This window comes from Coenobita brevimanus, chromosome 97, assembly GCF_032717465.1.
Source record: "Coenobita brevimanus isolate Jiangsu-jjx chromosome 97, ASM3271746v2, whole genome shotgun sequence".
NCBI classification, from domain to species: Eukaryota; Metazoa; Arthropoda; class Malacostraca; order Decapoda; family Coenobitidae; genus Coenobita; species Coenobita brevimanus.
This window is the reverse complement of record NC_137050.1, coordinates 30,368,529-30,440,617: the sequence shown is the minus strand read 5'-3', so window position 1 is coordinate 30,440,617 and position 72,089 is coordinate 30,368,529. Positions and strand designations below refer to the sequence as shown.

Genomic DNA, 72,089 nt, shown 5'->3' with positions numbered 1-72,089 from the left:
TTCAAGACCCATCTCACCCTTGTAACTTCATGTTTCATCTCACTCCCTCGACCGGGAAATATGAAACGAACAACATCTGAACACTACACAAAGTATTTCAACATCACCCCCTCCTCCGCCCAAAACTACACTTTCAAACACTTACATAAACACATAGCCACCTAACCACCACAGCCATCCAGAGCCTTCAACCAAATACCAGCCTTTATGACCCACCAGTAGACACGTACCCCTCAGAAACAACCTTACCCAGGGAGACTTGAGTACCCCAGGCCAGACAGCGATGCGGTCACCATCCTTCCCTGCTACATTACTCGTACCAGCACAAAACACAACTTACGGACAATCAACCATTACCCACACTAGATTGCAGCTCCCCACATCACAACACACTCACCTCATGCACCACATCATCACAACACAGACAATCCTTCTGCATAACCTCAACAAAAGATCTCTGGAAGTGACCTGTTGAAGTGGCCAGTTTCCTGCAGTCCATTGGATTCACGTCCAAATGAGCCTGGGGTTGCAACAACTGTCTTTATTCTTTGTATCTCCAGATGGTTTTAATTGACATACGAGAGACTTTTCAAACTCGGGAGGATAATTATAGCCTAGAGTCCAGTCAAACCTTCTGGTGGTTGTGTTATTAAAATGTAGACATCTTCATAGTGAAAGGGTTAATGTTCTACACTTTGGTATAGTCTGTCGCAAGGCACTAGCCTAGAGAACATCGCAAGCTTCTCGTTGTTGTTGATACTGTTATTATTGAAAGCTGGAATAAACCTTCACTGCATTTAAATCCTTTTATCCTACAGCAACACTCGTTTTTACAAGGTATACTCTCACGGTCCCTCAACATTCCTACCACATTTTCAGCCCGTCTCACTTTTTTTTTTTTTTTATGTCCCCTCGCCCATTTCTTTACTCCCCAATTTTCACTCTTAAAGGATATTTTAAAATAAATCTCCACTGCACTCGAACTACTTATCTTAAAACATCCTTTTTCAGTAAACCTACATTTCTCCTCCAGTTCCACCGCCAGCCAATATTCCACCCCATCTTATCCATTCTTTTGCTCACCACAAAACAAAAGTGATGATATTTTGAGTTGGTGGGGCTACTGTCAAAGCAGAGGAAGTGTGGCCACGTGCAGTTTGAGTGGTATTAGGGATAGACTGCGAGATAATGCTGATTTCGTGTGTGCGATGCTTCGGACAGAGCATGTAGACTTTGTCAGGCGTGCAAGGATTGATCTTGCTAGTGAGTCTCTTGAGTATGTGAAAGCTTTGTCATTTAGGGGACATGTTATATGTTGGAGGTGGGGCTGGAACTAGCTACCTCTGTTGTTTATTGGTTAGGAAATGGAGACTGTTAATGCATTTAAATATTTAGGTAGTGCGATAAATAAGGATGGAAACTTAGAGGAAGTGCACGAAAGGGCATAAAAGGAAAAAGAGGTTAAGGTTCACTGAAAAAAGTGGTAAAGAATAGGGAAGTGAGCATGGAAGTAAAATAGTCACTGCATGACAATATTGTGATCCACACTCCAACATACGAAACGAAGCTTGGACCTGTTGGAAGGACGTAAGTAAAGACTCATAACAGTCGAAATGAGTTCTGAGAGAGAGAGAGAGAGAGAGAGAGAGAGAGAGAGAGAGAGAGAGTCAAGTAAGGAAATGAAGGAGCTCTGTGGTGTTGATGAGGATGTGATTGAAAGTGTTAAGAGAAAATATTTTGAATTGCATGGCTAAGTGGAGATGATGGAGAATGAAGGAATAATGAGAAGAGTGTATGGGAGTCCGGCGGCGGGAGGGAAGGAGGGGAATGGGAAGACCGAGGATGAGACTGAGGGACGGAATGGAGAGACAGGATATGGGGGAGGGGTTTATGAGCTGGTGGGAGGGCAGTATAAGGTGGGAAAGAGGCGGACTGTTTGTGGCTGCCTCTTAACGGGATAGAGACCGTCTTGCAATAGACAAACTTATTTATTTCGCCCAGTTTAAAATATTAGACTTCACGTATATTAAACGTCAGAATAAATCTGACAGCTTTGCCTGCTGAGAGTTCAAAAAGCTAAAAATTGTCTTGTTAGTCGGAAGAATATACTCCACCCAACTAAACGCGAGGAAGAGATAAGAAAGGTGGCAAAATACTTTCTCTTTGGTTTCTTTTTTTCTTTTTCTTTCTTTTCTTTCTTTCTGCTTTATTATTATTATTATTATTTTTATTTTTTTTAGGTGAGGCTTGTAGCAGGATATGTCGTCAAGGAGGTCCGCGAAGGCTCTACACCTCTTAGGTTTGGGGTGGGATTTTCATATGTATTTACCATCGACTTCCTGCCGTTTTTGCAGAAAGAACGAGAAACACGAAAAAATACTGAATTCACCTGTCCTTGTTCTTCCTGCGGAAAACACATATAACCAATGGCTGTTTTCCGCTAGCAACATTTTTTTTGAGTGTGGGTAGGGGGGCAGACGACATTGGATGACTCTTCACTCTCATTTATTTTTCCTTCCTGCAAATAAAATCACAGTAACGAGTGGGAGCTGATCGTCGGCTCGTTCGTGAATCAGGGCCCTGGGTTCATGTTGCAACCTTACCTCACCCGCGCCAGTAGCACGCGCGCCTTCGGTGTGGAAGGGTGCGTGGAGTTTTCAGCCTCATCCTCTCACATACTCCCACCTCACAGCATACCAGCCCAACCCAACAAACGCCTCTCTTCTCCGGGTTTAATCGTAATTCACCTTTTATTTCTGACAGGTCTTAGAAACCGGATTAATTCGTATGTTGTTTAGTTAGGGATATTTTCCCATATCTATAAATATCATAAGACCACGTTTCGAAATTCAGTATCGGCGATTTTCTTGAACTGTACTTGATTTTGAAGTTCACTTACTTCATATTACGGTGTTCCTACGGTAATATGCAATAACAGCACCTGGTGAGTGAGTGATTCTGAAGCTGACGTAGAGCATGTGTTTTCCTGAATGGTCAGTCATCGCTGCGACATTGTGCAATAAAAACACCAAAACAAGGCCGGTACTTTCGTGGTTAAGGAGCCTCCCTTAGCACTTCTTTACCTGTTTTATTTTGTATCTGGCAAGTTACAGTAACACACCGTTAGCTGAATAAAATCGTCTGACATTAGCTGGAATAGAGTGCAACGGTTGTCCCAATCAGTGAAATGGTATCAGCATTAACACTTACCCTCTTATGACTCACTCAAGGGAATAAATTTGTATGGTATTAGCCGGAATATAGTGGTACAAGTTTTCCGACTATGAACGGGTTAATGGAATCTGCAACAACACTCAGACACCTGTGACTCAGATGATTAAATCGTTGACATTAACAGGGACAGAATGGTAATATCCCTCCAACCCCCATGCAGGGTCTTAAAACATTTGTGCAATATCTTTATGCAGTCTGTCGATACAAGTAGTAGTAGCAGTTGTAGTAGCAGTAGTAGTAGCTGTAGTCCAAGGCTCATCTGAAATGTGAACGTGATGGACTGCTGGCTGAACCTGCCCTCCTTCCACAGTCCACCATCCTCTTTTCTGCGGTAGGGAGGGAGTTGAGGGAAGTTGGTATATCCAGGCAGTGGAGCCGCTCGGTTATAACAGTGCCATCACGTGAAGGTGTCCCTCTCCAGCATATGTCAATATAAATAACATACAGGAGAACAATAAGCCGTAATCTGCAAAATGAGGTGTTAAGGATGAGGTAGTAAAAAGCCCGCGAAATCAACGAGACGACAGGTTCAGGAAAGTCCACAGCATCAAGTGTGGAACTTACCAATGTATGACTCTTTTGGCCACACCTTCAATAACACTCTTATGCCCGGAACAACTCTAGTATTCCATTTCACTTGATTCCAGACGATTTTATTCAACTGACAGCGAGGCAAAGGAGCTCCTTGGTTAATTAATCAAAAGAGCCGGAGTGTTTATACTGATACCATTAACACCTGAATGGTAAGCAAAACTACCATATAACACCAGACGATTATATTCCGCTGGTAGCAAGCCATGGGGCCTAAGTAAAATTGGGCTCCATCTCTGCCTTCTATTATGTATTTATTTTTCACTTTTCCGCGTGTTTTGCTTTTTTTTTTTTTTCACACACCATAGTAGTTTCTTACTTAACATATATCAATCAGTTCTCTACCATGAACATTTTTAAAAGTTCTTGCCACTTTCAAGCGATTTTGTCCAACTTCAGGACAACTTTAGGAACCGGAAGGGTTAGACAGCCTTCAGTAATCCTTTCAGTACGAGATCTTCCCGGAGCTAAATAAAATCGCCTGAAGGAGCCAAGAATAAACTAAAACCAGTGCGGGGAAGCACAACAGAGGCTGACATACTTTGAACTCGCCCTGTGACCTTGACATATGACTGGTTGTTTTCAGAATCTAGTCCCATCATCTTTGACTTACCCCGAATTCTAAAAAAAAAAAAAAAAAAGTCGGTCCCTTACCTGATCCTCAAGTCTTCCACAAATTTGGTCAAAGTCAGATCAAAACTGTTCTAGTTATTTTGTTCCCCCCCCCACACACACACGGGTCGAACTTTGACCCTAACCTTTGATTGACTTCTTAGAACTGATCCCTTTCTTTCTTATCTTACCTTCAGTCCTTCCACCCAGTTTGATCTAAATGAGATAAAAACTGTTCAAGCTTACCTTATCATGTGGCCTTGATCACTGACCCGTTGCTTTGAAAAATAATAAATCAACCCCTTGGCTGACCCTTTACTCTTCTCAAGTTTGGTTAACACTGGATAAAAACTTTTTGCGAAATCAGTCCCATAACAATTTGGTCTTTTAGTCACTGGCATAGTTATGTTGTTAGTGGCGGAGTAAGATGTTGAGATTTTTGCCAGTGTCTAAAAACGGCACATTAATGAAGGTAGTTTGGTCTCTCCTCAAATTTAAGTGATCCAAAAGCGATGGTTAAGTACAGATCAAACAAGAAGCCGTGCCAAGGCAAAGCAAACCCGTCCCCGGCAGTCACTTAAGTGCTGAAGTATAAACACAACAGGATATCTAGTCAACGATGCCACATATCAAATTGGAGTAAATCGGGTGAAAATTGACGATTTTATGCCCATTTAAAATTTTAGGCCCAACCCACCTGACATTGAACCCCCTACCGCTAATTGGGGGGGTGACCCCCCTGATGTAATGATGCATGTTATAGGATGCAGATTTGAAAGATCCACCTTTAGGTTTTGGTTTCATGTTGATACGACAAATCTGAAAGGAGTTATGGCGAAAAAATGATTATATATATATATATATTGGCGGGGGGGGGGGAGACCTACAGCCTGGGCCTTGGCCCAATTTGGCCCAAAATTTAATGTTAATCACGTCATAGCCCATCATCCCTCTAATTTTAGTCAAAATCGCATCGGTAGTTTTCGCGTAAAGTTATTAACAGACAGACAGGCAGACAGACACATACAAACAAACAAACAGACAAACCGAGTGAAAACAATACCCGTCCCCGAGTCCCTCCGGGGCGGGGACGGGTAAATAGGCTTCTGACTTTTTGATTCTCGATGGAAGTATGCTGTGTTACTGTATACCTCAGATATTAATGATCATGAAACGTTGAAACACAGGTAAAAATTACTTCCCATTCCAGTCTTTGTGTGTGTGTGTGTGTGTGTGTGTGTGTGTGTGTGTGTGTGTGTGTGTGTGTGTAGAAGAGAGAGAGAGAGAGAGAGAGAGAGAGAGAGAGAGAGAGAGAGAGAGAGAGAGAGAGAGAGTTGCTCAAAGAGAAAAAATGCGTAAATAAAACTTTTTACCTGTGAACGGTCAGCAAAAAAAGCAGTCATAAAAGTTTCCTTCACTCGTGGCAAAAAGTTATCAAATTTAAAATGCACACTGAAAGTTCGCTACAATGCACAAGCTGGAACTATCTCACATTTTGTACTGCTTCTGTTTCTGTTCATTTCAAGTTTGCTGGCATCGATGCTTCAATTTCCCTGTAACTGAATGACTGAAATTACTGCAAGAAGACTAATGCTACGGATTTTCTTCCTTATTTCATTATATTTGGTCGTTAATGTCCCTGCCAGCCTGATATCACCCAACCACGGTTCACCATTCAAGTTAGGGGCAGGGTTCACTTTTGCCAAGTTATGGTAATTGGAGTATGGTTCACTAAAGCATTGTTCCCGTCACGTTGCTATGTCCTGACGTGCACTGGGAGCAATACCAAGCAATGAGAATGTAAGCGTGGAAGTAAAGAAAGCAATGAACGACAGAATATAGCCTATACAGCAGTGAAGCGTGGACGATACAATAAGGGCGTAAAACAAGCGTAAGAGATGTTGAAATATAACGTCAGAAGCTACCTATTCAGTGTCTCTGGAAGAAAAATGGACAAATGAAAGAACTATAGAAAATTTTAGTTAAAGGCTTAACGCTGACACAGTGAAGAGAGAAACCTGTACTGTACCCGGGATACAGTGCATGGTGAAAGGCGGTGGTAAAGATATGTAGTGAGAATTAACAAAGTAAGAACCAGTTAATATGACATAAAGGGAACCGGTAAGGGGTGTGAGGGCTGGAGGGAAATAGATTTACATGGAGAGGTGGAGATGGTGTGGAACGAGATAATAAGAGAGCTGGGTATGCGGGAGGAGGACGAGGCAGACAGAAGACAGTGGCGATACACAAGAGCGGCCCCCCCCCCGATGGGAAATAAGATAAAGAAGAAAGCAGACAGTGGACAAATAACGATAAATACATTGAGGTAGTTCGGTCATGTGGAGCAAATAAAAAATGAGAGGCTGGCTTGGAAGAGTGTGAGAGAGTAAGACAGCAGCAAGGTGAGGAAGAACAAGGTGGATAGATTAAGTATGAGGGTATATGAAGGAGGCTGGTGTGTTGTGAGTAGAGGGGTCGTTACTAAGAAGAAACAGAAATGCTTGGGTGTCATTTTTTCTAGGCCAGCACTCACAGAATGTGGCGTCTGGGAAAAAAACAGAGATAGACAAATATACTTCTAACTCGATGCGATGATGCGTTTGAAAGTAGATGTAACGCAATCAGCAGTATAAAGCTGATCACATGTTGGGGGAGGGGGTTGAGTTGGGCTGAAGGGGAGGTAAGAAAGGAGGACTGGAGAAGCCAGGGAGGTGAGGTGCCAAGTAAGGGAAGCTGTGGAAGAAGGGACACTATGCATTAGAAGATATGGTAGCACGGACACAATATGACTGGTTAAGAAAGAGAATAGGCACGTCTGGTGAGGAAGGACTGAACGATTAAAAAAAAAAAAGTTCAAAGATGATAAGGATGCATTATGTTTTATAAGAGAACGTGGGCTTGAAGAATAATTTAGAGCACATGTACAGAATGCATGCAAAAAATATGGCTGTATACTACTACTACTACTACTACTACTACTACTACTAATAATAATAATAATAATAATAGTAATCATCATCATCATCATAATAATGATGATAATACTAATACTAATACTAATAATAATAATAATAATAATAATGATGATAATAATAATAATAATGATGGTGATGGTGGTGATGATTGTCACGAATCAATTCGCGACATTTCCTTTTTGTGAGAAGCCACGAACTATTAGTGGAAAACTCACTGTGTATCGCTCAGTTAACCGTTTCTCTCTCCATTCCGGGGTATACTTTTCAAATAATTCGTCACCGTTTTCAAAAAGTGACCGATTTAATGCACGTCACTAAGTGCGCTACTGAGCGATACAATTATTTCTTTATCGTTTGCCTCTGCTTCCCTCAACCGTTAGCCACGCCTTGCGTCCTGCCCATTCAATGTATTTGAATTCAGTCTTGTGATTGATGTGACGGAGGAAGGACCTGTGCCGCAGTGTGAGAGGTCAGCTAGTACCCAAACTCCACTTCACAGTTAGTCCAGTCTTCCCACCTTAGTGGTGATACACAGTATTCATCGACTGGTATTTCTTTTGTGTATTTCGTAGTTTTAAGAGCTTAGTTAAGGTGTTTTTCCTAGGCGTAAGTATTTAGCTTCTGTGAGTGAGCGAGTGCGTCTCATTGATTTGATTTGAAATGTAATGTTAAATTTATTTTTGTAATTAATAAATTTAACAGTTCTATTTCTTGAGCTTAATGTAGAGTAAATCTTGTTTCATTTCTCCATAATTAAGCTTATTTTCCATATAGCTCCTAGCTTGCATAAACGTTTTACTATTCATAACTGGTACTTAGACCAGTCTTGTATTAACTTAAAATCCGTTGTGCCAGGAGTTAATGCATCAGCAAGAACCTGATGTTATTATTATTAGTATTAGTTTATTGTCAGGGGTGAATTAACTTTCTCCAGAGGCTAACAGTACAGTAATTCAGCAATTGTGAGTAATTAGTCTCTGCTGTGTACTGTTGAGAAAGTTTATAAATTCTCAATCTTAGAGAATCTTAGCAAGTCAGCGTAAAGTAATCGTTGCTTGATGTAGCAAGACAATCATTGTCTCTGCTCTTCAATATTATTGAATATTATTATCAATTTAAATAATATTTAACCATTTATATTAAAATTACCGTGATATTATAAAAACCCCGTGACAATTGGCGACCTCATTCCAGGATATTAACTCCTAGCTCTAAAGCTATTCACGAGATAGTGCTCACTCATTCATATTTAGGTATTTATCATTAAAGTTTATAGGCACAAGCTTACTGGTGTTTACCCTTAATTTAGCAAGTGAATTTTGCTTTATTAATCAATAGAATACTTAACTCTAGTTTATTCTTGGTAACGCCAGACGATTTTATTCGCTCCTGGGAAGTCGCCGTACCCATTGTGTTTATTATTGAGTCTTCCCAGTCATTTACATTTTTTATTTATTCTTTGCCAGTTAACTGGATAAGACTGGTCACCACTAGCTTGTGTCTGTACTCTCTTACTTGTGTTTATTAGTATTCGTCGCTAAGCAGTCAGTACTCAATTTCGGTTTTGCTTAATAAATTAGCGCCATGGCTACTACTGTATTTTTACAGGAAGCCAAAGATATGGGTCTTTCGGACCCAACCGAAATTAAAGAGTATATACTCACGGCATAATCAGGAGCAGCAGCGCCGTGAGAATGATGCCCGTGAAGAGCGTAAGATTCAGCGCGAATACGAGCGAGAACAGCGCGAACAACGTGAAAGAGAGCGTGCATATGAACAAGAGCAGCGTGAGAAAGAGCGCGAATACGAGCAGAAACAACGCGAGCTCGAGTTAGAAAAAGAGCGACAACAGCGCGAATACGAGCGAGAACAGCGCGAACACGAGCGAAGAACAGCGCGAATACGAAAGCGTGAACAACGCGAGCGAGAACGAGAGCACGAACGTGCCGAACGTGAGGCACGTGAAAAACACGAATATGAAATGATGAAGCTCAAGCGAGATTCCTTGGCTTCAGATACATCTGGTGCAGTTGGTCCAAGCTCCACGAGCGTTCTTCCTGCACATGTCCTGGCGACCCCACGCATCAAGCTTCCTTCATATAAGGAAAGCGAGCGAATCGAGCCGCATAGCTCGTTTTGAGGACATGGCAGACATGTATCAACTGGATGAGGCAGCTAAGCGGATCCAATTTCTTAGTTTATTTGAGGGCCCTGCCCTCGATATTCTCCACAGAATTCGTGGAGACAATCTCACATATGAGATGATGAAAGCTGCACTCATTAAGGCGTATGGTCTCACAGTAGACGACGCCAAAGTTCAGTTCATGCGAGCTCGTCTCCAAGACAAGGAGACAGCTGTTCAGTTCCTTGATCGTCTCACAGCTTATTTAAATGAGTGGATGGAGAAAGATGAAACTCCTTCCACGCGTGAGGGGATAATTGACCTTATGCTGCGTACACAGCTAGAGAGGTCGTGGCCTGCTGAGCTCATAGCACAGCTTAAGATCTGCCAGGTGAAAGATGCCAGCCAAATGGCAGAGAAGGCTGACGCATTCTTTACTGCATACGGGTATCAAGCTCGTAAGCAAAACACCTGGATCAGAAAAGATACTGCCAAGTCTGGGAAGCCGTCTCAGACTGAATCCCAGCACCAAGGCCGTTCTCAGAGTAATGGCCAAGGTCCAAAACCGCAGTGGAAGGACCAGGGGGCAAAACACTCAGAAAACCTGAGTGGAAAAGATACAACAAGTACCCTAACCAGCAGCAGTATCAGCCACGCAACCAACCGTCGAGACAAACTTTTTCACCACCAGCTCAAAAGAGGCAGAAGCGAATGCAGCCTTCATTCCTCAGCAGCAGCCTGGTGGTCACGTCCCTACCAGTGTGGGTACTTCCCCACAGTTCACTAGTCCCACAGTGACAGTGAACCCCCCTCCACAGATGGCCAATGTTCCATCTTCCCTATATAACCCTCAAGGCACAATGTTTGCCACATCAATTCAGCAGCCTCATGAGTGGCTAGCTGCTTCCTCCACAGGCCCTCCCACAGGTGACAGTACCTTCCTTGTTCAGCCAGGGTTTGTGGGAGGCATTCCTGTGAAGGTCCTGAGAGACAATGGTTCCTCAGGTTGCTCTGTTAAGCAGAGTTTAGTTCGGCCTGAGCAGTATACAGGTCGACAGATCCATGCAAAGCTTATTGATGGATCAGTGAGATTGTTTCCTGAGGCACGTATCCAGGTGGCATCTCCATTTTATACTGGTATGACACTTGCAGTTGTCATGCCAGAGCCTCTATTTGACTTGATAGTAGGCAATATTCAAGGAGTCAAGGATAGTTGCTCCGATGATGACGCTACTCAGACTTCGGCTGCTGCGGTAACACGAGCCATGACTGAGGCTCCAGACTGTGTCACCCCAGTGATCATTGAATCGCCGCAAGATCTGATGTGCAGTCAACTTGTTGTACAAGAACAACATTCTGACCCGACACTTGCTGCCGTGTGGAACAAACAAAAGGGTCGAGTGATAAAGTATTCACGGGGAGGTCGAGCCAAGTTCCTTCGTAAACAAGGACGGCTCTACTGTGAGTCACGAACACCCGAGGGCGAGGTTCGACTGCAGTTTGTCGTCCCCGCCAAGTACCGCCAAGCAGTGTTAGAATGGGGTCATTGTTCAGCCTCAGGAGGTCACATGGGCAAAAGGAAGACCCAGGGCCGTATCCGAGCTGACTTTTTCTGGCCAGGGATGGGACGGGACATAGATAGTTTTGTCCGTTCTTGCAGTGTGTGCCAAAGTATCACCACTAATCAGGGACATGCCCTTCCTGTGCCATTTGTAACTACACCTGTAATCTCTGAGTCAGTTGAGAGACAGGGTAGTGGTGAAGTGGGTGCAGACCTGACGTCTCGCCCATTGGCCCCACAGGACACATTATGTCCAGGGCCTGTACATACATATTATGTACCGTAAGTTAAGGGGGAAGTTTGCATAAGGATTCTCAGCTTCCCGGTACTAATAGAAGTACTGTAGGTTAAGGGGGAAGTTCGAGAGAGAACTCCGCAGTGGCGACTTGAGGCTATGGAAGACCCAAGTTTGCATAAGGATTCTCAGCTTCCCGGTACTAATAGAAGTACTGTAGGTTAAGGGGGAAGTTCGAGAGAGAACTTCGCAGAGGCGACTTGAGGCTATGGAAGACCCAAGTTTGCACAAGGATTCTCAGCTTCCCAATACTAATATAAGTATCGTAGGTTAAGGGGGAAGTTCGAGAGAGAACTCCGCAGAGGCGACTTGAGGCTATGGAAGACCCAAGTTTGCACAAGGATTCTCAGCTTCCCAATACTAATATAAGTATTGTAGGTTAAGGGGGAAGTTCGAGAGAGAACTCCGCAGAGGCGACTTGAGGCTATGGAAGACCCAAGTTTGCACAAGGATTCTCAGCTTTCCGGTACTAATATAAGTATTGTATTGTAGGTTAAGGGGGAAGTGAGAACTCCGCAGAGGCGACTTGAGGCTATGGAAGACCCAAGTTTGCACAAGGATTCTCAGCTTCCCGATATTAATATAAGTACTGTAGGTTAAGGCACAGGTTGAGGACCCGTGTGCGGTTCGAGGCTATGGAAGACCCGAGTTTGCACAGGGATTCTCAACTGGCCGACCATAATCGTGTGCTAAAATTAATGGCGACCTCGAGTGTACTTTTCATAGCATGTACTGACTGCTAGCCAGAGAGAGTAATTGTAACATAATAAGAATTTTGTCTCATTGACACTTTTGATGCTCCACCTTAATTGGTTTTGCAGGTTCAGCAATGGGTGTAGCAGTTTTGCTGTGCGGACCAGCTGATCATCTGCCGCACGCTGCCGCCTCTTCTCCTCTGCCTTCGTCGTCGCCATATTATTTACTGTGTCATTTTACACGTAGGTACAGTTACACTACAACTGTCACACCTACACCGTGTATTACATACACCACGCTACACAACAATTAGTTGTCAGTGTAAATGTAGCGAATTTTCGCTCAGTTTAACCTGAGTACAGGATTTTCACCGTCGTCACGGAGTTTTTCCCTCAAGCTTGCTTCTATTAACGTAAATACGAGGTTTTTTCGCTCACTGACGACTGCGACTTTCCTGTAGCAGGATAGCACACACACACCACAGTGTGAATCTTGTGTGACTGAGTTAGATTTATATGTATGTATATTGAAATCTTTCTTCTGAAGGAAGAAAGATTTAATTTTCATGGGGCGTAATGTCACTAATCAATTCTGCGACATTTCCTTTTGTGAGAAGCCACGAACTATTAGTGGAAAACTCACTGTGTATCGCTCAGTTAACCGTTTCTCTCTCCATTCCGGGGTATACTTTTCAAATAATTCGTCACCGTTTTCAAAAAGTGACCGATTTAATGCACGTCACTAAGTGCGCTACTGAGCGATACAATTATTTCTTTATCGCTTTGCCTCTGCTTCCTCAACCGCGTTAGCCACGCCTTGCGTCCTGCCCATTCAATGTATTTGAATTCAGTCTTGTGATTGATGTGACGGAGGAAGGACCTGTGCCGCAGTGTGAGAGGTCAGCTAGTACCCAAACTCCACTTCACAGTTAGTCCAGTCTTCCCACCTTAGTGGTGATACACAGTATTCATCGACTGGTATTTCTTTTGTGTATTTTGTAGTTTTAAGAGCTTAGTTAAGGTGTTTTTCCTAGGCGTAAGTATTTAGCTTCTGTGTGAGTGAGCGAGTGCGTCTCATTGATTTGATTTGAAATGTAATGTTAAATTTATTTTTGTAATTAATAAATTTAACAGTTCTATTTCTTGAGCTTAATGTAGAGTAAATCTTGTTTCATTTCTCCATAATTAAGCTTATTTTCCATATAGCTCCTAGCTTGCATAAACGTTTTACTATTCATAACTGGTACTTAGACCAGTCTTGTATTAACTTAAAATCCGTTGTGCCAGGAGTTAATGCATCAGCAAGAACCTGATGTTATTATTATTAGTATTAGTTTATTGTCAGGGGTGAATTAACTTTCTCCAGAGGCTAACAGTACAGTAATTCAGCAATTGTGAGTAATTAGTCTCTGCTGTGTACTGTTGAGAAAGTTTATAAATTCTCAATCTTAGAGAATCTTAGCAAGTCAGCGTAAAGTAATCGTTGCTTGATGTAGCAAGACAATCATTGTCTCTGCTCTTCAATATTATTGAATATTATTATCAATTTAAATAATATTTAACCATTTATATTAAAATTACCGTGATATTATAAAAACCCCGTGACAATGATGATGATGATGATGATGACAATAATAATAATAATAATAATAATAATTATAACAATAATAATAACAGTAATAACAGTAATAATAATAATTGTAATCATATCTATATTTCTGAATGTGTGTGTGTGTGTGTGTGTGTGTGTGTGTGTGTGTGTGTGTGTGTGTGTGTGTGTGTGTGTGTGTGTGTTTGTGTGTGTGTGTGTGTGTGTGTGTGTTTGCATGTGTGTGTGTGTGTGTGTGTGTTTGCATGTGTGTGTGTGTGTGTGTGTGTGTGTGTGTGTTTGTCAGCTATGGAAATTGGGAGGCGGGAACTATCTAGAGCTCTCCAAAGGGGTCTGCTAAGGATAACAGTTTATTATGAATTTATTTGTGTATTTTAAATTTACTAAGGTGACGTCCCACACGACCAGAATTAGACCTAATCAAGTTACTAATTAGGTTATCATGGTGGAGCTTGGGGGTTAATTACAATGGAGTTTTTAGCTTATTCCTGCAAACTCTCATCCCTTTTCTGTCCAACTCTCTAATGCAAGAGTTAACCGTTACTCCCAGTCTTTCATTTATGCAACAGGTCAGCTCTGGAACTGTCTCCCTCTATCTGTATTTCCTGCTGCCTATGATCTCCAGTCTTTCAAGCGCAGTGTGTCCAGGCATCTCCAAATGATCGGATCTTGAATTTGGCTCTCTGTTGTGTTTTGTTTTTCTCTTGGAGGGAACTGTTACTGCGGGCTCATGGCCTTTGGTTCCTTCTTCCTCGCATAAAAAAAAAAAAAAACCGTATCAATTTTACAACGGGTCGGAAGGATGGGCGGATGAGTGGGTAGTGAAAAAATAGGTCCATGAGGAGGGTGGGTGTGTGGGTGGGTAGTGGGAAAATAGATCCATAGTGAATAGGTGTGGGGGATTGGGCCATAGGTAATAGGTCCATGGGATGAATTGGTCCATGGTAGGATTAGGTTCATGGTGGATATATCTGTGGGGAAATAGGTCTACGGAAGAACATAGATCCAGTGGATGAAATGGGACCTTATGGGTCGGCTTCCACAGGGATGTGCCCCTCCATGGTCCTCGGCAATGCTGGTATGCACAATCATATTATTTATTTGCCAGGAGAACGACAGTGGCAGGCAGTGGCGACCATCATCCACTCACTTGATGTAGTGCCACCTACTTCTTCTTTCACCTTTACCATTCTTTTTCGGTGTCTGCCCTTCTCTATTTCTATTCTCCAACATTTCCTGTCACTTTTCATTACTCTTCTTTCCTTTTCAGGTGGTTTTACATTGAGTGACAAGCCTAATGGTTTTCTTTAAGCCAGGAAACCATTTACAACGCTGGGTGGTAACCACGGAATCAGCCCATACGTGTTCCCTACGTGTCAACAAGTGGGTTGGCGGAGGGTTAGTGTCCCTCTCCATAAAGCAACTAACTCAAAGACAAACGGCCACAGTTTACGGGATTATGGCGTCTGGCTAAAGGAAGACTGATAGAACGCCAGTTACCCTGCTGATAATAATATATCACTATTGATGATGATGACATTTTGTAACATTATTTCATATAAAAGGTACAGTATTACTGATATCCAAATTCAGGACTGCGAGAGGAAGGTGAGAGGAGCGAGAAGGACGAGTACGAGGAAGGAGAGGGTGTGGAGGGGGAGGGGTCGTCCTTTGTTAGAACTTTACAGTATCTGGAATGAGATGTGACGAGGTGAATAATAAAACTGGTGATGGAGGTGGTGCCAAGGCGGTGGAGATAGTGCGTCGTGTCATCAGTGGCTTGATTAGGGTGGGTTGGCTTGGCTGGGTTAGGAACGATGATGTTAGTAATTACAAGAAAGAGCATTCAGAAAGTACAATACCCACACACCCACCAATTTGTCCAAGACCGAAAGTTTGACTTTGCTCTATGACCTTGACTTTCGACCGATTGCTCTGAAAATCGAATCCTTTCATCCTTACATTACTTTTAACCCTCCCACCAAGCTTATACTAAATCGGACCAAAGCTGTTTAGGTTGACCGTGCCATGTGACACTGACCTGCGGCCAATTATTCTAAAAAAACTGTAGGTCAACCCCTTGGATGACCCTCAAACCTCCCCCGAGTTTGGTCCAGATCATATAAAAAATGTTATGGTTATTTTGTTCACAAACTTTGCCCTGTAACCCTGACCTTTTACTGATTGTTGTTATGACTGGCTTACTTCGTTCGTGCCTTAACATCAGTCCTTCCACAAAGTTCAGTTTAAACTGGATATAAATAGCTTAAGTTGATCTCAATAGGTGAAAATTTGACCTAGCCCTGTGACTTTGACTTTTGACCTATTCTATAAAAAAAAAAAAAAAAAAATAGGTCAACTCCATGGCTGACCCTCAACATTTCAACCAAGTCCGGTTAAAAGTGAAATAAAACTTCTGAGTTATTTTGTTCGCACTCAGACAGACACATGTATTTATGTCGAGTAAAACATAATACCCGCTCTCTCTCCGCGGGCGCGAGTATACTAACGGTGATGGAAGTGAGGTGGTACTTAGGGAGGTGGGACAGTGCGTCATGCTATCACTAGCTCGGTTAGGCTGGGGTGGGCTGAGTTGGACTAGCTGGAGTTAGGATAGATGCGGTGAGGGTTATCTCCTTCACTACAATGACGTCTTTTTCGTTTCTTATACAAGTTTCTACCAAACCAATTTATTTACATTAGTAAAGATCTGTAGTTGTCGATGGTTTCGTGATGGCTATATCCAATTTCTGTTCAGATTTTTTCTTTAAGTGGCATAAAATGGTCTGGAGTCACCTAGAAGACAAAAATTAAGTCCTTCTTGTGAAAAGTTCTTTTACTGTGTTGGTGCAAATTCATTAGGTATCTAACACATAAAAACAGGATACAAGTGACTGTTAAAGGTGTGGTATGGAAAACAAATCCCTCTGGACGAGGTGTTATGAAGACTCCCATGAAATCAAGACTACAGCTTAGTGAGGAAGAGTAATGACTGTAATGATGGCTAAAATAACAACAGTGATGATGATATGATGATGATTCGCGTAGAGACGACAGTGAAAGTGATTAATCCCCTCGAATCCATTGGTCTGTTTCTTTTTTTCTTTTTTCTTTTTTTTATAACATCCAGAGGGGCGGCCAAATTCAGTGTGTGACCCAAACTGTGTCACTCACTCACTGCGTTACTTAACCTCTTTGAAGGATGAAATCTAGCAAGTTCCAAATCGCGAGTTATATGACCGTCACACGTATGGGATGTGTATTCAGTGGTGGGGGTATTGGTGGTGTGTCTGGAATCTATCTTGAGGCTCTGGAGTGTGTCTGGGGTGTGATTGAGGGATGCTTCCACTGGCAACGGACACTATTTGGGATGTGTTGGGGTGGTGGATACGGATGGGGTAGGAATGGTTATCAAAGGTGTATTTTGTCTTGGTTTTATTTATCTTTACGTTACATCCTGCCATCGCCATCACATTTTGACATTACCATCATATCCTGACATCGCTATCATATCCTGACATTACATTCTGACATCATCGTCACATCCTGACATTACATTCGGACATCACCATCACATTCTAGCATCACCATCACATCCTGATATCACCATCACATCCTGTCATCACATTCTGACATCACCATCACATCCTGTCATCACATTCTGACATCACCATCACATCCTGGCGTCATCTTCACGTCCTGACATCCCCATACCATCCTGGATTCACCACCACATCGCCACCACAGCCAAATGTAATAACCACCACAGCACACTTCCACCAGCTTGAATAAAGTCGTTTCGTTTTATCACAGCCACAAAGTTACTCAGTTATTGTGTGTGTGTGTGTGTGTGTGTGTGTGTGTGTGTGTGTGTGTGTGTGTAATTCATCGGGTCTGTCAGGATCACTTGATGGTCGTGACCGTCAGCTTTTACCCTCCCGGAAGGGAGCTGAGAGCTCATATAGTCCGATCTAAGGGCAAGGCTGTGACCTTCACACACGCACACACCCATCCTCTTGCTCAAGGAGGACAGTGACCACCCGCTTTGTCAGTGAAACTTTTTCGCATCCCGAGCAAGGCGCGAACCCCCGTCTTAGCAGATGCTAGGCGTGTGTGTGTGTGTGTGTGTGTGTGTGTGTGTGTGTGTGTGTTGGATAAGAGGTGAATATAACAGAAAGTATTTAAGTGTTGTACTGAACTCTTAATATCCTAATAACGTTATTTTGTAGATTATGATGAAAACTTAAAAAATACTCTATAGAGTGTATAGTAACTCTGCATGACATGAAAGATGAAAACTTCAGTAATATCGGAACTACAGACAGTGGCCGTGTGGTCACATTAGGAGAGGGTTCAAAAACTGCCGTTTGCTACCAATTTGACACAATTTGTTCAAATGCATAAAAAAATAGCACACTGTAAAATTATCGTTGGACAATTTTGATGAAAAACTTTCCACAGCCATTGCCTACTTGAGCGGACCTTGAGGTCAAGGTAACCGATCTTGTGCTTCTCACCATGTCTTCACAGTCTATCAGTCCACCAAGTTTGGGGCTTTAGCTTTACAGTAATCGTTCACGAAAAATTAGATGACATCCGAAATATCGTGAAAAGTCCTAATTTTGACCGCAGGAGAGGTCAAGGTCACTGATCTTGTGCATGTAACCTTAGGTCATCACAGTCTAAAATTTTGTCCACCAAGAGTGGTGGCTCTAGTTATGATCCTTCATGGAAAATTAGGTGACATCCGAAATATACAGAAAAGCCCCAGTCTTTTACCCCAGGCGATCTCAGAGTAAAATCAACTGATTGGAACCATACTCATTTCTGCATTTCGTCTGCCTTAATGTAGTAAATTTTCAGCTTTCTAGCTTAAGCACTTTTTGAAATAATGTGGCTGACTTACCGTTCTGTGTTTCGAATAACATCCGGAGATCCTGTTGTCAGATTGCCACATATTTGGCCAAAAGACGCGGATAGCTGCTGACTAAGTTGACCAAGTTTGAAGGCTGTAGGCCAAATAATCTATGAAATATCGCAACTTTAAAATAAGTAATAATAATAATAATAATAATAATAACAAGAAAACTTCCCACAGGGATGTGGGAAGTTTTGATCACTCTTCTTGAAATTTGTTATCTTTTGATCTTCCAATACACAAATGAAACACTGCATTATGAAGGAAGGGATTGAAATAACTGCTAACATGGGGAATTAACACTTTCGGGCATATACGGTGTAAGTATTCATGGTAAATACTGAATTCAATCTGGTTGTGGTGAGATCCAAGTCATAACTTTCTATGGCAGGAGGCAAAACATGGTACATATAAACTTGCATTGCATTTGCAACAATCAGTGCGAACAACAGACTTACGAGACTCCCCCATACATCCCCTTCCATGTTTCTGAAATGGCTGTATAAAGTGACCAGTATTATTATACCTCATTACACCTCTTCCTGATGCAGTAAGTCTGCTCCGGCCAGAAGCTTTGGGTTGTACTTGGTATATGAGAAGATATGACATAGCCACCTCTCGCCGTTTAATTTTGAAAAGAAAGCATTCCACAATTATGATGTGAAAAGCGACCAAAAGTGAACATGAATATCATTAGCTAACTGTGGATGAACTGCATTATCTAAAGTAATCATATGGCTACCTAAACTATATCTTTTATCAAACCGTCTTAATTTAATTATTTGAAAACTAATACTTTTTCCTTATAACACACTAATATAGACCTGCAGTGTCTTTCACGTTTATATTTCAATAATCATAGTACACTTTATAGGCTTAACCTTGCATGAGCCGTTTTCGTGTTTAGCAGATGTGGGAAGCTATGAGGGGTGGTGCTGTGGGATTAGGTTAGTGGTTTACATCTGGAAATGTGAGGAACATTCTAGAGATTTATATATGTCTGTCTGATTTTCTATTTTTTACTTTAGGATGTAGCTTTTGTCAGTATTCTTATTGCAATTGTTCATTTACGTGCAATATTGCGCGGGAAAATGTGAGTCCTCTCCTAGGCTCTACAATATTCTGTACTGTTCTAGTGGTAGAGTTGGGGGAATTTGCAAGGACTTCCCGACCTCCTGGAAGTAAGTGAAAATGTGAATGAGTGTCAGAAAATGAGTGAGTTAGGACGGAGGTAGTGTATGAGAGAGAGAAAAGCCACAGTGTTTTGCTAGTGTACCTCAGCTTTGCCTGGAAGGAATAAAACCCTGAAGTGTTAAGTGGTCTTGGATTAACATTCTTGCTTGGCAACGCGTCGTGTTCGACGTATTCACGAACACTACGGTGCAACAAAGAGAATAAAGTCTGTTCTCACCTGGTACAAATCAGTAATAGATCTCTTTTCATGGCTGAGTAGAGGGATGTCTAATAAGCATGTTCAAACCTGTTTAATCTGTTTTATACAGAACGACACTGACCAGCCCAGCCCGAATAAGCTGGTATATATTTTCGTTACCACATCCTAACCTTAGGAGATAATTGGGAACGGTCAAGAGTAAATCCCACATATCCCCCTTTGAGATAGAAAGGTCTGAGGCCAGGCTACCGTAGTCCAGTAAATCTAGGTTAATCAAGATGTAGGCTGTCACTTCAAAGGGCAGGAGTTTCTTTTACACACACACACACACACACACACACACACACACACACACACACACACACACACACACACAGGGTTGCACATTTACAGTTTGATGTCTGTCACTTCGTTGATGCTATGAACAGACTATTTTATCCAGCAGATAATGGTGGTGGATGTGGTGGTGGTGGCAGCTGTGATGATGGTGGTGGTGGCATCTGTGATGATGGTGGTGTGATGATGGTGATGGTGATGGCTGTGATGATGGTGGTGGTGGTGGCTGTGATGATGGTGGTAGTGATGGTTGTGGTGGTGATGGTAGTGCTGGTAACTGTGATGATGATGGTAGTGGTAGCTGTGATGGTGGTAGCTGTGATGATGATGGTGGTAGCTGTGGTGATGGTGGTGATGGCAGAGACTGGGAGAGGAAATAGGCGGTGGTGGTGCTAGCTGCTCAGAAACGACTCTCATCTGGCCAAGTGCAGTTCAGATGTAGTTCATATTTGGACAATAACAAAAAAAATCACTTTGTACTACCGAAATTACATGTCTACAGAGTATAAAACTGACGAAAGAATAAATGAAAAATATAATTAAGATAAATGTCAGATACACAGATCCCAACAAAAGCATCTCGCTCATCACATACTACACGACCTGCAAAACCTCCCATCTGCTACTCAAGAACTGCCCTCGCGTGAAAAATATGCTCATGCAAGAAGACCAAGTTATCTACCGATATACTTTCAGTAGTGAGGACTGTTGGCCTCATATCTACGTAGGAATGTCGTGTACTAAACTGCCAAGGCGTCTCACATGTCACCTACAGAACGGATTAAAAAAATAATCACTACAGAACCAGTCATTTCACCCAGCAGCACCTTGAAAAAGGTATTGAAATAGACGGCGAAAAAGACCCACGTAGACTCATGTTTCTGGAAGCACTTTATATTGCCAAACTGAAACCTGCATTCATCTCACAAGTAGAAGATTTACAAATCCTTCCAGCATGCAAAAGATCACAAACATCAGTGGGCTAACTCATTCCACCAGTGAGATAGCCACACACCTTACATCGCACGCTCTTGGCCGACCAGTCTGTGGTGACACGTGCCTGCATCCGCTATATAATGTCTCGTTCCACCCGCCACCAGTTTAGTCTGAAGATCTGGGAACGAAACGTTACCATGTACACTAACACTTGGACAGCTACTCGTAAGTCTAAATGAAAATCAGCGTAGCTTAGCCTGACACATCAAAAGCACTGAGCAGAAATTAAATAATGTAGAAACAGCAGTTGCATTCAACCTAGTTTGGTAACGAGAAAATATCTTACGTGGTTGTACAAATATATTTATACTGTATAGATAGATAGATAGATAGATAGATGGGCAGATAGATAGATAGATAGATAGATGGACAGATAGATAGATAGATGTATATATACACACACACATACATATATATAGATAGATAGATAGATAGATAGATAGATGAGAGAAAGAGAGAGAGAGAGAGAGAGAGAGAGAACCACCTTGGTAACACTGTCTGTCCTTAATTCCCCAGGTGTGTGTCAGCGTCCATCATTACCTGAACAAGAGTGGCCCTCATTACCACACGAAGGCACCCACCATCGCCATAGAACAACACCCACACCAAAGACGTAATAAAGGAGCAGCAAATGCTTGTGTGAAGGCTACAGGTGTAATGACCAGGTGTAACGATGGAGTACGGTGCATATGAGAGTGTAACAGACCAAAGTCAACATAACTGACGCCAAGGTGTTCTATTAATGAAGAAAGCGCATGACATTTTAACACCTTATAGGGAGACTACTTATGGTTCGTAACATGATGGATTTGAAGTTATAATATTTATAGTGACAACATATGGTACGATTGCTTCGAAACTACTCTTACTAGTGGTAATAACCTATGGTACGTAACATGATTGTCCTGTAACTATTCCATTAATCATGAAAACATAATTTACGCATCCCGGGAAATGTAACTTGAACGGTACACACTTCCCTCCAATGACTGCGAAGTGAGATAAATGTAGCCTGAGTACTACGGTACGCCCTAGCAACCCCCTAACGGTACATCAAGTTCACAAATCTTGCACAGTACACTGGACTGATACCGTACTATGAGAAGAAACATGAGCTTCAAGGACATACCCCTCGCTCAGGCCAAGTACCTACCAAGTGAGTATATCTGGATTTATCTTGTTAACATCACAGCTCAAGGCTAATGTTACCTTCCACTGTTATTCAGTTCATGGCCTTTGTTTCAACTTCCCCACTGTCATGTCTAGATGTTGATACCTTTCTTCCTTCACTCGTAGCTCTTTTACCTGTATTTCGTCATTCATAGTCTCTGTTACCTTTTCTGTAATTATCCACACCTCGTGTCACCCCACCATCGCCACTCATCCCCCTTGTACTCACCCTACTGCCACCTCTCCATCACCACCCACACCCTCTGTCGCCCCAGCATCATCACCCACATCCTCTGTCACCCCACCATCACCACCCACACCCCCCGTCACCCCACCATCACCTCCCACACCCCTGCTACCCCACCCTCACCATCCAAATCCCTTGTTACCCCACCATGTCCTTATATCTCCTAATTGGTGTCGACTCTCCCTTTGTTTTCCCTACTCTCTCCGTAACCCTCTTTACTATTTCCCCTCTCGTCTGTCTGTTTCACTTCGCGTTTAGTTTTCAGTTTTCCCTTATTTCAGTTCCTTTTTTATTTATTTCTGTTTCCTTCTTCCTCATTCCGTTTCCCTTCTCTTTCCACACATCCTCACACTCCATATCTTCCTATTTACCAGACTCCTTCTGTTTCTCCTTCCTCCTGTCTGTCTTCTCCCCGTCTCCATCTCTCTCCTGCTGTCTCTTGCCTTTCCCTCTCGCCCCCATTTTGCCTTTCTCCTCTCCCTGTCTCTTCTCTGCCTCCCTCCCCTTCTCCCCTTCTTCAAACACCTCCCGCCGTCCCCCCTTCCCCTTCCCCTTCCCTCAGCCCCCTAAGTCGGGATGATATTTGCCACATTAAAAGACTTCAGATTTTTCAGGGGGACTTACACGCTGGAGGAGAGGCAGAGACAAAGGAAGGGAGAGGAAATAGGCAGATGCAGGGAGAGGAATGAAGCCGAAGGAGGGAGAGGAAAGAGGCAGAGGGAGGGAGAGAAAGGAGGCAGAGCCAGGGAGAGGAAAATGGGATAGTGTGGATAGAGTCAGAAGAGAGGGGGGGAGGAAAGAGGGGGAGAAACGAACATGGAGTGAGGGTGAAATGAGAGTGAGAAGGGGGAGGCAGAGGGAAAGGCAGAGGAGGCAGTCAGAGGATAAGGGTAAAAGGCGGAAAGAGAGGGAGAGGAGTGAATCAGAAGGGAGAAGGAGAGGCAAAAGGGGTGAGTCACAGGGAGAGGAAGCGACATCAAGGGTCGTGTTACATCACTGACAACAACCAAGGGACGACACATACCACGCCACAGAGAGGGACTGGATGGCAGGCCAGAGGTACGGCAACACACACACACACACACACACACACACACACACACACACACACAGTACGAGCAAAGGCTTGATGAAGGAAGGAGGAAATAGATCATAACGAGCAGAGGGATACTGGTGCGTAGTGAGGAAAAAGATAACGAGAATGGAGAATGATAAAGAGATAGGAGTGGGAGAGAGGAGAGAGATAAAGATGGCGTCACACTGGGCATAAAACGATTAACATGTTTGCCGTTTTTGCTAGCCGTAAGCTAAAATAACCAGGAGTCAGCGGGATTTCGTCTGCTACGAGAAATAGATTTCAGTTTTGGGCCGAGGTTTGATGCTGCGATGACGATTCGAATGATCTTAATTTTGTAACTGCTAATGAAATAATCCGTTAGAATATGAACTAAATTTAAAATACTGCATATAATATAGTGAAAACCTTGTGCAAACTTATTAACAAATATTTGCTTGTGTTACAAAATACTGGTCTGGTTTTTTACACTTGCGCCCAGTAATTCCACTATTTACTGCCCTTCTCTCAGCTTGTGCGTGTGCCTCACATTGTTCATTTAGTCCAGAACCACAAGACAATCAATCAGAGGTTCTTTCATGAACGTCGTTTGCATTTTCTTTGTTACGAGTGAGCGAGCACAGCGAGCAAAGCAAGCAAGCGTAGCGAAGTGATGTTTACCTTCAGCCAAGAAATGTGCTGCCCGACACGACCCGGCCCGCCCCGACATGACGTGGCCCGATCGCGATGCTTTTCAGAGGCTAATAACTTTTTCTACTATGTGAGATAGAGAAGTGATTCTTTCAGCAGGTAGTAGATACATTCAATAAGTTTTGTTTTAGCTATAATTTATATATACTCATGAGACCAAAGAAACCCCTTGGAATCCTAGCTTTCCAAGGAAATGTACCGAGGGTTTCAACTGACATGCATCACTATGAAATCGAATTTTAAAAGATTTCCTGTTGTAATACTATGTTTTCTTGCATGAATTTTACAATTAAATGTCGGCTATTATGCTCATAATTTTACATGAACTTTTTTTTTTTTTTAATAAGGGGATGAACATAAGCAAGAGTAAGCACCCCATTTCTGGGTTTTATCATTCGATCAATAGCCAAGCGCTTACCGACGCAGTTCGTTGACACGGCAGGTCGGGAGCAGAGAACTGAACATAGCATTTGTGATAAATGCTGCGACACCTCTCAAATATGCACGTCCAGAGAGAAAACATGAGAAAAAAACGTGAGAAAGTAAATATTTAGGCTCAGTTATTCTTCTGTTATCGTACAACTACCTCACCAGAAAGGCTGAGAGTTTACACCAAGATGAAATTATTGTGACGGGCGATTGTACAAAAGCTGGCTAGCCCGTCACGCGCTCACAAAGCGCATTTTACTGGTTATTATCGCCCGCCTTTAGCAAGGCGGGGCAATATATTGTGTGTGTGTGTGTGTGTGTGTGTGTGTGTGTGTGTGTGTGTGTGTGTGTGTGTGTGTGTTCCCAATATATATATATTTCGAAAATTTGTGAACAAATTTTCACCATACCTTGAGGAAGTATCATCTATATGGATAGAAGCCTATTACTTTTGGTGAGGATCTGATCAAAAACAACCGAATGCCAGCCGCCACATATTTTTTAATATGGATTGGCTTTTTGCGGAACACGGTAACAAAATTTAAATTCCGTAGAGTTTTGTGAATTTTGTTCAGATTTGGTTTGTAAGTAATCTACACCTTAGCCAACAAATATTTTTTAGGGCGATTGGCATTCGGCCCCTTAATACTTTGGTTTCATTTTTTATAATGGTTTGGCCTCTTGCGAAACGCGGCGACTAAGTTCCGTAGAGTTTTGCCAATTTTCTTCAAATTTGGTTTTTAGGCAACTTTGACCTTAGCCAGCAGTATATTTTGGAGGGCGATTAGCATTCAGCCCTTGAATGCCTCTTTAATATTATTATTATTGTTCTAGCAGTGCACCAGCAAAACACATCATTGTGATCATCGCTCGACTTTGCTAGCCATTTCGGCTAACCAAAAATGGCTAACATGTTAACCAAAAATGTCCAGTGTGACGCCACCTCTAGTTGTGAGGAGATGACTAATTAGAGAGGAAAAAATAGCACAGAAGTGGTTCAAGCTACATACTGTCACAAGAAAACTGTGCTCATGAAAAATTATTTACGGGAACAGCGAAACATCAGACTTCATACACGGGTGAGGAGGTGGTTGGTGGTAGTGGTAATGGTGTCAGGGAGATAGACTGATAGTAATCCTGGTGGTGTGTTGTGGCGTCGTGTGGTGGTGGTATGGCAGTAATATGCAGGAGTGAATGAGGGAGAGGTTTTGGTGGTGGCAGTAGTGGTGGTGGCAGTGATAGCGGTGGGAGTGGCAGTGATGGAGGTTTTGGTAGCTGTGGTGGTGGCAGTTTCGATAGCTGTGGTACAAAGCAGTACACAGGAAGCAAACAGTAGCAGGTAAGGTTTTTGAGGCCGTTTGTTTTCTGTATACGCGGTAGTGCCTACTGTGTTGGGATGGCCCTGGTTACAGTGACGTCACGTACGTAAGTCATAGGGTCTAGCTCTAAAATGCTTGTGATGCCCAGTTTTATGTATACGGACTAAAAGCCTTTTGATACTTAACTGAAAAGTTGCTTGCAAAGGCCAGTTAATTTTCATATTACTCGAGAAACTTGATCGCAAAAATATCGATTTTGTTCTTTTTATTTTCTTTCTTTCGTTATTTCTTCACAAGTCTTAATTATAAAAAGAAAAGTCGCACACGACCGTGTTAAGCACCAAAACGCTTTGTAACAACCGAGAATGTTTCTTACATATTTAGAGCAGCATTCAGGCTACAATATGCAAGTTACAACCTAAAAACATCTGCAGCGCTCGGTTATGTAAAACTCTGCGTATCTGTGTTGCCCCATTCCACTTAAGGCCAATGGAGGGATAATAGTTCCGTGGAAGAAACATTGGTCCAGCGTGGAAGCAACGTCCATAGGGAAAATAGGTCCAACGAAAAAATACGTGTTGGAAAGTATTAACCCCGTGGGGATAAATAGATCCATGATGAAAATTAGGCCCATGAGGAAAAATAGGTCCATGTGAGATACAGATTCAAGGGAGAGGATACATCTACGAGGGATATGTCAATGGGGAAAACTGGTTCACGGGAAAAGTGTATGTGATAAAGTAAACCCAAGGGGGAAAATGGGTTCACGGGGAAAAAAGTCCATGGCGGAAATTGATCCATGGGGGAAAATAGGTCTATGGGGGGAAATTAGTCCAAACTGAGATAGTATGTCTAAGGGGAAAATGGGTTGATGAGGAAAAATAGGGTCATGATGAAAGCAGGTCCACAGACGAAAGAGTATCAAAGAGGAAAATTTATCAAGGCAGGAACAGATCCCAAGGGGGGGGGAAAGGTAGGTGGGGGCTGGGCCCTAGGGGATTAGCCGGAGACGCTTTTTTTTTTTTTTTTTTTTTAATGCAAGGAAGAAGAAACCAAAGGCAAGATGCCGGCAAGAAAGATTGTCTCCGCCAGGAAAAAAATAAATATCCGAGACAAATTCAATAGCCGTTCATTTCGAGCTGCCTGGACACATTGCGTTTAAAAGACTGGAGGCCATAGGCAGAAGGAAATACAGAAGAGGAATACGGTCCCAGAATTGATCTTTTGCCAACATAAAGGGCTGGGAGTATCGGTTAACTCTTGGACTAGAGAGTTGGACAGAAAAGGGGTGAGTTTGTTGGCAAACGGATGCTACCTGCCAGTCGCAACGTTTATGTGCTGGTAGAAAATATATGTATTTGATTGCTACCTTCCATAAAAAGATCAACAACTAGAAAATAAAAAAATTTATTCTAAAATGATTAACACGTGGGAATGAAACAAAAAAATTTACAGAAACAAGATATGTAAAAAGTTCAGACACAAAACAGCATTTGGCATGGAAGGAGATTCAGAATCCTATACACACTGCTGCATTTCACAAGGTACAAACTTTTTTATCGGTACAATGTGGAATGTAGTAACGGGTACAGAATTCTGAATTTCCTTCCATCCCAAATGCTCTCTTTTTTCTGTGCTTTTCACATCTCTTGTTTCTGTTCTTTTTTCTTCCCAACATGTAATAATATTTTACATTTAAATTGTTGCTTTTTAGTAGGATAGGTTACAACTAACATAATCGAAGACAAGGATAGCATTGCAGGTAGGCTTCCCCGACCCATCCAACAATCATCCAGTGGAAGCTGGCAGGAAATAGTGAGAAGGACTATTATGCAGCACAGAATAGCAGTTATGGTCATTTTATGGGAAAAGAGGAAAGAAAATAATATTCTGCACTCCCGTCACCAGAAAGGGTAAATGAGATCAAGTCAACGTTATGAACCAGTATAAACGATGTGGCTCTGCACTTGTGTCCGCCATGATTTGTGCTGAAAAGACTTAAAACTTCTGAAATGTATTATTCAGGAGTGGGTATGTTTAGCTGGTGATTAAAAGGCAAATATTTAGCCAGGTGATTATAAATGTTAGCACTGTATCACGGTTTCGCACACGAGAAGGCAATTTGTTCCATATTATATATATATATATATATATATATATATATATATATATATATATATATATATATATATATATATATACATATATATATATATATATATATATATATATATATATATATATATATATATATATATATATATATATATATATATGTACCATATCCCCAGGCTTAGCTATCACAGTGCACGTAATCTAAATTATAAGAGATCAACTGTGACGGAGAAATCCTCTGTCACCTCTGGGATTGGAAATGCTGCGGAAAATACATGGCCGGATCCAACCACTCAACCACTAGCCCACCAAGTCAATACCGTACAAGTAGGTAGGGATAGGGAAAGGTTGGCATGGATAAGGGACGGGTAGGCATGAGTAGGGGAACAGGTAGGTATGGGTAGGGGAACAGGTAGGTATGGGTAGGGGAACAGGTAGGTATGGGTAGGCGAACAGGTAGGTATGGGTAGGGGACGGGTAGGCATGAGTAGGGGAACAGGTAGGTATGGGTAGGGGAACAGGTAGGTATGGGTAGGCGAACAGGTAGGTATGGGTAGGGGAACAGGTAGGCAGGAGTAGGGGAACAGGTAGGTAGTAGCAGGGGAGAAGTAGGCAGGGGTAGGGGAAGAAACAAGTAGAAGAGATGAGGTAACAAGGAGGCAGGAAGAGGAAAGTAGATGAGATGAGCAGGAAGAGACGGAGACAGGTAGGTAGGTGGGCAGGGACAAAAAAAAAAAAAAAAAAAAGATAAAGGAAATAAAAGGAAAGCAGGGGTAGGGGAACAGATAGGCAGGGTTAGGGGAAGAAGTAGACAGACATGAATGGGTAGGAAAAGGTAGAGAGGTAGGGGTTAGAAAGGGTAGAAAGGCAGGGATAGAGAGAAAGCAGGGAAAAGTACTGAGAAAGAGAAATACCCGTAGATGCAAGTTAAAAAAAAAAAAAATCGGCGACAGAGACAAATTAAGTGGTGGTAATAAAAGGCTGGTGAAGGTAAGAAAATAAAACAGGAAATAGAGAGGGAAGGAGGAGAGAAGTAAGTTAAACAGAGCAGAGGGAGAGAAAATAAATGAAAAGGGAGGATACACAAAATAATTAGAATGAGTGAGAAAGGGGAGAAAAGCGACGTATGAGGAGAGAATTGAGACAGACAGACAGACAGACAGACAGAGACAGAGAGGATATGGATATGAAATGAGAACGTGTAAAAGAAAAATAACTGTGTGTGTGTGTGTGTGTGTGTGTGTGTGTGTGTGTGTGTGTGTGTGTGTGCGTGCGTCCGTGTGTGTGTGTGCGCGCGCGACAGTCACACTCTAATTGCTGAGCTGATTGTCATCCAATTAACACACTTACTAAGCTGAACACGGAAGTAAACACCGGTTGCTTTGTGTTCCGCACTGAGCAAGCACAGATCTATTTCCTAAAGCGGTGAACCATCACCACCACTGGCTACACAGCGAAAGCAGATCGTCCGGTGCCGTAACCCTGGGATTCAAGCTTACGGACTTTTGCCACAACATTCGGGTCGAGATTCATTACCAAACGTACCATCAATTCTGTCGATAAGCTGGATTTGATTTTGTATTAAAGACATGGACAATGAGGAGTTTTTCAATCTCAGTTAGAGAAGGAAGCTGATTAGAAGCTTTATTTATTTATTTATTTATTTTTATGAACAAGAGAGGGAGTCTTTCTGGAATGATGTTGATGAGTGTCTGCAGAGTTTTGAAGCGAATGTGAATGTGGTAATGATGGGAGATCTGAATGCTAGAGTGGGAAATGTAGCAGTTGAAGGTGTAGTTGGTATGCATGGTGTGCCTGGAAGAAATGAAAATGGGGAACGAATGATAGCGATGTGTGTTGAGCGAGAGATGGTGATTGGGAATACGCTGTTTGAGAAGAAAGATATTTATAAGTATACATGGGTGAGACAGGAGGGTGGAAGGGTTGTTGATAGAGCCTTGATGGACTATGTGGTTGTGTCTAGGAATGTAATAGGAAGATTGTTGGATGTGAGGAGTTCTGAGAGGGAGGGTGGAGGTATGTCTGACCACTACCTGGTGGAGGGAAAGTTAAGAGTAGGAAAGAGATGGATGAGAGCTAGGAGGGTTAGGTGTGGCAGGGAGGTTTTGAAAGTGAGTGAGTTGGATAAAAGAGAGAAAAAGATAGAGTATCAGGAGAAATTGAAAGATGAGTGGAACGCAGTGAAAGATCGGGAAAATGGCAGCGTGGAGGAGGAATGGCAGTTGTTTAAGAGTGCTGTGGTGGGGCATGCAGAAGAGGTGTGTGGTGTGAGACGTGTGGGTGGTGGTGTAAGAAAAGGAAGTGAATGGTGGTGCGAGGAAGTAAGTATGGCTGTGGCAGAGAAGAGACGTGCATATGAAGTGTGGCTGCAGAGGAAGGATGAGATGTCATATGAAAGGTATAAGGAGAAGAGGAATAGAGCGAGAAGGGCTGTGCGTGATGCTAAAGTGGCAGCAGATGAGAGGTGGGGTAGGCGGCTGACAGAGAATTTTCAGCAGAATAAGAAAATGTTTTGGAAGGAGGTGAAAAGGGTGCGAAAGGGAGAGTCTGGGAAGGAAGAACGAGTAAAAGCAGAGGATGGAAGGATGTTAATTGAGATGGATGCAGTAAGGAAGAGATGGGCAGAGTATTTTGAAAGATTGTTAAATGTAGAGGAGGAAAGGGTGGCTGAGATTGTGGCGGATGGAAGGGTGCAAGGAATAAATGTGTTGGGAGAGTTGAATGATTCTTTGATCACGAAGGAAGAAGTGGAGAAGGCAGTAAAGGAGATGAAAACAGGGAAAGCTGCAGGTATGGATGGGTGTGCTGTGGAATGCCTGAAGGGTGGTGGAGTGACTATTGTTGACTGGTTAGTAAGATTGTTGAATGTGTGCTTTGAGAAAGGTATGGTGCCAATTGACTGGGCAAGTGCTTGTGTGGTCCCGTTGTATAAAGGCAAGGGTGATAAGTATGAATGTACTAGCTTTAGGGGTATAAGTCTGTTGAGTGTTGTAGGTAAGGTGTATGGTAGAGTGTTAATTATGAGAGTTAGAGAGGGTACAGAGGGAGTGATTAGTGATGAGCAGTGTGGCTTTAGGAGAGGGAGGGGATGCGTTGATCAGGTGTTTGCTGTGAGACAAGTGTGTGAAAAGTATTTAGCGAAAGGCAAGGATGTGTTTTGGGCATTTATGGATTTAGAGAAAGCGTATGATAGAATTGATAGGGAGGCTTTGTGGACTGTTTTAAGATTGTATGGACTTGATGGTAGGTTACTAAAAGGGGTGAAAAGTTTTTATGTAAATAGTAGAGCGTGTGTAAGAGTGGGAAATGCTGTGAGTGATTGGTTTCCCGTGAGAGTGGGGCTGCGACAGGGATGTGTGATGTCGCCTTGGTTGTTTAATATTTACATGGATGGTGTTGTAAGGGAGGTGAATGCAAGAGTTTTAGGTGGTCTGAGTCTGGTAAATGTTGATGGAGGAGAGTGGAATCTGAAGCAGCTGCTGTTTGCAGATGATACTGCACTGGTGACTGATTCAGAGGAGAGATTGAGACAGTTGGTAGAGGAGTTTGGAAGGGTGTGTGAAAGGAGGAAATTGAAAGTAAATGAGAATAAGAGTAAAGTGATGAAGTGTACGAGGTTGATAGATGGTAGGGGGGATAAATATAGTTTTGAATGGTGAGTTGCTTGAGGTAGATTGTTTTAAATTACTAGGGTCACATGTTGCTGTGGATGGAAGAATAGATGCAGAAGTGAAGTTTAGAATAAATGAAGTAGGAAAGGTGCTGGGAGGAATGAAAAAAAGTGTTTAAATGTCGTTCGCTTAGAATGGATGTAAAAGAGAAGGCTGTATGAGGGTGTTGTGGTGCCGACTGCATTATATGGGGCTGAAACATGGAATATGGGTGTAGCAGAGAGGAAAAGTTTGAATGTAATGGAGATGAGATGTCTGAGGAGTATGTGTGGAGTGACGCGTATGGATCGGGTGCGAAATGATGAAGTGCGAAGGAGAACTGGAGTTGTTCGGGAGATGGCTGGTAGAGTTGAGCAGAGGGTGTTGCAATGGTTTGGACATATGGAGAGAATGGATAATGAGCGATTGGTGAAAAAGATAACTAGATCTGATGTGAGAGGTGTAAGGCTGAGAGGAAGACCACGAATAGGATGGATGGACAGTGTGAAGAGAGCGCTGGATGCGAGAGGGATGTCTGTTGAGCAAGGAAGAGTGGCTGTGCGTGACAGAAATAAATGGAGAGAAATTGTGAATAAATAAGTGATGACGCAGCCCTGAGGGGATATTCTCCCGCATTTGGTCTGATCAGCTAGTCAGGTTAGGTGCGGGTAAGGGGATGGGTCTGTTATGATGTGGCAGGGGTAAACCAGTTCTGCTGTCGGGCCCTGCTGCGGATGTCACTGATTGCATTGCCCAGTTGACCCTTGTGCGGTGTGGTGCGGTGAGGATCTGTCCGTTCTCCCCTTTGGGGCTAAGATGCAAATGAATATGTTTGAATGGATGAGTAAATGGAGAGTGAGTCGTCCTGTCTCGGCTACCTCCCTTTCCTTGGGGGAAGCAGCCTAGGTATATAGATAGATAGATAGATTATTTATTTTTTGGAAGGTCAAGGATAAGGGAATGCAAAAACTTTCCTTCTCTTATTTTACGTGCAATTAAAATATCTCGTTTCCTTCACTGTGGTTTGCGTCAGACGGTTTTGTTCGCCAAAGAAAACATTCCGGTGTTGAAGTTTAATACTTTGAATGAAAACACTTAATAACTGTAATAACTACTGATGATAGTGGTGATAAGGGTAGTGAAGGTGATGACTGTCGTGGATATAATAACTGTATTGATGACAGTGAAAGTGATGTTAATGAAGGCTGTGATAGTGAAGTCAAGGGCTGTGATAACATTCGTTAGTAGGTGTAATCGTACGATACGTTCTCACCATGCTAATCCTATTTGCCACTAAAACGACTTGGTAAATATAAACTTCTGTTAACATTATCTCTCTCTCCCTTTCCCCCCCCCTCTCTCTCTCTCTCTCTCACACATACACACACACACGCACATGCACGTTCACACTGCATATATATATATATATATATATATATATATATATATATATATATATATATATATATATATATATATATATATATATATATATATGTATATGCAGAAACGTCACAGTGAAGAAATGTATGCAAAATAACCACTGTTCTATATAGATAGATTGATAAATATGCTTGGAGAGAACATTAGAACCGCTTGCCGAACTAGGAGTTTGAATCGAGGAGGGAAAGTTTGGAGACGGCAGATCCAGTGTTTGGCCCTTAGCCATTGCTTGAGTTTGGTATCGCTGGCAAAACAATCGACAGGATGCAGTTGGGGAAGGCGGCGAGGGTGTCTGGCTTGACTCCTGAGATGTGTTCGGCCTCAGGAGATACTGAAGTGGGTTTAGTTACTGATATACTAAATTCTATTATTAATAAGTGTGTTGTACCAGATGACTGGTTGAAGAGCGTGATTGTAAATATGTATAAGAAGAAGGGTGATATCCTGGCGAGGGGAAATTACTGAGGCATAAAGTTTTTTTTTTTTTTTTTTTTTTTTTTTTACAAGGTAATGACAGTACAGGAGAGTCCCGGAAGGTATGATAAGGGACAGTGAATATTGATGAGATGGAGTTTGGGTTTACGCCAGACAAAGCAAACACTGATTGTCCGACAGCTTCAGTTTAAAAATATATATAAATAAGAGAGTTGTACTTTGATCTGTGGTGGCATACTCATGTCAGGACACTCATATGCTTTATAACAACGTATGAGCCTCTGACAAGAAGCACTATGAATTTTGGTGGAAAGTTGTGAAACATTTTCCACCTACTGAGTTCACTAGACTTTGTGCGAATGTGTCAGAGAGAGAGAGAGAGAGAGAGAGAGAGAGAGAGAGAGAGAATGGTGAAAGATGGAAGGCAAAAATTAAATATAATGATTATGATATCAAATGAATAAATGAATAAAAAGGACGAGAGGAGAGGAAGACTGGGAGGGACTGTGGTAGTGGGGGGGGGAGGGGGCGGACACAGACTCACTGGACAAAAAATATAAATAAATATATAAATAAATAAAGGACAGTACTCACCGACTGAATGGTAACGAAGATAAAAATTTACCAAACAAATGTTAGTCGAATTTCTCAAAACCATGAAACAAAATGCTCGCGACAATCGAAGCATGATTTGAACTAACATGATCCGAGACATGGAACGCTAGTGAAGAAACAAGCTGTAAGAGGTCATCTTGCAAAGGAAAGAGTAATATATATATATATATATATATATATATATATATATATATATATACATATATATATATATATATATATATATATATAGATAGATAGATAGATAGATATATATATAGATATATATATATATATATATATATATATATATATATATATATATATATATATATATATAGGACCTGCAACGATTACAGATTCTGTGCGAAGCTCTGGCCTTTGGCAGAAAGTCGATATATTGAACACAGAGTCAGTTTCTAAACACATCTTTTGTAACTGAAGAGCTTTGACTATTTTTCATTTAATATTAGTTTTATATTGCACTTTAGCCGATATTTTACGAATAACATTAACCAGTGTTACGATGTTACGTGTTACGTATAAAGCATACCCCTGCTATCATTACAGATACTTTACGTATGAATTGGTTAGGCCTATACTGATAATACTACATAATGGTTTTATTGACACTGTACATGAAATGATACTGGCTGACTATCTCCGTGTCCAATCGTTAAGTTTATATCTAGTGAGTTTTTGTCGAGTTGTTGTGGTAGGTGGTGGCGACCATCATCCACTCACTTGATGTAGTGGTGTTTACTTCTCCCTTCACCTTTATCATTCTTTTACTGTGTCTTCTCTCCTCTCTTCCTATGTCTCCCATCTCACCTGTCACTTTTCATTACTCTTCTTTTCTTTTCAGGTGACTTTACAATAAGCGACAAGCTTTTTGGTTCCTGTAAGCAGGGAAACCAGTTACATCTCTGGATGGCAGCCATATAATCAACCCATACGTGTTCCCTACGTGTCGACGAGTGGCTTTGCTGGTGATTAATGCTCCTCCTCGTAAAACAACTAACTGAAAGACAAACGGCCACCCCTTAGGGATTATGGCGTCTGACTATAGATAGATAGATAGATAGATAGATAGATAGATGGATAGATAGAGTTTTTGTTTGGCGAATTTTTGTCTGGAGAATTTTTCTTCCAGTGAGTTTTTTCCTGGTAGGCTTTTGTGTGGTGAGTTTTAGTCCTACAACCCGGGGTGGGGAAGGCAGCTTCATTTATCACGGTCTAGTGTCAATATCAGTCCTGGGGGTGGAACCTGATCCACCCTTACCTCACTCCTGTTCTACTCTCTCTCTCTCTCTCTCTCTCTTCATATATATATATATATATATATATATATATATATATATATATATATATATATATATATATATATATATATATATACACGAGCTCTTGGGAGTGCAGATAACGATCCCAGCGCTTCTCCTACGATCGGAACGCGTTCTGGAGGTTTTTGAGCACCAGCTTCTTCAGAATCTTCTACGATTCCTCCTGGATCTCAGTGGTGTCAGATCTTAGTCCAGGGGAGTCCGCAGGACTTTCTGTATGGGGGTGGGGGCAAAATAAAAGAAATTATACATATATGTGCGGTTATATCAAAATACACACACTCCAAATAGGCACAGGCATATACTTACATGAGTTACATGATATACACAAATGCATAGTGACAGAATGCATGAATCGACTCACATCAATCTTCCTTGAACAAGAACTGATGCCGTCAAATTCCAAAGGGGGGCAACTGCCCCCCCCCTTGCCCCCCCCCTCCGGACGCCCATGTCTTAGTCCTTTGAGCTGGATTTTCATTTTCGGAAAGAAGAAAATGTCACAGGGGGCCAAACCTGGTGAATACGTGAGGTGGGAGACACTGCTGTGTGAAAGCAGGAAATTGAGAGTGAATGAGAATAAAAGTAAAGTGACGATGAGTACGAGGTTGGTAGATGGCAGGAGGATGAATGTAGTTTTGAATGGTGTGTTGCTTGAGGAGGTAGAGTGTTTCAAGTATTTAGGGTCACATGATGCTGTGGATGGAAGAATAGATGTAGAGGTGAAGTTTAGAATGAATGTAGTAGGAAAGGTGCTGGGAGGAATGAAAAAAAAAGTATTTAGATGTCGTTTGCTTAGAATGGATATAACGAGAAGGTTGTATGAGGGAGTAGTGGTGCCGACTACGTATATGGGACTGAAACATGGAATGTGGATGTAGCAGAGAGGACGAGACTGAATGTAATGGAGATGAGGTGTCTGAGGAGTATGTGTGAGTGACACGTATGTGTCGCGTGGCAAATGATGAAGTGCGAAGGAGAACTGGAGTTGTGCGGGAGATGGCTGAACGAGTTGAGCAGAGGGTGTTGCGATGGTTTTGGGCATATGGAGAGAATGGGTAATGAGCGATTGGTGAAAAAGGTAACTAGATCTGATGTGAGAGGTGTAAGGCTGAGAGGAAGACCACGAATAGGATGGATGGACAGTGTGAAGAGAGCGTTGGATGCAAGAGGGATGTCTGTTGAGCAAGGAAGAGTGGCTGTGCTTGATAGAAATGATTGGAAAGCAACTGTAAATGAATAAATGATGACGCAGCCCTGAGGGGATATTCTTCCGCATTGGGTGTGATCAGCTGATCAGGTCAGGTGCGGGTAAGGGTATGGGTCCACTGTGATGTGGCAGGGGTAAACCAGCTCTGCTGTCGGGCTCTGCTGCAGATGTCACTGGTTGCACTGCACAGTTGACCCTCGCGCGATGTGGTGCGGTGAGGATCGATCCCTTCTCCCATTAACATAAGAGCAAATGACTGTTTGGATGAGTATTTTGGTGAGTGTGTCGTCCTGTCTTGGTTATCCCCCGTTAAAGAGGAAACACCCTACGTATATAGATAGGTATATAGATAGAAAAACTGCTGAACACCAAGAGCTGTGTGCACGGATGCAGTGTCATGGTGAAGCACCTATTTGTTTGTGCGCCTCTTGTCTGGATGCTTTTTGCCTCACGTTTTCCCGAAGCCGTCTCCAAACATCACAGTTGAACTTTGCATTGACGGTCTGTCCTTGAGGAACGAATTCCTTATGAACAGTGCCCACCATGTCGAAGAAAATGATGAGCAGTGACTTCACATTGCTCATGACCTTACGTGCCTTCTTTGGTCGGGGCGATGCTGGGCTCTTCCACTGCAGTGGTTGTTGTTTGGTTTCCGGGTTGTACCCTTAAAACCAGCTTCCATCGACAGTAATGGCACTTGAGAGGAAGTTAGGGTCATTTCCGGTCATTTCGTTGAGTTCCGTGCAGATCTCCACGCGATGCTGCTTTTGCTGATCAGTCTGGAAACCTGGCGGCTATTCGTCTCATGTCAAGGTCGCCAGACATAATGCGTTGGCAACATCCATACGATAGGCTAGCAATGTCACATATGTCGTGGATTGTCCTCCTGCCATCTGCGAGGATGGTTGCACTAACTTTGGCCACATTGTTAAAAGCTGAACTGGTGGAAAGGCGACCAGAACGTGCATCGTCATCTGTCGACATTTGTCCGTTTTTAAAACGCTTAAACCAGCATTGTCACCAAATCCTTGTTTGAACATTTTATAAGTTTCTGCGCATCCTTTCCAAGTTTCACACAAAAATTAATGCCCACACATTGCTCTTTCACATCCTCCATTTTTGAGATCACATAATTCTCAAACTAACCCAAACACAAAGACAAAACACACACACACACACACACACACACACACACACACACACACACACACACACACACACACACACACACACACACACACACACACACACACACACACACACACACACACACACACACATTCGGCAAACGCATCCACCCTGCACAACGCCACTTGACTCACTAACAAACAAAGGGTGGGTGCACTGCCACTTGGCTTCCACACACCGTACGACAAGTGGTTTCCTCCCTGCTTTCAAGTTTCAGGAACTTTTGGGTAGCATCTCCTGTATATATATATATATATATATATATATATATATATATATATATATATATATATATATGTGTGTGTGTGTGTGTGTGTGTGTGTGTGTGTTTGTGTCCGTCTGTCTGTCTTTCTTCTCTCTGTCTGTATTTCTGTCTGAATATTTTTATTTCTCTGTCTATTGTCCTACACACATGGAATATGTTGTGCAGTTCTGGTCGCTGATCTTAAAGAAAGACATGGCAAGGCTTGAGAGTCCAGGCACGGGCTACTAAACTGATCTCATACATCAGGAACTTCGAATACTGAAGGCTGTTGTCCCTGGGCGACATTTCGATAGAGAACTGGCTTTGCGCATATAACTAATAGAGATTTCCAAAATCCTTCATTGATTTGAAAATACCAACAACTTGCACACACTTAGTTTTAATATCAACACAAAATGGAGCAGCGGATGAAAATTTAATGCAAAGTGTTGCCATCCTGATACGTATGGTAATTTCTTCACGTACAAAATACTGAATATATATAGTACATGGAGTCGGCTGCTAGCAGAGTTAGTTGACAGTTCCTCATTGAATTCAAGATACGCCAAGATAAAGTTTCGTTGGGCTTAATATATTGGTAGATTGAATGTGTCCCCCTTTCCTGTAAAAGTTTCCTATCCCGGCCATTTCCCCGGGATTAGGAGAACCTTCCAACTACGATATACTTTTCCTTCACTATTAAACTACCAATACTGCTTCGGTGTGGGAAGTAAGACATTTTGAGATGCCGCTTGCCCTAATAAAAATCCTTGTAACTCACTCTACTTCTCTCTCTCTCTCTCTCTCTCTCTCTCTCTCTCTCTCTCTCTCTCTCTCTCTCTCTCTCTCTCGTAACTTATCAAGTTTTTAATTATGGTACTTTCATCTTTTCAGGGACCTCTAATACAGTCTGTCTGTCTGTCTGTCTGTCTGTCTGTCTCTCTTATTCTTCCACATATCGTATTCCTTTCTTCTCTTACCTCTCTAATCATCCTTCCTCTTCTCTCTCTGTTCCTACCCTCCCATTCTTTTCCTTTCTCTTCTCTGTACGTTCCCCACTCTCCTCCCTCTTCTTTCCTCCTTCTCTCTCTCTCTCCTGCTACGTTCTCTCCTCTTCTTTCTGCTTGTCCCCTCCTCATGTCTTTTTCTTTCTCCCCTTTAACTTATACACCTCTTTCTTTCTCTCTTCCTTCTGCCTACCTCCTCTCCTCCCATTCGTCTTCTCCACCCCTCTTTCGCCTCCCTTCACCTCTCTCTTCAGCGCCTACCTCCTCCTTCCCCTCCTCTCTCTTTCCTCTCTTCCCCTTTCTGCCTTTCTCTCCCCTCTTCTATCCTTCGTCTCCTTTAACTTCCTCCGCCCCCTTCTCCCTCCCCAAACCCTCCGTGGCTCTAGTCCATCAACTAATCTGCCCAAGTGGCTGCTCTCTCTCTCTCTCTCTCTCTCTCTCTCTCTCTCTCTCTCTCGCTTGCTCGCTCTAGGTCTGTCAATTTCCGTTCGTGCTTTCATCTTTTACACTAAGCCTTTTTTTTTTTCATCTTCCATGTTCCAAAATTTTCTCCTCTTCTTCCTCGTCCCCATCTTTTTCCTCGCTTCTGCTGTTATTACATTGCTTTTCTCTCTTCCTTTACATTTTATCTTCCATCTTCCTGTGTTATCACCCATTCACTCTTTATATACGTAAATCATTCTATCTCGTCTCTTCTATTGCCCTGTTCATGTATCTTTCTCCTAGTTTCTTTCTATTGATGTATCCTCCGTCTATTCTTTACTGTTAATTATTTTTTTTCTTGTTTCTTATTCCTGCCTCTCCATTTTTTTTTTTTTTTTTTTTGTCCTAGGGCCAATATTTTTCCCATGATTTAATGTTTGGTTACCTCTTCTGTCTGTCTGTCTGTCTGTCTGTCTGTCTCTCTCTCTCTCTCTCTCTCTCTCTCTCTCTCTCTCTCTCTCTCACACACACACACACACACACACACACACACACACAAGCCTCGTCCCATCCCCTACAGCTGCTGGAAGGGAAGGACCAAAACTTTATCCATTTCTCCTCCCAATTTCCTTCCCTGCCTCCCCCCTTCTCTCTCTCTCTCTCTCTCTCTCTCTCTCTCTCTCTCTCTTTCTCTCTCTTTGCTTACTCGCTGCTTTCTCTCACCATACAGTCTCTTTGTACACTTTGTTCCCTTTCCTCACCCTTCCTTTCCTCTGTCATCACAATTTCTTCGTCTCATCATTTTCATCTTGCCTCCATCCCTTGCCCTATCTTCCCCCCATCTTCTCACCACTCCTGTCCTCCTTTTCCTCCTCCTCCTCTTCCTCCTCCTTACCATCATCTTCATCATCAGCATCATCACCATCCACAGTGATCTCCCTGTCTCCTTTGTACCTACTAGTCCTCTTCACTTAAATTACAGTACGCCTTTCATCTTTCATACTTGTACGTCAGTGGCTCCTAACCTTCCCTCCCTCCCTTCCACCCTCCCTCACTCACTCCTCTCTCCTTCCCTCCCTCCCTTCCACCCTCCCTCACTCACTCCTCTCTCCTTCCCTCTCTCTGACTTCTGATTCCTCCTCTCCTTTCTCCTTGTCTCCCTGACTCTCCATTCCTCCCCTTAATGCCACCCTGCCTCCTCCTTTCTTCGGTACCTCCTCTACGCCCTACCTTCCTGATTCCTCCTTTCCTCCATGCCTCCCCGACTTCCTCCTCCCTCCATGACTCCCTGACACTTTCCCCCCTCCTTATCTTTCTGAGTCCCACTTCCTTCATATCCTCCCTGACCCTCTCTGTCTCCTCCCTGCCCTCCATGCTACCCTGACTCCTCCCTCCCTCCTTGGCTGTCTCTTTCCTTCCTCTCTTCCTACTTCCCTAGCATTCGTCTTCTCCCAGCCTACCCTCACCTAATTTTCTAATCGTGTTTTCCCCTCCCAATTCTGTATAATTTGCACTATTACACACGCGCCGACGATAGCCCAGAGGATGTACCGTTTCACTCGACGTCTCAATTTTTATCCTACTTTAGCCATGTTTGGTGGAAAGACTCGAGGTCCGTTTTCTCGCTGGCTAAGGAGGCTCCGTAGCACCTCTTCCCTCACGATTTATTTCCCAAACTACCCATTAATATTCTCTATTTTCTATCTTATACTTTTTTAATATCGATTAGATTGCATGAATAACATACAAGAATATATTAAAGAAGCAGAAACAGAAATAAACCGGTAAGGATGAACAGCGCCTTGGGGGAGAGTCAAAGAGTGAACCAGTAGTTTTTGAGAAGGCATCATACGTGCTCCCTAGGTGTCAACAAGTGGGTTGGTGGAGGGTTAGAGCCCCTTCCTGTAAAACAAATAACTCAGAGTCAAATGGCCACCTCGTAGGGGATTATGGCGTCTGGCAATAGATAGATAGATAGATAGATCAAAAGTCAGAGGCACATGGAAAGATCAGCTTAGGTATCGTTGACCAGATTACACTAAACTTGGTGGAAGGGTCAGGCAAGAAAGAAAGGATTTGATTTTGAGAACAATTAGTCAAAGGTCAAGGTCACAAGGCAAGGTAAAAGTTCGACTCGAGTGCTGGTTATGTGTCAGCAAACTAATGAACTAGTTTTGATCTGATCTGGACTAAACTTGGTGGTGGTTTTTTGGGTCAGCCAAGGGGTTGACCTTTTTTTTTTTTTTTTTTTTTTTAGAACAATAAGTCAAATGTTAAGGTCATATGGTGAGGTTAGCTTAAACTGTTTTTGTCCAATTTAGACCAGTCCAAGTAAAAGGGTTCAGGGGAGGGCGAGAATGAAGGGATTCGATATGGAGAACAATCAGTCAAAGGTCAAGGTCACAAGAAAAGATAAAAGTTCAAGGTCACATGGCTGTCAGCTTACGTACCTCCGCTAACGAAGTTGGAAAATTTTATATATTCACTCGTATCTGTTTCTTTGTATGTGTACAAGATGTCTCAGAAAGTTTTATCCGATTTCAGTGAAATCTGGTGGATAGGTGGACAGTGAGTCAAGGAAGAGTTGATAAGATTTTGAGCTTAATCTGGGGCCGTATGCAGGAATAAATAATACATTTCACTGGCGTGGGCGGAGGTATGTATTGTATGATATTTGTGTTACAGGGCCAACTACTCTAACCAGACCATGTGAGACAGTAAAAGTATTCATCAGGTTGTATTTTAGGGTGGATCCGAATCCAGATGCAGGAATATACAATAAATTTTATTGATGTTGGCAACGGTATGTGCTCTCTGACTGACTTATATTTAGCTCGCTTTTGTGTAGACCAAACTTGGTGGAAGGGTTGAGAGTAACACATGGACAAATGGATTCAGTTTCAACAAAATTCTGTCAACAGTCAACGTCACAGAGCAAGGTCAGAGTTCGACCCATGTGTGTGTGTGTGTGTGTGTGTGTGTGTGTGTGTGTGTGTGTGTGTGTGTGTGAGCAATATAACAAAAGCAGTTTTATAACCTGGCTCAAGAAACGAGAGCAGGTATTGTTTTACTCGGCCCGTGTGTGTGTGTGTGTGTGTGTGTGTGTGTGTGTGTGTGTGTGTGTGTGTGTGTGTGTGTGTGTGTGTGTGTGTGTGTGTGTGTGAACAAACTAACTCAAAAGTTTTCATCCAGTTTTAACCCAACTTGGTGGAAGGGTCGCTGGGTGGCTGAGAAGTATATCTAATGTTTTTTAGAACAAAGGTTACCGGACAGGGTCACAGGGATAGGTCATAGTTTGCTATAGGAAGTCTCACTTAAAGATCTTTTGCCCAATTTACACCAAACTTAGTGGAATGGTTGAGGGTAAGGCAGGAATGGGGTTCGATTTTGAGAACAATTAGTCAAACATCAAGGTCACAAGGCAGGATAAAATTTCGATTCATGTGTCAGTGTTTGAGAAATATAATTTACACCATTTTGATCTGATTTGAACCAAACTTGGTGGAAGGTTGAGGACTGGGCAAGGGGTTTGCATGTTGTTTTTGAGAACAATAGATCAAAGATCAAGGTCACATGGCATGTCAATTTAAACATTTTCTTATCAGTTTAAAGCAAACTTTGTGTAAGGGTTCGGGGTAAAATAAGGATACACCGACTGGAATTTTTTTAGTGGTCAGGCAAATGTCTGTCTGTGATATCACAGGGAAAAGTTGGCTAACACAGTTTTGATCCGATTTTGATAAAACTTGGTGGAACAGTTAAGGGTCCAACAAGAATGAAGAGGTTCGGTTTTCAAAGCAATCGGTAAAAGTCAGCGTCACGGATCAAATATTTGACCCTTAGACCAGCTGGTGGGTGCGGGTATTGTACTCTCTAAGTGTTCCTTTTTTTTCTAATTTCAGCTAAACTTGATGGAGGGGGTGAGGGTCAGCCAAAGGGTTAACTTATTTTCTTTTTAAAATGATAGATCAAAGGTTGAGATCACATAGCAAGGCCAGCTTAAAGCTTTTCTCCGACTTAGACTAAACTTTTTGGAAGGGTTCAGGGTAAACGAAAGATGAAGGGACTGGAATTAGAGAGCATTTCGTCAAGGACAGTCATTGGGCTAAAATGTTTTACCTATAACTCAGACAATTTTGATTCGATCTGGTTTAAACTTGGTAGAAGGACTGAAGGTCAGCCAAAGGTGAAGAAATTCGATTCTGAGAACAACAGATCAATGATCAGGTCGCAGGGCAAGGTCAACTCAGACAGCTTTCATCCGACTTGGACCAAACGTAGTGGAATGGTGGAGGGTCAATCAACAATAATTAATTCGATTTTTAGAGCAGCCGGTTGAAAGGCAAGGTCGTAAGGCAAAATCAAATATTCGGCCCTTAGACATTTTGTTGGACTCTTGTATTGTACTTTGTGAATGTTTCCTCTTGTTTCTCCCATTACAGTCACCGCATTTACCTGCAACACCTCGTGTCTTCAGTCTCCATCCCCCTGTCTCCTCCCAAGCCATTATGCTGGACATCTTTTTTTAACTTGCCCATATCTGCCCTCTTGCCTCTGTTCCTGTCCCTGCCCCTACCCTTTCCCCTGTCACCGACCCCATCCCTATCCCTACTATTTCCCTGTCCTTGCATCTGCCACTGCCTCTGCCCTTTCCCCTGTCCCTGTCCCTCTCCCTGTCCCTGCCCGTACCCCTGTCCATGTTCTTGCCTTTGCTCCTGTCCCTGACCCTTTCCCTGCGCTTGTCTCTGTCTTTGTCCTCCTCCCTGCCCTTGCCCCTGACCTTACACCTCCTGTCCCTATCCCTACTCCTACCCCTACCCATACCCCTGCCCCTACCCCTACCTCAACCCCTGTCCCCACGCCTATCCCTGCTTCTACCCCTACCCCTGTCCCTGCATTTGCTCCTATTCCTGTCGTTGTTCCTGCACCCACCCTATCTCCTAACCCTCCCCCTAACCCTGTCCTTGCCCCCGCCTCTACCTCTGCCCTTGTCCCTGCCCCTGTCATTACCCCTGCCCCTACCCATATTCCTGCCCCTTGACTCTGCCTGTGGTGAAGGACGAGGGCTTGGCGTCACCATGGGAACACAGCCACACACATCCTGCCTCTCACCCTCTCACCCCCACCTCTCTCTCCCTCACCCCTACATTCCCTCTCCTCACCTCCCCGTCACCTCTGTCCCATCCCTCTCTCGCCCCTCACCCCCCATGCCAGTGAATGGTGTAGTCTAATGTGAGTGACAAGCCGGACGATTAATTAGGGTTATAAACACGTACATACGGACATATACACAGGACATGGTAGGTATAAAATTCTATAGTAATTCGCATGGTATTTTTTTTTTTTTCAGAATTGTGGTAGGAGGTTCCCTAGCATTACTTAGTTCAGTCAAAAGACAGTTCATAAATAATAGATGTTTGGATCACACAACGCACAGCAAATTTTATAAACACGTACGAAACGATGCGCCATTATGGTATTACTGTATGCAGGTGCGTGATATACCAAGTGATATATTTGTTGATATATTCTTGCTGCCTTCAAACAACTATACTCAGTTTTGGAAACACTTCTTGACTTGAAAGGGTTAATGAAGGCCATACCTAACCCCTTTAGTCCGAAAAATATCTCGTATTTTGCATAAATTAGACAGTGTATATCAAGAGAAAATTATTTTAAAAGTCGTCTGATTATGAAGATCAAAGGTTTATGCTCTGACTGCACAGCTTTACCGAGTATTGCAGCAGCATCTGCATGACACGTGTAGCAGTATGGTAGAAATCATACTTGCAGGCCGAAGTATTTTCTGTGGCATAGTTACAGTAAATGCAGCTTTAGTATGTGTCTATAATTTCTCCGATTTGAATAACTCACGGTACTGCTATATAAGGACCCGATGAAGCATATTTCACTAAGTTAACTTCCAACAGTGAAAGATACAGCATACATTATCAGGACTGAGGAACCACCAGTCCTAAATGAAGCTTTGTAGCATTGTATTTCATAAAGTTAATTTCCGTCGGTGTATATTAAACATGATATTACCTCCTGTATGCTGAGACCCCCCTTGGGATGGGTGAGGGCGCTCCGTTATGCAAAGTGGGTCGGCGTCACCTAACTTTGCCTCATTATCTTATCACCAGAAAGCTAATGTGATGCCGGGACCCTCTCACTCTTTTACACACACACACACACACACACACACACACACACACACACATACATAGAGAGAGAGAGAGAGAGAGAGAGAGAGGGGGAGAGAGAGAGAGGGAGAGAGAGAGGAGAGGGGTGAGGGGAGAGTGGTTGACAAGACGCCAGCCAGAAACCCAATTTTCCCTCCCGCTGCCTCACATTAACCACATCATCACAGCAGCCAGCTCACACACGCACCCACACCCTTCCGTACCCCACACCCTCACACACCCAGCACCCTCACACGCACCTCTCATACACATCACAACCCTCAAGCACACCACATCGCCCCACACCACTCCACACCCCACAACCCTACACTTCTGCACACACTACCCGCACCCGCACGCACTCAACACCCTCACTCACCCCACCCACAGGCATCACAACACCCTGACGCACCCTCACGCACTCTCACAGGCTCTCAAACTCCCTTGCTTGCTTGATATTCGAGTGACTGATACACCCCTGTCGTCCGGATCAATAGTATGCTGAATTTTTGACACTGCTTACCATCGTTTTGTAGTCACAGGAAATTTCGTCACTTTCTCTGTGTGTCAAGTAGCAACCTTGTTTATTTTACAGTTGGGATGTAATATGCCAAATAAATCGCTTAGGAAGAGGTATTACGAAGCCTCCTAAGCCTCCTGCAATGCGGCCCTTAATCATATTCCCCAGGTTTTTCAGTTTAGCATTGTCTGGCTAAAGAATTAATTTATCACTTTTTTCAGCTAATTTTAACTCCTTCAGCTAAAATACGTCAATCTTGTTTTATTTATTTATTCATTCATGTCAGGGAGTAGATCAACCTTCATTAACCCCGCCACTAGTAAAGGAATCTCATAGTTAAAAAATAATCACCTAAACAAAATATATATGAATAAAAGAGCCGTGTTGTTTGTTTGTTTGTCTGTTGTTTGTTTGTCCTTCAATCACACCCAAACCAAGGGTCAGAGACCCAGACCAATATATATTCTGAATCAGGGTGACCCAAGGATGGTTTTTAGGCGGGTCCAAATTCAGTCCTTGGTAATTTGAGGTCACCGGTAGAGTGTTCGCCTTTTTGCCCCGGGCAACGCCGGGTACCCATGCAGCCCAATTTTTGGCATGCAGACTCACATGACCTCCAGTTCGGACATAGACTATGTGAGGTTGACCTTCGAGGCCATTTGAGGTCACTGGTCGGAGGTCCTTTGAGGTCACCGGTAATACATGCTCGAACGACTGGACCCAACAGCCCAATTTTTGGCGTGGAGACTCACATGACCTCCAGTTCGGACACAGGCTATGTGAGGTTGACCTCTGAGGCCATTTGAGATCACTGGTCGGAGGTCATTTGAGGTCACCGGTAACTGTAAACATATGCTCACAAATACTGTGCGTCAGTCTGCAAAAGCTGAAATAGAAAGTTCCTGGACCTCTCATAATCCCTCATCAAAAGCATAAGAGATACATGATCTTTCTGGAGTAAAAAGAAAGACTGAACAAGAACAAATAGGATTAGAGTGTTCACCTTTTTGGTCCGGGCAACGCCGGGTACCCCTGCTAGTAAAATAATATAAAACTCCATCTGCGCAGCTTTAGTTGGGCGAGAAAAATGTGAACGTCCAACTGGGCTTTTCCACAGTCCACGGTGCATCTGTGTCAGGGGGAGCTTAAAGAGTTTGAAATATTCTGGTATTTTTTTCTGTGCGTATGCTTGTATACATGTATGCATGTGTGTGGGGGGGTGGAGATGAAAGGTTGTATGTGTGTAAGTTTGTGTGTGTGTGTGTGTGTGTGTGTGTGTGTGTGTGTGTGTGTGTGTGTGTGTGTGTGTGTGTGTGTGTGTAGATGTACGCTGCCCTATATGAATGTACCTATTTGAACTTAGCCTAACTTAACTCTGTATTATATGACTTGAACCTAACTTAACCTAACTTAACTCTCTATGTTGCAGGTCACATGAATTTTTGGACACTGGCCATCGTGGCGGTGGGAACAGGCTTCATCCTTACCGTAGCTGTCTCTATTTACCTCATATGGTGGGTATACCTGAGCCTTCATGTACTCTGTGTCACTCACTCACAATGTATACCTTGCTCACTCAGCGTCTCTGCCTCACTCTCACACTCCATTCATTCACCCATCACCTCAATCTCACCCACACTCTCCACTCATCATCTCTGCCATATTCACACTCATGATGCATTCACTCATCATGTTTGCTCCACTCTCACTCATTACTCAATCACACATTACCTCTGCTTGACTCACGTTCTCCACACATTCACACGCCATTTCTGATTCACTCACACACCATTCGTCCCAGCATTACGCAAAGTCTCCAAACATCATCCCTCACACTCTTCACGCAATCATACATCATCTGTTTTACATTGGCTCACACTCTCCATACATTCTCACTTTATCATCATCTCTGTCTTACTTACATGACACATTCCACACATTCACTCTGTATCATCTCCATCGTCTCTGCTTCACTCACACATTCACTCACTCTCTTCACACCTTCATACTCGATATCTTTTTCACTTTCACCCGCCATTCTGTTCACCCATCGTTCACCTCTGTCTCCAACGTTCTCTACACATTCTCTGCCTGCCTCACGTTGGCCACACACTCTCTGCCTGTCTCACTTTGGCCACACATTCTCTTCTCTTTCTCACGTTGGCCGCACGTTCTCTGCCTGCCTCACGTTGGCCACACGTTCGCTGCCTGACTCACGCTGGCCACACGCCTAACGTCTCACCGTACCTGTCAGCCCCTCCCCTAAATGCATCATCTGCGTAACGGGGTGGCCGCTCACCGATGCCACCTTGATAATGGATTTGACACCCACGCTTTATACACCTGAAAACGAGCACGTACGCTTCATTCTATTTTAGCTACCATAAGACAATTTTACTCAGCTTAGGAAGGAGCTATAATGGTAAAAGAAGTTGATGAAGACTACATTTAACTGCTCCAGCTAGAACAATTCGGAAGCAGCAAGAGTAAAGTGAAAAGCCCCTCACCAAATCAAAAACTTGCAACTGAATGATCACTCTTATATTCTATTCTTGCTGCCTCCAGTGACACTATTTATCTCAGGAGGGACTGCCAACTGAAGGGGTTGATTCAGCCTTCATCAGATACAAGGGGCATTACCTAATCAATTTTCTGAAGACAGCAGGAATAAACTATTCTAAGATGTCATCGTAGAGAAAGTATTCCAGTCAACCTCATGATGGCATTTTATAGAAAGATAGATAAAGATAGAGCTAGACAGACAGATACATACCCTCTTACTTTCTCTATCCCTCTATCTTTGCCTTCATCTCTAGCTTTCTTTCTAGTCGTTCTATAACTGCTGTTGCAGACGGCCAACGATTTTATCCCAGAACTATCAATAATGGGGTTCACTGGGACTCTGTCTTATCACAGATTCTCTTCCTTCCATTCATCAACGACCTTCTGAGCTGTACATCTAACCCTAACCCTATCCACTCGTACGTTGAAAACGCCACCTTTCACCTCTTCATCCACTTCTCATAATGTCCATCACAGCAATTGCTTCAACAAACACGGGATGAGGCTATGGCACAAATAATTTCTGGCTTGGCTCTTATCTGTAATTGGAATAAAAGTAACTTCCTCTTTTTAATCCATCAGCAATTCAGTTCCTACGTCTTTCTACCCGAAAAAAATCTTCCACAGGAGTATCCTTAAATATTTAACATTATCCAACACCGTCCTGCATCATCTTTGAACCTACTTGGGGTTTCAGTCTCTAGAAATTTATCATGGAAAGAGAATATTACTTCTCCTCCAAAATATGCTTCCAAATGACTAGTAGTGCCAAGCCTTCTGTTCCCCAACTATTGACTTTATAGAAGGGTTTTATCGTCCATGTGTGGAATACAGCTCTCATATGGGGTGAGGGGCTCCCCACATACAGCTCATCTTAACAGAGTGGAGTCAAAGGCTTTTCTTGTCATCAACTGTCCTCCTCTTACTGACTCCGTTCAACATCTCTTTCATCGCAGCACTGTTACATCTCTGTCTCTTTGCTATCGCCACTTCAGTGATCACTGCTTCTCTGAACAGTCCGCTTGCATCTTTTATCTATTATGGTAGCTGCGCAGCCCCCGTCTAGCAACAACCTCACATCCCTTTTTTGCCCATCTCTCTATTGCAAGAATGAAGCGATATTCACAGTCATTCGTGTATGCAACGGGTCGTCTCTGGAACTGTCTGCTCTGTCTGGATTTCGCTGTGTCTATGCCCTTCGGTCTTTCAAACGTAAGGTGTTCAGGTATTTCGAAGCGAACGGCTCTTGAATTTGACTCTATGTATTTTTCATTGAGGGAGCACCGGTTGTGACCTTGTACCCTTTGGGTCTTTCTTCCTTTCATTAAACACAGAGAAAGAGGAGATAGAGGTAGATATATAGATAGATGAGAGAGAGAGAGAGAGAGAGAGAGAGAGAGAAAGAAAGAAACTTTTACAACGACTACTCCAGCACTCTTTCCTGGAACACTACATCTTAAGTTCAAGGCTTCCAGGGATTCATTCCAGCCCTAATTATACCTTACATTACTCCTTTATAGACCCATGAAAGTTAAAGCTAAAATAAGAGGCAAGCACGTGAGCAGTCTCTCTTTTCTCTCTCTCTCTCTCTCTCTCACTCGTGATGCAGCAACCCGAGAATACCCAGGATTATGTCTTGCAATCACAATATTCATAATATTAATTAGGAATACGAATTGTAAGGGAGTAATGACAAGGGTGATATGAAAGAATATGTGCATGTTCTGTGGGACGTACAATTAGAACAGTATTAACAAGTAATGTCAGAAAGTTACGTTAGGCTGCTGCTGCTGCTGCTGCTGCTGCTGCTGCTGCTGCTGCTGCTGCTGCTGCTGCTGCTGCTGCTGCTGATGATGATGATGATGATGATGATGATGATAATGATGATGATAATGATGATGATGATGATGATAAGTATACTATGTTGACCATTACCTGCTTCTGTTTCAATGTTGTGGGTACTGCATAAAAAAACTAGAAAGTACTAAGAGAGCGCATACCTCCGTCAATGCCATTGCCACTAAAAGGGATCCGAATCCGGATCCATGGATATAGGATCCCAAACTTTAATCATTTCTTCCTTGGCCCATGGCCCACCCTTCCACAAAATTTCATCAAAATTCGTTCAAAACTTTTTGAATAATCCAGCTAATAGACAGACAGACAGACAAACAAACCAACGCGAGGCAAAACATAACCTCCTTGGCAGAGGGAAAAAAAAAAAAAAGATCCGGATCCGGATTCGCCCCCGACTTTAACCCATTCTTTCTTGGCCCATGGCTCGCCCTTCCATCAAAATTTCATTTAAGTTCACTGAGAACTTTTCCAGATATTGTGCGGGATACTCCAGAGCCGGATCCGGATCCGCCCCCAAATTTAATAATGTCTTCCTTGGTCCATGGCCCACTATACCACAAAATTTCACAGAAATTCATTGAGAATTTTTGGAGATATTGTCTGGACAAACAGACAGACAGATAGGCAGACAAACATAGGTGATTATATAACATCTTCCAACTTCGTTGGCGGAGGTAAATATTAAAGTTAACAATACTGTATATAAATTAGTAGATTGGATTAGGTTATTAATGATGATGGTAATGATGACGATGATAATGAATATACTGTGTTTATTCTGACTATAGCTATTTGTGATGTAACGCTGTGTGCCTTGTGTTGCCCCCACAGCCAGACACGACTGGAGCGCCCCCTGGCAGTGCGTCCCCATCAGCGGACCGTGCGACACATCAGCCAGGGACCAGACCTGTACCCCCGACCCCTGCCCCTGCCCCTGCCACACCAATACCACCACTCATCACTACACCACCAGCACCACTGAGGCATTATTAACACTCTCAGGCTCCTGTATTCACTTCGTATACCCGCTCTGTGCCCCAGCCACAACACAACCACCACACACCGCCACAACAGCACCTACACGGCTGAGTACTTTTAACCCTTCACTATGATGGCGTGTTATACTGTTTGCTTGCTATCACTAGACGGGTTTTCTAAGATTAGGAAAGACCTTTCGAACTGGAGAGGAAATAACCTTCGTTAATTCCTCCAATACAAATGGTTTCCACTATAATGAATGAAATCATCTGGAGATTGCAGCACTAAACCAGAATATAACCGATCGGATCGAAGTGGTTTACACATTCACATCTACACCACATCACTCACTGATAAGATCTAAAGAGATTGACCACCAATGCCAGTCTTTACACTCCAGGTCCTCACAGTATATTTTTACTACCAAAATTTTCATGGTAAGCAAATATACTAAACTTGGCAAGTGAATCTGTAGAACGTTAACTTCTTCACCCCAGGGACCTCTCCTAAGTTCAATATAATGGTCTGGTGTTAGGAAAAATAAGATACGAAGTGCTTCCTCGCGGTGATGGAGTTACTGCAGATTGTATCTAATTCGTCTTTGGACACAGCTCACCTTCCCGAAGTAGTATAATGTTAACATCAGTTCCCTAAAATCTTATTGTGAAGCATTAGTACCGGTAATTATCCTGTCATGATTCCATGAACTACATGCCTTGTTCACGAACCATGAGTTTCACAACATTTGGCCAGCAGTGTACAGATAACTCACACTTTGCAGGTTACCTAGTCAACCAAAGGAGGAACCCAGAGATGAAAATGCTTTTATATGAAGATATTACATAAGTTAATATAAGCAGTAATGGGGAATTATAAAAGTGAATGCACATTTCAGTATGAGGGAACTGAGACCTAGGATCAGTTTTCAGTTATTACGAGCGAACGAGTGCAACGATGTTTACTTTCAGCTGAGAAATGAGAGGCCCAACATGACCCGGTCGGGCCCGACACGACACGACCCGACCGCGATGGTTTTCAGAGGCTAATTACTTTTCTACTATGCGAGATAGAGAAGAGATACTTTCAGTAGGTGGTAGTTACGCTCAATAAATTTTGTTTTTAGCTATATATTTACTCATGAGACCAAAGCAACCCCTTGGAATCCCAGCTTTCCAAGGGAATGTACCGAGGGCTTCAACTGACATGCTCCACTATGAAGTCGATTTTAAAAAGATTTCTTATTGTAACGCTATGTCTTCTTGCATAATTCTGACAGTCAAATATTGGATATTACGCTCATAATTTTGCACGAACGTTTTTGCTATGTTTAGAGGGTGAAATCAGCAAGTGTGTGTGTGTGAGAGAGAAAAAAAAAGTGAGAATGTAAATATTAGAGCTCAATTATTCCTCTGTTATTGTTCAACAACCTGACCAGAAATGTTGAAAGTTTACACCAAGATGAACTTATGATGTTGTGTGTATGTACAAACGCTCGCTCTCTCGTCATGCGCTTACAAAGCGCACTTTCACACTTTACTGGTATGCGGTATTTCTCAAAAATACATATTTCACTTTTAGATGACAAAAATATTTTTCGAAAGCTATTGTAAAAATTCTCCTACTAGTTAGTTTCATGTTTCCATATAAGTTACGTCAATATGTTACGTAAAAACTGTTGGTCCGTTTTGTTAGTTATCTAACGTCGTATGTGGTTTATAATATTTTGGTTCCTTTAATTTTCAGGCTTTTGATGAATCAGTAACAGTTGTGAGATATATTACAAAAGAAAATAACTGCAGCATATATATATATATATATATATATATATATATATATATATATACACAAAACTTTGATGTATCATCTTGACAATATATTTTCACCTTCCCTGTCTTTTGCTTCTATTCATTGTCTTATTCTTCCTTCCTTGCTATTGCATCAGTCAGTGCTTAGAGCTTGGTGACAGTGAGGCGGAATCGGAAATGTTCTAACGCTAACTGATTAATCGTGTCGTTCAGGATACAGGCTTAAAAGAACACCCCGTTTCACCTGGTCAAGTTCTAAACTACCCGTAGAACTACAGGATCAAACGAGCCTGTGTTAGAGTATGGACCGTACTCTGAGTGGCTTTGGATATTTCGAAACATTTTCCTCAGTGATTCCTTCTGCTCATTACCTCTCAGTACACTGTAGGCCTATTCTTATGAGCAAATAATGCATGGTACGTGTACATCAGTAATAAAACCATATACTCGTATATAATATACAAGATAATTTTAAGATATAACAAGCAAAACATATAGTCAAGGAAGATATGTCACGAACCTCCTATGCCACCTAGAATATGGTCTCACTTCCGATTAAGGCGTCAGTGTGGAGAGGGCCCTGAATGACCATTGCCACAGCCGCCTGACCTCTAGAATGTGCACGGGCCAGTCGCTTGTCTTTTAATTTGATTTTCAAACTCAGTTTTCTCCAGTCATGACTATATGTGCATGGTGTGAGATGAATTATTAACGTCAGGGGGTCTGGGGGGTCTCGGACGCTCATTTAGGTTTCCGCGCCCCCCAGTTACTTTTCCATGCATGCGTGGTGTCATGGCGCGCGGCTGTGGCTAAGGTCAGGCAAGGAGATAATGCTCAATGGGCTGTGCTGCTTCCGTACATGTAATTTCCTGGGTATAATACACCAGCAACCATAACCTACTTCCATGGCTCACCAGGTCTGTTGTGTATGTGCTGATTTATTTATGTACTGAGCATTCTTGCCATATATTAAAAAAAATTATGATATGAGCCAATGACAGTATTATTACCTGTATCGTTCTCTATGTGTGTTACCCTCGGTTTATGTACGTATGTGCCAAATATGTGGTATTGCTTATTTGTCATGCGAGATATTTAAATAAACTATTATCTGCACCACATTGATTTTCTTGTACGAGTACTACTTATTCTTTTTACACAGATGAAAACACAAGGTGCTCCCCTGCAGCCATACATAAATTTACTTCCATGTAGCTGCCTCGAGACATTCCTTTTCCCCCTAGGATGACACTACAGTAATATACTTTTGGCAGGGTCGCAGAGCTAGAATAAATGTATGAATGAATATGAACGCCATTTACTTGATCCATACGTTGTTTATTTATTCATAACCCCGAGTTCTCTTCGGATCATCTTCCTGTCATTATCACCATGGGAGTGCTCTCCAAGCCAGAGCGATCTCACATCATTTACACAAACTACAAGAAAGTCGATTGGACAGAATTCACCGAAGAAACATAATAACACTTCATCACGCTAAACAACAAACCCATCACAAACACTGAAAGACACAAAAAAAATTTTAACACCATCATAATTAATGGAGAAAAACATAATACTCCAACAGAAGATAATACAACCGGAGCTGCACATCAGAGATTGCTTGCCTCATAAAACAACGAGACACACTAACGCAACTCCCCTCTCACCCCCCCACACACAAGACACCATCACAATGCCCCAACAATTCAGGAACGAAACTGATAACAAAGCAGAACAAAAGAAACAGAAAACTGGAAGGCCTTTGTAACAACACTCAGTTAATCCACAGATTCCTATCCCCGAACCAGAACAACAAGTACCCCTAAAATCAGCGCTGTCAGCTCCAAACACTCAACACATGCCATTCCCCCGTATAAAGAAAAAGCAAACATACTAGTTAGCCTTCATGCTTGCATACTCGTAAATCACCTTACACCAAAACGAGCCGAGTCTGAAAAACACGCTTCTCTGCATAGGCATTCCTTTTCACTCGACCAAAACATAACTCCCTTCACTCCAGAACAGACACACAACACTAAAAGAAAACAAAATACTCTGCAGGCACAGGGCTGGATGGCATCAGCAGTCTACACCTGAAGCACTGTGAATCACGTGTCATTCAGGTCCTAACCAACATGCACACTGTCGATTCCCAACACTTGAAAGTTAGAGAAATATTACCGAAACTTAAAAGAAAATTGGATGTTCTTCTTCACAAGGACCCATAACATTATTCAACCCACTATCCAAGGTAACTGAACGGCTGATTCTTAACTAAATCGCACCTCATGTTCACCTTACTCCCTTAAAACACGGCTTTAGAGCAGTACTCACCACAAACACCTTACTAACCAATCTAACATAACGTTACACCGTAGGGTTCGTGGAAACGTCAAGTATGACGCATTGCTAGGCTAGAAAGGCCGCTGAAAATTTCAGAGTTTTATTCCTTCCAGGCAGAACTGAGGCAGATTAGCAGAATACTGTGGCTTCTCTCTCTCTCTCTCTCTCTCTCTCTGGGGGGCGCGGTAGCACAGTGGTAGCGCGCTGGACTTGTGATCGGGGGATTGCAAGTTCGAACCTCGCCCGGGCTGCCGTGCCGGGAGGGGTAGCTCCCTCCTGTAACCCTAGCGGGGCTATATAGTCCAATACAGGGCTTAGCTCGGGGGAACTCCATTTCTCCCATTTCTCTCTCTCTCTCTCCCTCGCTATCTCCGTCCTAACTCACTCATTCTCTTTCACTCACACTTTCACTCACTCCCTGAAAGTAGGGCGGTTCTCTTAAATACTCCCAACACTACCACCAGAACAGTACAGAATATTCTGGAACCTTGGAGAGAACTTACATATTTTTGCGCAATAAATCACTTAAATAAACATTGCACAAGACTAACCGTCGTCTCTGAGCCAGGTAGACTGTAATAATACTGTTAGATGAAAACTTGACTATTATATATATCCATCCTGGATTACTCCCAGTGTTGGCTGAGTGACATGTGAACACAAGTTGTGACTCAAAACAACTTTTATTAATAACTTTTCCTTCTACAATCAATACTTTCTGAGATTTGAGTTTTTGACACACACACACATACACACACACACACACACACACACACACACACACACACACACACACACACACACACACACACACACACACACACACACACACACAGATACATTTCATACAAAAATAATGACCATCGACTTCGTTTACCTGGCCCATCTATAACAATAATTACAAGAGATATTTCCTAAGGTAAGGGAGAGAGAAAATCAAAAAGATGTCGAAATTTCTAGAATGTTCCTCACATCCCCAAATATAAACCACTAACCTAATCCTACAGCACAGTAGTAACATGCAGCTCAGCTGACGACATTAGCTCCGCGAGACCTGCACAACGTACGCATCTTGCGACAATAGTAAAGCCTTTGATGCCATACCCCGACGCAAACTAATCACCAAAATCTTCATCACAAACACAAACAATAATACCAAACACTTACTTGCCAACTGTCTGTCGGGAAGACAAGCACATGTTACATTCCAGGGCAAGTCATCAAGAACACGAAACTTCCCTAAAAGGGTTCGCTTGGGCTTCGCTCTCTCACCTACACTTCTCAACCTATACATGCATGATATTCAGACATCACATCCGCCCAGAAACATGGCTTCATAATGCAGATGACATCACCATAACGACTAAACACTACATAGCAGACATAGCCTGCATACTGTAACAAGATTGTCTCAACCACTTCAGGCATGGATCGAAGACAACAGGCGACGTTTGCTCCAGCCAGATCCATCACTACACTCTACACTGATCACCAGCGACAGTCATGAGCACAGTTACACCCCTAACATCACACTTGTCGATGTACCTGTGCCACATATTGTCTCCACCATGAACCATGGAGTGACATAAGACACTTGACACACCTTCACTACTGGCTGTACCAGTACTTACACCCGTAACTCTCTTATACCCTGAAACTAAGTCCTCCTTATCAAAGAATATTTTAATATGAGAGGCTCACAATTCTACGCGGCGGCATGTGCTAATACACAACACCCCTGTTATTATACTAGTATGACAGAACCACACAACACAGCTAGAGGGGCACTCAGTGGAGCGTATCTCTTCGACAAGAACAACGTAATTTCCAAACTACTCATCGTAATGGGTTAGGTTTTCTCATCATTAATTAGGGTTTTGCAAAAATTATTTTCCGGATCAGAATCTATACTATGATCCTGCTTGGTCCCAAAAGTTAATCGATTGTTTCTTGGGACATGGCTATCTACCCACCAAATCTAATCCACATCTCTCTTTTAGTGTTTAAGCAATCTTGCTGACAGACAAACAAACAAGCAAACAAGCAAACAAACAAACAGGAGTGAAAACATATTCTCCTTGTCGGAGAGAACTAGGCACTTAAAATCAATCTCCTCCTCTTACTGGTTCCCTTCAAACTATCTCCTCACCACATTGTTACATCCTTATCCCTTTTCTATCGCCACTTCAATGGTCACCGCTCCTCTGAACTGTCTGCTTGCATCCCTCCACCACTACGGCGGGCACTTAGCATCCATCTAGCAACGACCTCTCATTCTTTTTCTGTCGAACTGTCTGATGCAAGAGTTAATCGTTACTCCCAGTCCTTCATGTATGCAACATGTCAGCTCTGAAACTGTCTTCCTCTGTCTGTATTTCCTACTGCCCATGACCTCCAGTATTTCAAACGCAGTGTGTCTAGGTATTTCGAAATGAACAGACCTTGAATTTGGCTCTCTTTTATCTTGTTTTTGTTTTTTTCTTGTAGGGAACACTCTTACGGGCTTCTGGTCTTTGGTTCTTTCTTCCTTGCATAGAAAAAAAAAAATATCCCAACACAACCAATATCAGACATCAGACCCTATGCAACATCCTGTAAGTGAGCGAATGTCTATTGCTGAGTTTTCACTATTCAGACGCTGCTTGAATGCTCTGACTGGCGCTGCTGACAGTTTACTCTCGCCAAATTTGCACACTCAGGAAGGGAATGCTGGGAAGACTGTTTTTTGTGTACACAACCGAGAATTCTTTAACTCGGCGTAACGTGACGGCCTTGGGTAAACGGAAGCTCACTTACCGCTCTCCGAATGAAATAGGAGGGACAGAGATCAACTAGACACCGAGACCGTAGCACTGCCCTCTTCCTATATAGTACCCAGTCATCGTAAGTAGTGTTTACAAATAACCCAAATTCCTGATGGTATATCTATCAGCCTACATCTTACAGTCCCATCTCCAGACATGCCTACAACAGTGAGGAAATACCTATGTACCCACTTCACGAGCAGAACAGCAAACACCTCCACCAGGACGCTATACTACAAGCCCCCCTACGGATGTGCACCCACAGAGGTATTCTTAAGCAGTGCTGATCAAATTCACCTAGTTAGGCTTAGATCAGGACACCACCCAATCCTCCCAAGTTATCAGCTTAGGTCTGGGTTGGATGAAGTCACAGACAATACGTGCACCTCTTGAAGAATAGGCCGATACAACATAATACACATAATGGAGATATGCACAACACATGCTAGATTAAGATGCAGACATAACATCAACGGCGAAAGAAACCTATGGGACAACTCTGTAAGTATGGTTCCTTATCTGCGGTCGACGAATCTGCATTGTCAGGCAGACAACAAATCATACACTGTGACTCTGACACAAGTACGCAGGACCACCAAAGAAGGATACTATTGAGGTAAATGTACACTCAGAAACAATAATCGGTAACACCATCAGCAGACAAAGTCGAGCCAATAAACAGGGTATTTCCTTTAGGGCAAAACAAACACCAAAAGAGGGCGAGATTGAAAGTGATTTCGCAATGAGATACTGGGGAACACATTGGGAGGTTATACACATTACTGGCCCTTGGCTTAGTCTGCAGGGTAAGATAACGATTATTGCTTTCGATTGTAATTAGAGGGGGGGGGGAGGACACGATGCAGAGAATCTTTGGATGTAATACAGTACACAAAATATTTAGCAGTGGATTGCTGGGAGAGGCTAGTGCAGCTGCTAATGAAAAACCTCCATATCTTCATGTCTGTGAAGATAACAAAGTCCTCTTCAAAAACATTTAGGAATTAACTGTACATTTTTCCAATATAAATAAGTCTTCGATACGGTGACTATCTATATATCTATCTATTGCCAGACGCCATAATCCCGTAAGGGGTGGCCATTCGACTCTGAGTTATTTGTTTTACAGGGAGGGGCACTAACCCGCCGCCAACCCACTTGTTGACACGTAGGGAGCACGTATGGTTTGATTATAAGGTTACCATCCAGCGTTGTAAATGGTTTCTTGGCTTACAGGAAACCATTTGGCTTGTCATGCAATGTAAAGCCACCTGTAACGGAAAGAAAAGCAATAAGTGACAGGAAAGATGGGAGAAATAGGAAGAGAGGAGGGCAGGTACAGAAAAAGAATGATAAAGGCTAAGGAAGAAGTAGGCAGCACTACATCAAGTGGTGACGATTTATTCATAAAAGGACATACTTTTCGAACTGGAAGGCCTTTATTAACCCCTTCACCACATAAAGACCCCAAAGTTGAATAAGCTCAGGTAGCAGCGGCGAGAATCTAAACCACAAAAAAGACGTCATCGTATCATTGAGATTAACTCGGATTCCCCGCCGCCCCCCTCCCCACACACACAACACCGTAATACAGGAGATAATAGAGCTACTGAATGAGTGCAGAGCAGGGGCTTCTGATTGGCACAGGGATGAGAACCAGGCAGGCGGGCTGGCAAGCGGAATGGGATGAGACAGGAGAGTGAGGCGGCGGGGTGTGGGGAGAAGGCAATAGATAGGATGGAATGAAACCATAGTGGCAGCAAGATTGTGAAATGATGAAGCGAAAAAACAAGTTATGCAAGATGTATGGAGTGAAGAAACAGATGACATAAAAATATGAAAGAATGAAAAACAAATGAAAGAAGAATGTGAAAAAGTGTATATACTGTACATACATACATACATACATACATACATACACACACACACACACACACACACACACACACACACACACACACACATATATATATATATATATATATATATATATATAAAACTAGTGTGGGAAAATATAAAGATGATACACAAGAGAGGCAGATGGAAGACAATTTTTTTCTACGTCCGACTCTGGGCAAAGGCTTGAAATCTTGTTCCCTGAGGCCTACCAGTCCTCCTACGTACCATAGGCCTACACCTCCGCATCTCACCACTTTAGCGCTAACAATCTCCGACCATACTGAATACATGCTAGGGTTCTCACTGGACCTTGCCTCAAAGGACTGATGTGCTAATATTAGCGAAGGTGTTTTGGGGGCATGCCGGTGGGTCTTATGGTAGATCAGTAAAGTCTGCTTTAACGAAACTGAAATTCTAAGACTGCTCCTTCTCAACCGGAATTCAATTTCGCATCTCTTAACACAGCAGACTACTTTTCTACCACCTTGGCCATTGCCGAGACAAAAACTGAACATGAAAGGAAATTAAAAAAAAATACTGAAAAAAAGAGATGAAAAACCAAGGAAGGAGGTGAGGCAAAAGATAAGTGGATTTTCCCTCCCCCCCTCCCAAGATGAACTGAAAACGAGAAACCTGGAAGTAAGGCGAAGGCACACAAAGGCAGAAAGGACGAGGCAGGGAGGGAGAAGGAAACAGTCTCGCCGGATTCACAAAAGAACTTATGACCAATTCCCGGTCCTACCTCACCTGTCGTTCATAGGAGGAACAAGAGTCATGGCAAGTTTCTGCGTCTTCCTTTTTTTTTTTCTTTTTTTTTTTTCTTCCTGCGAAAACAAAAGATATATCACGGCAGTTTTCCTCTCGTTACTGAGATTGTTTTTGAGTAAATAAAAAGAGACATGGAAAGATTTTGCTCTGCCAGTCCTTCCTGCAACAACAAAATCCAATTACGTCGGGGAGTTGATCAAAAGTGTGTTTGTGTATCTCGGACGTGGGTGAAAAAAGAGGGAGACTAGGAAACAGAAAGATATCATGGAAACAGAAAGGAGGAGGAAGAGTATAAAATGGGAACAGGAAGACGAAGAAACAGTGAGAGGAACTGTGAAGGCGGGGGGAGAGAGAGAGAGAGAGAGAGAGAGAGAGAGAGAGAGACAGACAGACAGACAGACAGACAGACAGACAGACAGACAGAGACAGACAGACAGACAGACAGACAGATAGACAGAGACAGAGAAGGAGGGGAAGACTAAACTTTAAGGGGTCTCCAGGAAGACACAAAAGTATGGAAAAAGAGTGGAGGCAGGTATCACCTGACAAAAAGGGGCAAACACTGGGCGGAAAAAAATGGAAATAACCAGAAATAAAAGTAACCCCACAATAACAGCTATCTTCTTCCATACGATGACGGTTTTGGTATAATATTTTTGCCTCCACTACACGATTTCATTCACTCTAGCGGAGAGGAATTGGAGAGGTTTGATACAGTTTTCATTAACTCTTTCACAAGTACAGCGACCTCTTAAGCTGAGTAAAGTAGCCTTGTATACTTTTTTTACTCTAACTTGGCCTAAAACTGACATCTCTACACCACGAATGGCTTCATGTTACAACAGATTAACGCTAGAATATGATGCTGGTCTCGAGAAGCGGCTCTGGAAAGGATGTAGAGCTGTAGTACTGTGTTTTTCTGCCACCGAACAATGTGAAATAACTGCAAAAGGAAGAAAATCTGGGCCACACTGTTAGAATAGTACCCGTTAAAACTATGGAACTTTTACTGGCAGCAGAGGCTGCCAACCTTTCTCTGTAAAATTTACAGCTCTTCGTAAAATGATTTACATGAAATTTTCCATAAAAGTAGGGATAACTGTAATATTAAGGACAATTACTGTGATTATTACCATGATCAGTACTTTACTTTTTTTTTTCTTACTATACTTGAAAAATAATAACAAATAGTCCTCAATATTCCATAATTTTAATTAATTTATACTGGTAATAAGCCACATTAATATTTAACTGGAACTGTAAGGTAGTAAACATTTACTATGACCCCAGTACCACCCATATCAGTACCATATCATATCAGTAACTAAGTGAGAGTTAAATGAAAATATCAAAGGACAATTTTAACTTTTTTAATGAAATAAATCTGTAATATATAAAATAATAAAACTCATATAACCCATCATCAAATAATATCATATGTGTTGGCTTCACATCACAGATAATTCTAATATGGCTTTTAATGCACAATACTCAATACATCTTCCTCACTGGCAGGAGCCAATGGGGGAACCGGTTTAGTCACCAGCGACCCGACCATGCGGCTGGTTGTTCTGGGTTACATGGTACCAGTAGCAGGGAGCACCCCTGACCAGACATAATGCACAATATATATTGATAGTAAACCAAAAAATAATGCATACTGTAGTATCATTAAAAAAAAAAAAAAAAAGTTAGTATCAAATACCATAATGTGTACGTACATTCACTAAACTAAACTGGATCCTCCATATTCACAGGAAATTCATTAAGTGTATATATATATATATATATATATATATATATATATATATATATATATATATATATATATATATAAAACAAATAATAAAAAAAAAATAGCATAAAAATAACTTTACTAATAAACTAATGTGGCAGTATGTTTTTTTGTATTACCTGTACTACCTTGGTGTTAAAGCACCTGAAATCTCACTGCACAGTCGTGGTCATAAATAATCATCCATCTATTCAACTACATTTAATGGATGGATGAATGATTATATCAACAACTGTACACATTACTAAACTAACGTGGACCCTCTATATTACAAGAAATTCATTAGTGTATAAAAACATCCTTAACCATTAACCAAAAATTATTTCACTAATAAATTAATGAGTCAGTACTTTTTCTTTTACTCTCTCCACTGAAGGTCTGCAAAAGTACTGATTATTGATAATACGTTTGGATGAACAGGTGTGTGATGGCCACGAATTTTTTTTCTTTTCTGACTTGTTTCCTCTGTCTGGGTTGATGGCAACTAAACATCTGTAATATAAACACTTGGTTTTACACACATTCATTTTTTTTTTTTTCACACATACAAAAAACATCCACTCATACTCACACCTTTCGGCATCTCAAGGTGAGCTGGCACTCTACTGTATTATCAGACATTTGGCTTTGGCAACAGTAAACCATCTCTGTTGTATTTCTCTCACCCTCCCATGAGTTCATTCCAACTTGCTTTAAACATACTGTATATGATTGACTAGCAAAAGTACCCGGCTTCGCTCGGGTGATACATAGGACTCTCTGTCTCTCTCGGGTGATACATAGGACTCTCTCTCTCTCTCTCGGGTGATACATAGGACTCTCTCTCGCGGGTGATACATAGGACTCTCTCTCTCTCTCTCGGATGATACACAGGACTCTCTCTCGGATGATACACAGGACTCTCTCTCTCTCTCGGATGATACACAGGACTCTCTCTCTCGGGTGATACATAGGACTCTCTCGGGTGATACATAGGACTCTCTCTCTCTCGGGTGATACACAGGATTCTCTCTCTCTCGGGTGATACATAGGACTCTCTCTCGGGTGATACATAGGACTCTCTCTCTCTCTCTCTCTCTCTCTCTCTCTCTCTCGGGTGATACATAGGACTCTCTCTCTCTCTCGGATGATACATAGGACTCTCTCTCTCGGATGATACATAGGACTCTCTCTCTCTCGGGTGATACATATGACTCTCTCTTTCTCTCTCTCGGGTGATACATAGGACTCTCTCTCTCTCTCTCTCTCTCGGATGATACACAGGACTCTCTCTCTCGGGTGATACATAGGACTCTCTCTCTCTCGGGTGATACATAGGACTCTCTCTCTCTCTCTCTCGGGTGATACATAGGACTCTCTCTCTCTCTCTCGGGTGATACATAGGACTCTCTCTCTCGGGTGATACATAGGACTCTCTCTCTCTCGGGTGATACATAGGACTCTCTCTCTCTCTCTCTCTCTCTCGGGTGATACATAGGACTCTCTCGGGTGATACATAGGACTCTCTATCTCTCTCTCGGGTGATACATAGGACTCTCTCTCGGGTGATACATAGGACTCTCTCTCTCTCGGGTGATACATAGGACTCTCTCTCTCTCGGGTGATACATAGGACTCTCTCTCTCTCTCGGGTGATACATAGGACTCTCTCTCTCGGGTGATACATAGGACTCTCTCTCTCTCTCTCTAACACACAAAGTGCCTAAACAATGTGTTCGTGCCTACACTGAAAGATACGCTTGAAAGTTGGCACGTGACTGCATAGAAAAGTTTGATACGCTGAAAGATAATTTTGTTCTCACGGGACATTGATTGTTTTCAGTCACCTCGCTGTTTTGAAAAAAAAAAATCAATTTTAAAACTTGGTAAAAACCTCAGCAGGAACCTGCTGATTCAAAATCTGCCCTTAGTTTTGCTCTGGGATCAACCATTCAGAAATGATGCCCGGACACACACATGCACACACACACAGACAACTCTACTTTATATATACAGTATACATATATTGCTATATACATATATATTGCTAAATATGACCAAGACTGAAAAGCAACAAAGGCATAGTATTAACTTAGTAGTCTACTTGTAACTTCAGCAATTAGACGTTTCACCATAGCCTGTTTCCGAAATCTGCCGCTAGGTTCGCCTATGTCGGCAAGCTCTGATGCGGGTTTGGCTGTAAAAAAGTAGCCAGTGCATAATTTGTGCCTAATTTTGACAAAAGGTAAAACACCCTAAAATATATTTTACCAATCAAATTACTCAGTTGGCATGATATGCATTCATTCATTCATTGCCAGAAGCCATGTATCCCAAACGGGGTGGCCAAGGGTTTAGAGTTACTGTAATTGTTGTTTTTACAGGGAGGGGCACTAATCCTCCACCAACCCCACCTGACACGTAGGGATGCCAACAGCATCTGGTGTTCCCAGTAGTCACCCATCCAAGTACTAACCAGACCCAACGTTGCTTTGCTACAAAGAAATTACAATGTGAGAGCATTTGGCTTCTATATTAATATAATATAAGTATAATTTTGTAAACCCAGCTTTCGTCAGTTTACTCACATCTGTAAGTATGACATAGAGACAAAACCTAAGCAACTGTACTAGACCCATCCATAAAGCATGGTAACTGGGATTAAAATATGTTTCATTCATTAGTATCCACAAAAAAGAAAATAGATATGAAACTTCAGATGCGGCAGCACCTACCTATATGCTGCCCTGCCTGACGTATAACTTTTCAGTACAATACCTAGCTAAACCTGTTGGATGTCGGACCATCTACGAAACATGACGAAATTAGTGTGTACTCCATCACACAGTTTAGGTATGTTTACACTTCAACTCCTCCTCGTGCTTTGCTGTGTTTTTAGTGTCGTACAGCGGTGCCGTTTGTTTTGATACATATGGCTGATGCACTAACAAAGAAATCGTTAAGTACACTATTTTCAGTGGAACAGCTTACATGTTTAAAGCATGCTAAAAAACACATATCAGAACTCCTAATAGTAATCCCCTTTTATTAATTGTACACGATTTATTAAAATGTATGTAAATAAACAGCACACTATTTTAGTGAAACAGGCTTTGGCACAAAAGAAGAAAGCATACAATGAATGGATGAGAAATAGGGGCGTGGAAGAAGTTGAGAGGCGGAAGAGAGAGTTATATGTGGAAAGAGAGAGGTGAAAAGATTAGTAAGAGAGAGTAAGAAGAGAATGGATGAGGAATTTGGAAGGAATTTGAGTGTAAAGTGGAGGGACTGTAAGAAAATGTTCTGGAGAGAAGTGAAAAGAGTAAGACAGGGTGGAAGTGAAGTTAGCAGGGGAGTGAAAGATAAAAATGGTAGATTACTAGTGGAGAAGGGAGAAAAAGTGAGCAGATGGAGAGAACACTTTAAGGAATTGTTGAACGTAGAGGATGGAAGTAATGCGAGTAAAAGTGGCTGGGGAATGGCTGGGAGAAGGAGGGAGATGAGAAGACAGGAAGAAATCAGTAGGATAGAAGTTGTGGAAGCAATGAAGAAAGTTAAATCGGGGAAAGCCCCAGGAATTGATGGAGTGTGTGGTGAAATGCTGAAGCATGGGGGAGAGATAATAGTGGAATGGATGTGGAAGATGTGCAGATTGGCCTGGGAGGAAGGTAGAGTCCCGGAGGATTGGAAGTCAGGTATAATTATTCCCTTGTACAAAGGAAAAGGGGAAAAAGAAGTGTGTGGTAATCACAGGGGCATTTGTCTTCTTAGTATAATAGGAAAAGTGTATGGTAGGATACTTATAGACAGAGTTAGAGAAAGTGCTTTTGCAGGAAGGAAAACCTATTGCCTTTGGCAGTAGGTCAATAAATAAGACAGAGAATAGCTACGCACAAATTGAGAAAAAAATATTGACAATTGTCTATGATCTTGAGAAGCTTCGCTATAACACATATGGTTACATGATTCATATAATTACTGGTCACAATACACTTAACACTAAGGTAAAAGCTGTCTCCTGCCCCAAAACGACTGCAAGCACTGCTAATAAAAACATAAGAGAATCAATATAAACAGCCACAAACGTTGCCATGCTTTATCCACAGCCCCTGTAGATGGATCCCAGGAAGTCCTGCTGTCACTTTACAAACCTGGCAGCTTGTGTCAACTTAGTCACGCCATTGAGAGAGGTAGAGTCAACTAGGTCACGTTTTGAAAGTGTGGCCATTTGACCAAAGAAATGCTTTGTGAGTGTGGCAGCCCATTTCAGCTGTAGGGATTAGATACTTGCATAAGATGATGTGTAATGGCCGGCAGAGGGGTAGAATTCACACAACACTAACGGGTAAAATTATTCACAAATACATGTGTACCATTCACCAAGAAAACCATGTTTGAGACGCCAGAGATCCGAGTTTTTGGCCAATGTTAGTATGTCCTCAGAAATAGGTAGACTAAGTGGCATTTGTGCTTCCTTGCCCAGCATATTATGCACGATGTACTGGATCAACCATCCAAGAACCCTGTAGGTCTTTGCCTGGATTGTACTGCATTGCTACAGTAAAATCCATCACCCCTGGGGGTTCGCGTAAGAAATTTTCATCGATGTGAGGTTTTATTTTTACCAGGGATGGACGTCTTCCTCACTCTCCAATTCCTTACAACCCATTGCTATCAACATTTATTTCAGTGCCCATATGTGGTGCGATGGAAAAAGTTCAGAAGTTAACCAAACCGAATCTGATCTCTTCCTCCTTCTGCGCGTCTTTCGCTAAAATAACCCAGGTCTCTGTAAAACTAATGTGATCAAAATGCAGCCAAAAATCCAATCCAAATAACGGTAAAGACAGTTTATCCGAGATGTATATTTGAACCGAGGCTGAGAAGGGAACTGGAACAGCATCCACTGTGACGTCTGCACGGAATGTTTTGGTGCTAACACTTCGACCGTCGAACTCGAGGAAAACAAAAGGTTTATCAAGAGGCTCCATCTTCAAACCATACTTGATGGCCAAGGCTTCTGACACAGTGCCCGACACCAAATCAAATCTCTTCTTCCTCCTTCTCCTCCTCCTCCACATCTTTCGCTAAAACAACCCCGGTCTCTGTAAAACTAATGTGATGAAAATGCACCCAAAAATCCAGTCCAAATAACGGTTCAAGAAATTTATCAGAGATGTATATTGTAACCGGGGCTGTGTAGGGAACAGGAACAGCATCCACTGTGACGTCTGCACGGCATGTTTTGTTGCTAACACTTTGACCGTCGAACTCGAGGAAAACAAAAGGTTTATCAAGAGGCACCATCTCCAAACCACACTTGATGGCCAAGGCTTCTGACATACTTACGGTGCCCGAACCCGTGTCAATTCGCCCGGAAATCTCCTGCCCGTTAATTTTAAACACAGATTCTTTTGGCCATTCTATTTTGGGCAAACCATTTGTCACAGTAAGCTGTAAATATTCGTCGTCATCGTGCAAATCCTTCATGTGACACTTGTATGTATACAAGATATCTGAACCAATGTTTGGCTTATCAAGTTCAGTATGAACCTTAACAAAAGGAAACAAAGAAATAACCTCACCGTCCAAGATTTCGCACTGCATTTCCACATTACCGAGCACTCCAGCAACATACTCGTGGTCCAAACTGTCCGGCTTCTGCATCTTATCTAGCATCCCACATTCTTTCACCATCTGCAGGGGAACCGCCGTACAGGAACAACAACAGTCAATCAGGAAATCGGTCCATTTGCCGCCAAACTTTGCCCTGATGTAAGCAAACCCATCCCTGTCCTCAAGTTGAACTTTATGCATTGTGCGTTGAAGAAGTACTAACAATTAAACAGGTACTTCGAAGTTAATTCAAAGAATATACACCTTACTAAGAGATCAGCGAAGTTCTGCTACGAGTATCACCCAACACGTCTTACCTTGCTGGTATCAGGTGAATAATGAACCAGGAGGCATCGTGCACCCCTTTATATAGCCCGTTCCAGGTTAGCCCTTCTACACTAGAGAAAATTGTTGTAAGTTGTCTTTATATTAACTTCCGATTAATGTCCACATATAAAATAACTCCGTATCAATCATATGATACATTACTTATATTATTACAACTTCAAGAATTTTATTAGCATTTCTGTGATAATTTTTATTGTATAACTCCCTGCTGTTACCCGCCTTGTCCTACTAAACAGCACCCGAGATAAGCGATGTCTTTTCCTTAACCCGGAGTTCATTTGATAATTTCGCTGTTTGACGATATAATTAACTCTTGGAGATCATCCTTTTCGAAGGGGGGTACTTTAAATACTCTGTCTGTCAAAACTTGTACAAATAATAAATATTGTTGTTATTATAGCAAAGTCTTTTAGAAGAATATTTAGATCTGTATATACTTCCCAGTTAGTGATCCGGGAACAGGTTGGAAATTCAAAAATTTAAATTCAACCAGTGCACACAGAAGCTAGGTCAGACGTTCTGTCTCAGTGTTGGCTACTGATTCTTGTTAATTATAGAAAGATTAGTCATCAATGCACCTCTACTTGAAGAAGAAACTGTGGATTTTAATTAGATCTATATTATGACGAGTGCCCACAACGTTATAAAACTGTTGTTACTTCTCATTAAACAACTTTATAATATGTGCATAGGCCTATCATATTTTTGTTTACATTTGCCATACTTCCATAAGTTCAGCTATACTTAACCCCTCCTTTCTCTTTTACGGCCTTTTGTCCTACGGTAGCAGGTCACCATAGCCAAGCAGGGATTCACTAAAAACCAAGTCAGTCCAGCCAAATGGACAGAGAGAAAAATAAAAGCAATCTTCAAGGAGACAGGACCACCTAGTAAATATTATAATTTACCAACCTTTGAAATACTCTCCCCTTCGATGAAGCAGCCGCACGAAGTCTGTCTTGCCTATTTGGTGTTGTTAAAACCACTGGCTCGGCCTTCGTGGAATAGTTTGCCAACGGTAGGGTTGGTGCAGCTGACATGCATTGTGGGAAGAAAAATGGCAAGACTGGTGCGCAAGTGTACCATCACTTGTCATTTGTTGACACATGGGAACTCCCTCAACCACCAAGAAGAGCCATTCTTTGGAGACTTGTGGTGCGCCTGCATCTTGTGCCCAGTCGTGATGCCTCACAAAACATCGAGGTGGCTGGAGCAGCAAGGATTAGACCCGTGTCTTTAATGAAACCTCGGTTCCTCTTTGAATTAAGACGAAATTGTGCATAGAGATCTGCTTAAGCCTAACCACATCTTAAGCCGTACCTACGATTGTTTGTTTACGGTGTAATGTAAGAAATCTTATTCAACGTACTGAAAGGTGGATTTCCTTTCCCAAATTCCCAGCTGGATGCCAGGTTAGTTTAGGTTAGGTTGGGTTAAGTTAGCTTAGGTTAGAATAATTATTAGGCACAGTTAAGCTCGGTTAGGTTAGATTTTGTTAAACACATAGGTTAGGATAGTCCTTCCGCCATGTCATGATTCACAGCCGACCAGTCAAACGAGTTGACACTGAAGGAACATAGCTAATATCAATGAAGAAACAAATATCGCATGAAACTTTTATTTACCACCCCAGAAGTGTTCAGGAATATATAACAGACTATCAGGAACAACTGATTTGGTAAGATGCTTCTACTGCCTCAAATAAAGCATATGTTTACCTAGTTTTATAACCTATATCTTTTTACATATAATAACAGTGCACGTTAAGGCAAGGCGAGTAGCAAGAATAAACTTTTTAAAAATTACGCCCTTCGAGTGAATGAGTTAGCCGAAAGAAGAGGGAGGCAGATACAGAACACAGTCGTCATCTGAAATACTGATGAGACATTCCCGACACAGATGAATGTATAGAAGTACCTGAGTACCATCGCCTCAAGAGATGGTGTGGTTTTACCTGACGGAACGAAACCGCTCCCACAACTTGGTGAAATTTAATGAACCTTGGTAATGAAGCAGAAATTTGCCTCTTGGGTTACTAGTCAGATACACCCACTAGGCCTGTATTCATGTCGGTTAAGGAAGCTTCCTAAGACCTTTTCCTTAGCGATTTATTTTGATCACTACTATTCCTTGCTACTCTCTTGTATGCGGTTTATAACGTTTTTATTTCCAAGACGGAATACATACAGTACACAAAAGTGACTATCAACGAGCAATATGCAGAAATAAATCACTAAGGGAAAGGTGTTAGCGACGATAATATGGGCCCTAGTCTGACCTCCCTTTGCCCTCAGCTCTTTCAGACCAAGGACGTAATTTCTGCTTTAGTCTTGCTGCCACTGTACGAGTTTATTCGGTTAACTAGAGATGTACTGAACCTGCGGGGCTGGATATAGGCTAACCTTTCCTGAAGTAAATAAAATCGTCCGGTGTTGGCAAGAATATGTAAAAGTACGTCACTGGATTGAAGGGACTGACAGAGCTGAGAGAAGTTAGTGATCTGCGCTGGGTTAGGAGGGAAAAAACGCGTAATTGTTTAAACTCGAGTTCCCAGTTCCGAACCCCCGCCATCACTGTTATAACCACGATTGTCAGTTTTAATACCAGGAACATCTAACACCAACCACAGACCATCCTGGGCAACCACACCACTCTGATTACCGCACCACAGCCACACTCAATCACAACGGT

At 42.4% G+C, this 72,089-nt stretch overlaps 1 protein-coding gene across 1 annotated transcript; it reads left to right on the top strand.

The window, feature by feature from the left end:
- Window positions 1–22,447: 22,447 nt before the first annotated feature.
- LOC145413753 (uncharacterized) lies at window positions 22,448–52,043 on the top strand. The gene is made up of 3 exons (XM_080283411.1): window positions 22,448–22,493; window positions 48,072–48,156; window positions 51,893–52,043. The coding sequence occupies exons 1-3, from the start codon at window positions 22,448–22,450 to the stop codon at window positions 52,041–52,043; spliced, it is 282 nt and encodes a 93-aa protein (XP_080139537.1).
- The last annotated feature ends 20,046 nt before the right edge of the window (window positions 52,044–72,089 follow it).

Coding starts and splice junctions, on each gene's coding strand:
- LOC145413753 (XM_080283411.1), top strand. CDS start 22,448: ATGAGCTTCAAGGACATACCCCTCGCTCAGGCCAAGTACCTACCAA. Junction 22,494..48,071: donor TCAGGCCAAGTACCTACCAA/GTGAGTATATCT, acceptor TCTATGTTGCAG/GTCACATGAATTTTTGGACA. Junction 48,157..51,892: donor GTCTCTATTTACCTCATATG/GTGGGTATACCT, acceptor TTGCCCCCACAG/CCAGACACGACTGGAGCGCC.